This window comes from Arachis hypogaea, chromosome 3 (genome assembly GCF_003086295.3).
Source record: "Arachis hypogaea cultivar Tifrunner chromosome 3, arahy.Tifrunner.gnm2.J5K5, whole genome shotgun sequence".
NCBI lineage: Eukaryota > Viridiplantae > Streptophyta > Magnoliopsida > Fabales > Fabaceae > Arachis > Arachis hypogaea.
Genome location: NC_092038.1, coordinates 44,148,986 through 44,221,074, shown reverse-complemented (window position 1 = coordinate 44,221,074; position 72,089 = coordinate 44,148,986). Strand labels below are relative to the sequence as shown.

The 72,089-nt window shown below is 37.0% G+C and overlaps 1 protein-coding gene and 1 pseudogene across 1 annotated transcript; both read right to left on the bottom strand.

The window, feature by feature from the left end:
• Positions 1–31,842: 31,842 nt before the first annotated feature.
• On the bottom strand, positions 31,843–46,350 carry LOC112776848 (uncharacterized). The gene is made up of 13 exons (XM_025821117.3): positions 45,951–46,350; positions 43,071–43,245; positions 42,910–42,993; positions 42,583–42,824; positions 42,246–42,489; positions 42,088–42,167; positions 36,209–36,293; positions 34,857–34,988; positions 34,649–34,762; positions 33,512–33,565; positions 33,095–33,179; positions 32,239–32,292; positions 31,843–32,119 (listed from the first exon to the last, which is right to left on the bottom strand). Exons 1-13 carry the CDS (start codon positions 46,190–46,192, stop codon positions 32,091–32,093), a joined length of 1,620 nt encoding a protein of 539 aa, XP_025676902.2. The 5' UTR covers positions 46,193–46,350; the 3' UTR covers positions 31,843–32,090.
• LOC140183918 (uncharacterized) lies at positions 39,024–40,926 on the bottom strand (annotated as a pseudogene).
• Positions 46,351–72,089: the final 25,739 nt, after the last annotated feature.

Sequence of the window (72,089 nt, the reverse complement as noted above, 5' to 3'; positions counted from 1 at the left end):
GCTTGTTGGGAGGCAACCCAACCTGAGGTAATACTACTTTGCTGTTTCTTTTATTTATTTCAATAAAAAAGTGAAGTAGTTTCTGTGCATTGCAAAGAATTAAGTTTGGTGTTTCACACCAAACAATGAATCCGAGGATCAATAATTCAAAGGGGAATGTGTGACTCTAAGTTTGGTGTTCCACCATACAGATCAACTGAACACAACAACCTTTGAATTATATGAAAGGAACAACCATTCTAAGCAATCACAGAAATGCTTAAAAATCCTTAGCAGCAACTTCATTCCAAGGAGAATTCAAGGATTCAAAGAGCAGAGGAGTAAGTAGGAGACTAAGTTTGGTGTTCACACCAACTTAAGACTCAGACACTTGCCCATACATAGTGAGCTAATCACTCAAGTGCTTGAGAAGCAAGCAACTTCATCACTCTTTGCAAGAAAGGAAACAAGAATCTTAGAAAGAACATGAAGCAACAACTAGGAGAAGAAGGAGAAATCAAATTGTTTCCTGGCAACAAAGAGAAAACAAGAAATTTCACAAGGTGGTATTGTTCCTTGACCATCTTTAAAAGGCAAACAAAAGCATGCTTGTTCTGGTTTAAACTGTAATGTTGAATCTTTCTGGAATGTAAGTTGTTTACTGCTTTGAATAAAGTGAATGCCTAGATGTTTGGATATAACTTCACCTTCTTAAACAAATGCTTGCCATGCTTGTTCTGTTTCCAAAAATAAAAGAAAAGTTTGAACAAAAGTAACTTGGCTCAATTAGTGACAAATCAAGTAGAATTAAGTGGTGGTATGCATGCTTGATTGTTTAGTCAGCTCACTGGAAATTGAGTGTAGAATTATCATTTTTGTGTAGAAGTTGAATACTGTCTATGGATCTTGATAAATAAATGTCTTTGGCCATGAAAAAGAAAGAAAAAGAAGAAGAAAAAGCCACTGAAAAAGGGCAACCAAAAAGAAAAAAAAATTGAGAAAATAAGCTAGGCACCAATGGTTTGAACTTCTGAGACAAATGCCTGTGGTGTTTATGTATTAAGGATATGCTTGGATGAATAGGTTCTGAGGAGTGTTTCAACACTTGGTAACTTGGGTTAACTAACCCGGGATTATCAACCAAAAGTCCATTATCAAGAGCAACCTAAATACAAAACATTTAGTCACACAAAGAGGTGCTGGGCACCAATGTCTCAAGAAGAAATGTGAACTAAAATGCCTGTAGTGGATATGTGTAGTGCACTGATAAGAAACAGAAAATGCCAAAGGCTTGTGCAACACATGACACTGAGCAAACAAGGAGCAAAGGAGCTCTAAGAAAAAGAAAAACAAAGAAGGGAAAAGTGCCAAAGACATAAGAATAACAAGAGGCCATAGCAGTGTTTGATGGATGCAATGAAAAAGTGATAATCTTACCTGATAAGAATGAAAAAGTGATGCTGCAACTTTCTGCATAAAACCCTTCTGATGAACTTCAAATGCTTGCTAATATAGCCAATGTAATTGCTTTCTGTTTCATACTTTCTTCTCAAATAACTCAGGACTTGCTTAGGGACAAGCAAGTATTAAGTTTGGTGTTGTGATGCCAAGGCATCTTAGGCTAGTTTCACTAGCATTTTTCTGTTAGTTTTAGTTGTTTTATGCATTTTCTTGAGCTTAAAGTAACCAAGAATGGTTAAATGAATAACAAAGCAATGAACCATCCAAACAGTATGATTTTGATGCAAATTCCATGAGTTTTTAGTTATATTACTTGAATGCTATGAATGGAAGATTTCTCATGAAATTTTGCAAGACTTTGATGCAGTTGTTTGGATGATTTCAGGGAAGAAGAGGCTAGGCAAGGAAGCAACAAAATCAATAAAGGAAGCTTGAATATCACATGTGGAGTTTAAGTTCCAGTTTAAGCTTAAACTGGAACTTAAACTGCCAAGCCATATAAAGCTGAAAGTGGCGTTTAAGCTCCAGTTTAAGCTTAAACTGGAGCTTAAACGCCAGAACCCTGAAAGCTGAGAAAAGCTGAAAGTGGCGTTTAACCTCCAGTTTAACCTTAAACTGGAAGTTAAACGCCAGAATGAGAAATGCACCAGGGAGCATTCCACGTTTAAGCTCCAGTTTAACCTTAAACTGGAGCTTAAACGTGTTCGACCAATTTCCCCTCCAGGGTTGCTTTCTTCATTTCCACGTTTAAGCTTCAGTTTAACCTTAAACTGAAGCTTAAATGTGTTCGACCCAATTTCTCCTCCAGGGTTGCTTTCTTCATTTCCACGTTTAAGCTTCAGTTTAACCTTAAACTGGAGCTTAAACGTGTTCGACCATTCCACACTCCGTAGTTGCTTTCTTCCATTTCCACGTTTAAGCTTCAGTTTAACCTTAAACTGAAGCTTAAACGTGTTCGACTAAATTACCCTCCAGGGTTGCTTTCTTCATTTCCACGTTTAAGCTTCAGTTTAACCTTAAACTGAAGCTTAAACGTGTTCGACCATTCCACCCTCCAGGATTGCTTTCTTCCATTGCCACGTTTAAGCTTCAGTTTAACCTTAAACTGAAGCTTAAACTGCAACTTAAATGCCACTATTTGAAAAGGTTTCTGGGCCAAAGATATTGCAGTTTAAGTTAGCATTTGAGCACAAACATTAACTTAAACGTACTCTGGTATGAAACCCAATTGAATATCATGGTTTATGGGATTGGGCCTGAAGAATTGATGAGTCTGGAATTTCAATTTGTTGAGTCATGTGTCATTACTTGTTTATCACTAAGTTTGCTCAATGAATGTTACAGAATTGGATCAGCAGCCTCATCAAGATTATGGATCATAAACCCAAAGCAGGGAAAGGCCTCAAAGCCCAAGAAATACAACAGAAGCTCAATTTAGAAAGTGTATAAATAGGATAGAATTTAAGTTAAAATCGTAGGGACTTTGGAGGATTTTTCTAGTTTTCATACTTTGTGTAATTGAATTCAGAGCTATGACTCACTAAACCCCCTGTCATTGGGTTAGGGAGCTCTATTGTAATTCAATGAATCAATAATAGTTTTTATCTTCTTCTTCAATCTTTTCTCTTGAATTTTGTTAGAAAGCTTCTCGATCTAAATTCCATTGGTTAGTTGTCTTGGGAAAGAGACTATCCATAATTGGAATCCTTCAGAACCTTGGGAAAGGAATGGAGGATTCATGCTAGAGAAGCTTTCTCACAGTGAATTGGATTGGGGTTTGGATGGATATTGTGACATGTAATCCTACCAAATTGTGGTTCATGAAACTGTGTGGTATAATCAGTGATCGAGCATCATCTCTTCTTATGAACATTTAAACTAAGGGATTGGGAATTTGTTTGTTTTTAGAGAGAATTGGTGAGCCAAGGGATTGGGATCCAATCATATAAGATTGCCAAGCAAAATTCAATGAATGCATTGGTTGAGGAAGGGATAAAAATGTTTTGATTCGGAGATCTCAATATCTCCTGAAACCCAATGAATTCCCCATTTCTGATCTACACTTTCTCTTTACATTCTGCAATTAAATTCATGCAATCACCCCGATCCCTTTTTAATTTTAGCAATTTAGCTTCTCGCTCTTTAATTCATGCAATTTAAGATTCCGCAATTCTCATCTAAATCTTGATTCTGCTCAACTAGAACACACTTCTAATCCGAATTGCTCACTCAACCAATCCTTGTGGGATTCGACCTCACTCTATTGTGAGTTTTTACTTGACGATAACCGGTGCACTTGCCGGAAGGAATTTTTGCCGATTGTGCAATTTCCTAAAATCGTAGCATCAGTCGAGCTGTTCGACCCGGGATGTTCTACAGACAAAACGACCGACCTCTTCAGGTCAAACAATCCGACCTCTTCCTAAAGAGCTCGGCCAAACTACCAGGAAAGCCCAATAAAGGGCCCAAACAGAGGAACACAATTCGAACCCAAGGGCAGCCCAAGCCTACAGAGAAAAGGGCAGTTCCCTTGAAAGATAAGATGACCTCACTCGAAGATAAGATAAAGATAAGATAAGATAACTAACTTATCTTATCTTTGAAGGTCACTCTACACTATTATAAATACACTGGAGCACCCAAGTATACCTCATACTCTGATTCTACTCAATACCTGCTTAATACCCTTGCTAACTTAAGCATCGGACTCCCTTGCAGGTACCCCCCACCCTTCGGGGACGAAGGATCAGCACCATCACCAAGTCCCACAAGTCGGACAACAACAGCTCCGACCCACACAGAAGATCTCGACTGAGATCGACCTACAGTTTCAGGTAACCCACGGAACATTGGCGCTGTTGCTGGGGAACCTGGAAGTCATCCCAGCACCATGGTGGACGACCATGACAACAACCACAGCTCAGATCTAGAGGATAGAACACCGCACAAAAATGCGGACACTACACCAAAAGACACTCCCCAAATCAACAATAAGGACTCCCCAAACGAGGGAGCCCTGGAGGCATTTCAAGACCGGTTAAAACAACTTGAGGAAGACGCTCTACGTCAACGAGAGGCCGAGAAGAATCTACAAAGAGAAATAAGGCGACGCCGGGAATTGGAGAACAAACTCCTAAAACTTGAAGCTGATGTCAAGACTAAAGCCAGCCGATCCACTCCCGAAGATAGCACCCGCAAGGACCAAGATCCATTCACCAAGAAGATCATGAAGACAAGAATCCTAAAAGACTTTAAACTCCCAGACATGACCTTGTACGATGGCACTACGGATCCCAGCCATCATCTCAGCAACTTCAGAAGCAGAATGTACCTCACCGATGCCTTAGATGCAGTTCGTTGCAAAGCCTTTCCAACTACTTTAACAAAAACGGCAATTAAATGGTTCGATAACCTCCCTCCAAGATCCATCTCGAGTTTCGACGACATGGCCAAAAAGTTTCTGGCCAGATTCTCCATCCAAAAGGACAAAGCAAAACATGCACCGAGCTTACTGGGAATCAGACAAGGAGAGCGGGAAACCCTGCGTAACTACATGGAGAGATTCAACAAAACATGCATGGATATACAAAACCTTCCGACAGAAGCTGCCATCATGGGTCTCATTAATGGCCTGTGAGAAGGGCCTTTTAGTCAATCCATATCAAAAAAGTACCCCACATCTCTAAACGAGGTACAGGAGCGAGCGGAAAAATACATCAACATGGAGGAAAACTCCCGATTAGGAGAGACCTCAAAAGCAAGGTTCACCCCTCGGGATAAAGACAAAGATTCCAGAAAAAAGGAAGATCGACATGGAGAGAAAATCAAAAAATACCACAATTACACCCCTCTTCGGGTGTCTCTCGTGGATGTCTATAAAGAGGTTTGCAACACAGAAAAAATACCACCAGCTCGACCACTCAAAGGCAAAAAAGGAGGAAGAAACCGGGCTGAATATTGTGAATACCATCGGATCCGCGGGCACTCCACCAATGAGTGTTTTGACTTAAAAAACGTCATAGAAAAGCTCGTACGAGAAGGAAAGCTAGATCGATACCTGGCCACCCATGAGGATGAAAAAAGGAAAAGAAGAAGAGCAGAAGATGTCAGACCAACTACGCGATCATCTCGGACGCCAGAGAGACACGTCCACATGATACACGGCAGATTCCCCGGGGGAGGAATCTCCAAATCATCCCGCAAAAGACATCTTAAAGATGTATATCACGTCTCAGAAAGGAAGGAAGCACCCGACATCCCGGCAATCACTTTTACCAAGGAAGACGCATCTGGCATCGCGACAGGGCATGACGATCCCATGGTCATCACTATTATACTAGCAAACGCAAATCTTCATCGCACACTGATATACCAGGGGAGCTCTGCCGATATCTTATTCAAAACCTCCTTCGACAAACTCGGCTTGGAAGAAAAAGAACTCAGAGCATATCCGGACAGCCTGTTCGGGTTAGGTGATACCCCGGTTCAACCAATGGGATACATCCCGCTCCACACAACTTTTGGAAAGGGAAGTCAGTCAAGAACACTCAAAATAGATTACATCGTCGTTGACGTAAGCTCGGCCTACAATGCTCTAATAAGGCAGACAACGTTAAATCAACTCGGCGCAATAGTCTCGACTCCGCATCTATGCATGAAGTTCCCAACCGCAGAAGTAATAGCCACAGTAAAGGCAGATCAGAAGATGGCGCACCGCTGTTACAACGAAAGTCTAAACCTCAGAGGCAGAGGAGAAGAATTCCACACAATCAAGCTCGGAGGAGTTCGGAGGCGAGAGGAGCTCCGCCCACAACCTGAAGGAGAAATAGAGAAAATTCAGATCAGGAACACCCCGGACCAAACAACCAACATCGGCCACTCCAAAAAGGGGACATAAAAGAATCACTCATACAGTTCCTACACGACAATGCCAACCTCTTTGCGTGGAAATCCGTAGACATGCCAGGCATAGATCCCAAACTAATGTGCCACAAGCTAGCAGTCTACCCAGGATCTCGGCCGGTACAACAAAGGCGCAGAAAGCTAGGACCAGAACGCTCTCAAGCAGTGGAAGAACAGGTACGAGCTCTACTGGAGGCAGGCTTCATAAGAGAAGTCAAATACCCGCTATGGCTTGCTAATGTCATTTTGGTAAAAAATTCAAATGGGAAGTGGAGAATGTGCACCGACTACACCGATCTCAACAAAGCTTGCCCGAAAGATCCCTATCCACTCCCAAACATCGACGCACTAGTAGATGCCTCCTCCGGATATAAATACCTCTCCTTTATGGACGCATACTCGGGATATAACCAAATCCCAATGTACCCACCCGACCAAGAAAAAACCTCTTTCTTAACCCCAAAGGCAAATTACTGCTACAATGTTATGCCCTTCGGTCTCAAAAACGCGGAAACCACTTACCAAAGATTAATGAACAAAGTTTTTTCGGATCACATCGGAAAGATCATGGAGGTCTACGTAGACGACATGTTAGTGAAGAAGCAAAGCAAAGAGATGTTATTATCCGACCTAACACAAGTATTCAACACCATAAGACGACACGGCATGCGACTCAATCCCACAAAATGTACCTTCGCAGTAGAAGCTGGTAAATTCTTGGGTTTTATGATCACACAAAGAGGAATCGAGGCAAACCCAGACAAGTGCAGGGCCGTACTCGACATGAAAAGCCCAACTTGTATCAAAGAGGTACAACAACTAAACGGGCGGTTGGCAGCCTTGTCCAGATTCCTGGCGAGATCCGCAATAAGATCTCTCCCCTTCTACGCCACTCTAAGGAAGGGAAAGGAGTTTAAATGGATAGTTGAATGCGAGCAAGACTTCCAAGACTTCAAAAAATTTCTGGAACAGCCTCATATATTAAGTCGGCCACAGGAAGGAGAACCACTCATCTTGTACCTCGCAGTGGGAAATCAGGCAATAGCCTCAGCACTGGTCCGAGAAGACAACAGTGGGCAACAACCCGTATACTTCATCAGCAAAGTGTTACAAGGGTCCGAACAGAACTACCAGAAAATAGAAAAGTTCACTTACGCTCTCATAATAACATCTCGATGACTTCGCCCATATTTCCAGTCTCACACCATTAAAATTCGGACCAACCAGCCCATAAAAGGAATCCTACAGAAAACAGACTTGGCAGGCAGAATCTTGCAATGGGCAGTCGAGTTGTCCGAGTTTGACCTTCAATACGAAGCTCGGACGGCCATCAAATCTCAATATCTGGCCAACTTTATTGTGGAATTCACGGACACACCGGAAATCCCCACAGCATGGAATCTATACGTGGACGGCTCCTCAAATAAAACGGGAAGTGGCGCAGGCGTAATAATTGAAAGCGACCAGGGGACCCAGATCGAACTCTCCCTCAAATTTGGGTTCCCTTCCTCAAACAATCAAGTGGAATATGAGGCACTACTAGCTGGTTTGAAGCTGGCTAGGGAGGTTGGAGCTCAAAAACTTATCATCTTCAGCGACTCACAGATAGTCACTTCACAAATAACAGGCAGCTACCAAGCCAAAGATCCCACTATGAAAAAATATCTGGACAAAACCAGGGAATAGCTCGGACAACTCGGAGAGTATGAGATTCGACACATACCCCGAGAACAAAATGCCCTGGCCGATGCACTCTCAAAACTAGCCAGCACCAAACCAGGAGGCAACAATAGAAGCCTTATCCAAGAAATTCTACAGAAGCCATCAATCTCAGAAGAAGAAAAGGTCCTAGCCATAACAGGTCGCGATCAGGGATGGATGACCCCCATAATTAATTACCTCACAACAAAGACCCTCCCTACAGATGAGAAAGAGGCAAAGAGGTTAAAACGGGAAGCACAATACTATACCATCATAAATAATACTTTATACAAAAGAGGAATTTCAACACCATTGCTAAAATGCATGCCGACTTCCAACACTAAGGATATCTTAGAAGAAGTAAACAGTGGCATTTGTGGCAATCACCTTGGAGCGCAAGCACTCGCCAAAAAAGTACTACGGGCAGGATTCTATTGGCCAACCCTACAAAAAGAAGCCACAGAATTCATAAGGACATGTTCTCCATGTCAAAAGCATGCCAACTTCCATACCACTCTGCCAGAGGAACTCATCAGCGTAACCTAACCTTGGCCATTCGCAAAATGGGGACTCGATCTCCTCGGACCTTTTCCTCAAGGATCAGGACAAGTCAAATTCCTCATAGTAGGAATAGACTACTTCACAAAATGGATCGAGGCAGAACCCCTAGCCAATGCCACAGCTCAAAGAAGTCGGAAATTCCTATATAGAAACATCGTCACAAGGTTTGGAGTCCCATACTCCATCACTATAGACAATGGTACCCAGTTCACAGACGCAGGCTTCAGAAAACTAGCGGCTGACCTGAATATAAAACAACAATTCACCTCTGTTGAGCACCCCCAAGCCAATGGGCAAGCCGAAGCTGCTAACAAAATTATATTAGCAGGGATAAAACAGAGATTACAGGATGTAAAGGGAGCATGGACCGAGGAGCTCCCACAAGTCCTATGGGCGAATCGAACGACTCCACATTCCACAACAAAGGAGTCACCCTTCCGATTAGCTTACAAAATGGAGGCAATGATTCCAACGGAGGTCGAAGAAGGATCACCTAGAGTAATCCATTTTAGCGAATGTGTCAATTCCCAACTTCAAAGGGAAGAGCTCGACTTACTCCCAGAAATCCGAGAGAAAGCTCGGATAAGGGATGAGGCGCTGAAAAGACGAATGGCCTCCAGATACAACCAAAAAGTAATACAGCGGGCCTTCATTGAAAATGACCTTATCCTAATCCGAAACGATATAGGAACAACTCGACCTGGAGAAAGAAAGCTGGCAGCAAACTGGAAACGACCCTTCCAAGTCATAGAAGTATTGGGGAAGGGCTACTACAAACTTTCCGAACTCAACGGACAAGAGCTTCCTAGATCATGGCACGCCTGCAACCTAAGAAGGTACTATAGTTAGGGGAGATAAAAGATCTTGGACAAGGCGCACTCTTTTTTCTGAAAAAGGTTTTTTAACGAGGCGCCCCGCCAAGACCTACAAATCACCCGACTTAGGAAATTAACTCCTCATGTATATTTGTATTTTCTTTTAATAAAATTTGTTCAGATTCTCTACAAACGCTCAAGTCGTATTATTCTGAAAACATTCATCGCCCGATTATAAAGCTACAGATCGACAAAAGGTGAAAATCGAATTCACTGCGCGATCACCATAAAAACGAGGCTAAAAACCCAAATTCTACAAAATCGGCAAAGATGAAAATAGAAAAATGCAAGAAGTTATAGAAAGTGATCCATAGAAAGGACCTGACGAGGATAAATGGATTGCTATAAAATAACTTAAAGACTGGCCAGCACAAAAAGTCAGACCAGTCACAACAACCCAAGTTATAAGTAAAGCCCTGGAAAGAGGTCTGGCCAACCCTATAAAAGAGGATTACTATAACTTCGAAGAGCCCGACATGAGGAAGTCGGACTCCTACAAAAAGTTACAAAAGATAATCCTTAAAAGAGACCTGAACAAAGTCCAAAAAAGAGGATTATCAAGTAACTCGACAAGGCCCGACATGACAAAGTCGGCTCGGAAAGAAAAAGTTACAAAAAATAATCCCTGAAAGAGACCTAAAATGAGGTCCAAAAAAGAGGATTATCAAGTAACTCGATAGGGCTCGACGTGACAAAGTCGGCTCGGAAAGAAAAAGTTACAAAAAATAATCCCTGAAAGAGACCTAAAACGAGGTCCAAAAAAGAGGATTATCAAGTAACTCGACAGGGCCCAACGTGACAAAGTCAGCCCGGAAAGATAAAGCTACAAAAGATAAATCCCTGAAAGAGACCTACACAAGGTCCAAGAAAGAGGATTCTCAAGTGACTCGACAAAGCCTGACATGACGAAGTCGGCCCAAGATACAAAGCTACAAAGGTAATCCCTAAAAGAGCCCTGAACAAAGTCCAAGAAAGAGGAGTATCGAATAATTTGACAGGAACCGACACGATAAAGCTACCCTTGGAAGAGACCTTAAGTAAGGAAGGGCTACAAACAAACAAAAACCAAGTTGAAAAATTGGCAATCTCAGTATTATGATAAACAACAGTTTAAGATTGATGAGAGCAGCGTCAGGCCAAAGAATCAAGTTAATTATGACAGATAAAAACCTACGAAGGTGCCAAGACGAGTGCAAAGAAGACAGGATACAAAAACTACTAAGTTATGATAACAGCAAGCTTCAGAGGCTGCCAAAATCAGCCCAGGAAGCTTGAAAGTCACTTTGTTTTTCAAAGCAAAGTTGCTAAACAAGCAACAGAAGTGTCAACCGTCAACTAAACACCATTTACAAAACAAAAGAGTCCAAAGCCCACAGGCCGGGCTATACACAAATTCATCAGAAATAATCAAAGAGAGTGCAAAGGTTTCCCAGTAGCAGTATCCCGGGGTGAAGGAGGATGAGTCTGAAGAGGCACTACATCTACCGTCCCATCATCCTGGTTCAGGATCTGAACATCAGGATCGAACTCAGGTTGAACAACTTCAGTAGCCTGAGAGGAAGAGGGCGGCACAACAGAGACTTCGGTAGAAGGAACAGGAGGAGGCTCAACATCATCATGATCAGGGTACTCGGGAACGATTTTGCCATCCTTCACAACATTATCCAAGCTAAACAAGGCAAAGTTAGCCTCCGGAGCAATAACCCGAACTTGTTCCTTCAGGTTCTCATAGGCAGCGGTTACGCTGCCCACAAGATGACCCTGGAGCTCGGAATAATCAACCCAGACCGACTCTAGCTCATCTCGAAGATGCATCACTTCTCGGTAGGATGCGACATAGCTTTCTTTGTGCTTCAAAGCCATGTCCTTAGCCAATCGCACAGAGGCCGCCAGGGCAAGAGAGCTGGCCTTCTCTCCTTCCAGCTCCTTTTTCAGTTGAGTCACCTCCACTTCAAACTCCTCCTTGAGACCCTTCATCCGATCAAATTCTCGCTTAGCTTCCTCCATAAAAGCTTTGGTAGCATGCAGAGGTAGATTTTGGGCAATGCAATACAAAGCAGCTCCCATATGGGCCATCTTGACACTACTCCGAGTTATAAAATCCAAGTGATGAAGGAGAGATACATCATCCATTGAAAGAGCACCATAAGGTGCAATCTGCTGGTCCATAAAACCAATATGATCAAAATCTGGGGCATCTAGATTGAAGGGTTCAACAGTTCAAGGTCTTTTTGGAAGAGGGGCGGCCGAAGAAGAAATCACAGCAGCAGTAGAAGACTGAGGGGGATCCACTAAACAGACCCGAGGTGTAGGGATCATTCTCCTCGGGCCTAGAGAGCTCGGCACGGATGGCTTCTGTTCATACCCTGGGTCAAGCTGTCCGACCCAGGATGTTTAGCGACAAGCTGACCGACCTCTTCAGGTCAGACTATCCGACCTCTTCTCAAAGAGCTCGGCCAATATCCGACCTCTTCTCAAAGAACTCGGCCAAATCGCCAAAGGAGCCCAAAGCAGGCCCAAAACGAAGGAACACAGCCCAATCTAAAGGTAGCCAAAGCCCAGAAAGATAAAGGCGGTTACCCTAAAGATAAGATGACCTCACTCAAAGATAAAGATAAGATAACTAACTTATCTTATCCACAGGAGGCCACATCTCACCATTATAAATACACTGGAGCACCCAGGTATAACTCATACTCTGATTCTACTCAATACCTGTTTAATACCCATGCTAACTTAAGCATCGGAGTCTCTTGCAGGTACCCCCACCCTTCGGTGACGAAGGATCAACAGTGCAGCCAGTCCAACAAGTCGGACACGACAGCTCCGGCTGTCTCCCACCAGCCAGACACGTTAGCACCAACCAGTACAGAAGATCTCGTCCGAGATCGACCTCCAGTTTCAGGTAACCCTCGGAACATTGGCGCCGTTGCCGGGGAACCTGGAAGTCATTCCATTAACATGGCGGATGACCATGACAACGACCACGATTCAGGTTTGGAAGACAGAACGTCGCATAAAAACGTGGACACGATACTCAAAGATACTCCAGAAACCAACGGAGACAAAAATTCATCAAATTCAGGAGTAATAGAAGCACTTCAAAATCGATTGGAGCAACTTGAGAAAGAAGCCCAACATCGACGTGAAAAAGAGAAAGACCTACAAAGGGAGATAAAGCGACGCCGGGAATTGGAGGACAAACTCCTAAAACTCGAAGTCGATCTCAAGGCCAAAGCTAATCGATCCTCTCATGAGGATAGCTCCTGCAAGGACCAAGATCCATTCACCAAAGAGATCATGAAAGCTAAAGGTCCCAAAGGACTTCAAAGCTCCAGACATGACCCCAGACGACGGCACATCAGATCCAAGCCATCATCTTAGCAATTTCAGAAGCAGGATATATTTCATGGAGGCCTCAGATGCAATCCGTTATTCTCCATCCAGAAGGACAAAGCCAAACATGCACCGAGCCTATTAGGGATCAAGCAAGGAGATCGAGAGAGCCTTCACAACAACATGGAAAGATTCAACAAAACATGTATGGGCATACAAAGTCTGCCAACAGAAGCAGCTATCAGGGGCCTCATCAATGGTCTACGAGAAGGACCTTTTAGCCATTCAATATCTAGGAAGCACCCAAACATCTCTAAACGAGCAGAGAAGTACATCAACATGGAGGAAAACTCTCAACTAGGAGAGATCTAAAAAATCAAACAGTCCTACTCCTCTCGGGATAAGGATAAAGAGTCCAAGAAAAAAAAAAGATCAACATGGAGAGAAGCCTAGAAAATACCACAATTACATCCCCTTCGGGTGTCTGTTGTGGATGTCTACCGAGAAATATGCAACACTGAGAAGATCCCATCAACTCGCCCAATCAAAAACAAAAGAGGTCGGACGCGTTGAAGGTCCACCTCACACCAAAGAGATCGGACGCGTTGAAAGTCCACCTCACACCAAAGAGGTCGGACAAGTTGAAGGTCCACCTCACACCAAAGAGGTCGGACAAAGTTGAAGGTCCACCTTACACCAAAGAGGTCGGACAAAGTTGAAGGTCCACCTCACACCAAAGTGGTCGGACAAGTTGAAGGTCCACCTCACACCAAAGAGGTCGGACGAGTTGAAGGTCCACCTCACACCAAAGAGGTCGGACAAAGTTGAAGGTCCATCTCACACCAAAGTGGTCGGCCAAATTGCTCACACCAAAGAGGTCAGACAAGTCGAACATTTCACACCAAAGAGGTCGAACGAGTTGAACGTCCACCTCACACCCCTGAGAGACATGTTCATGGAGGATTCGCAGGAGGAAGGATCTCTAAATCATCTCACAAAGGACACCTCAAAGAGGTATATCAAGGAAGGGAGAGAGGTTTGAATAGGACTACGGGGTGCAAACAAGCCTTCCGAGATTTTGAAAATTCTTGGGGCAACCACCCATTCTTACCCAACCAAGGGAAAGTGAAAAGCTCATATTATACCTCGTAGTGGGAAGTCTGGCAATAGCCTCATCACTAGTTAAAGAAGACAAAAGTGGGCAACAACCCGTCTACTTCATCATCAAGGCTCTACAAGGGGCCGAACTAAACTATCAAGAGATAGAGCAGTTCGCCTACGCCCTCATACTCACCTCTCGATGACTTCACCCATACTTTCAAGCTCACACTATCAGAGTTTGGACCAACCAGCCCATAGAAGGCATCCTACAGAAAACAGACTTAGCAGGAAGAATTCTACAGTGGGCAGTCAAGTTATCCGAAATCGATCTTCGACATAAAGCTCAGATAGCCATCAAATCACAGTATCTGGCCGACTTTATTATAGAGTACACTGACACCCCGGGAAATCCTACAAAATGAAAACTCTACATGGACGACTCTTCAAACAAAACCGGGAGTGGTGCAGGCGTAATTATAGAAAGCAATCAGGGAAGCCAAATCAAGCTAAATAACCAAGCTGAATACGAGGCACTACTGGCTGGGTTAAGGCTAGCTAAGAAGGTAGGAGCTTACCGTGTCCAGTGATTCACAAGTAGTCACCTCACAAATAGAAGGGAGCAACCAAGCTGGGGATCCCACCATGAAAAAATAGCTCGGACAATTCGGGGGACCCTGGACAAAACCAGAGAACAACTCGGACAATTTGGGGGACCCTGGACAAAAACAAAAAAGAGCTCGGACATTTCGGGGAATATGAAGTCTGACACATACCTCGGGAGCAGAATGCCCGAGCTGATGCATTTTCAAAACTAGCCAACACCAAACCAGGGGGCAATAACAGAAGCCTCATCAGGCCACATTACAAGACCACAACAAGGAAGAAAAACAAACCCTCTCCTCGGGGTCCGGCGACACCAACTCATTCTACGGAACCTCCTAAGTCGCACACAGAACTCAAGGTCAGCCACAGTAACACGCATTAAAACTATAAAATCCAGTCAATCAGACATGCCGTCCAGGATCTTAGTAGACATCTCAGCAATATTTTTTCAAAGAAGACATAGGTCAACCATGGAGTTATTACCAAACAACTCGGACAAATAAGGAAACAACTCGGACAATAACAGTAAAACATCAAGTGTCAGATACAACAGTAAAAGAGAAACCCCAGGACTCACACGAAAGTCCAGGGGCACCCTTTGGAGGCAACAAGAGAGCAAAAACCCAAATACAAAGTTAAAGCTTTATATCAAAAGCATGTTAGCTTCTACATTGCCCCACCAGAGGAACTCACCAATGTAACATCACCTTGGCCGTTCGCAGAATAGGGACTCGACCTCCTCGGACCCCTTCCCCAAGGATCGGGACAAGTCATGTTCCTCATTGTAGGGGTGGATTACTTCACAAAATGGATTGAGGCAGAGCCCCTAGCTAATGCCACTGCTCAAAGAAGTCAGAAATTCTTGTACAAAAATAATATTACAAGGTGTGGGGTTCCTTACTCCATCACCACAGACAATGACACTCAATTCACAGACGCAGACTTTAGAAAGTTGATAGCTGACTTGAAAATAAAGCACCAATTCACATCCGTAGAACACCTACAAGCTAATGGACAAGCAAAAGCTGCCAATAAGGTCATACTAGCCGGGTTAAAATGGAGGCTACAGGACGCAAAGGTAGCTTGGGCTAAAGAGCTCTCACAAGTCCTATGGGTATATCAGACAACTCCACACTTCACCACGGGGGAATCACCCTTCCGATTGATTTACGGAATGGAGGCAATGATCCCAGTAGAGATCAAAGAAGGATCCCCCAGAATGATCTTCTACAATGAAGAGGTCAACTCCCAAATCCAAAGGAAAGAACTCGACCTACTTCCAAGAGTCCGAGAGAGAGCTCCGATCAAGGAAGAGGCGTTAAAACATCGAATGGCCTCAAGATACAATCAGAAGGTAGTACAGCAAAGCTTTGCCAACAACAACCTCATCCTAATCCGAAATGATATCGGAACAACTCGACCTGGAGAAGGAAAGCTAGCAGCCAACTAGAAAGGACCATACCAAGTTGTTCAGAAGAACTGGGGAAAAGTTGCTACAGACTGTCCAAACTTGAAGGGCAAGAGCTACCAAGGTCATGGCATGCCTGCAATCTAAAAAGGGCGCCAGGCCGAGATCCAAAAAGATTGCCCGACCTAGAAAGGTAAGTACTAACATGTACTCACTCTTATCTTTATATTATTGTTTAAAAGATTGTAGATTCCTTAAAAAGTTTCCTACCAAGACGCCCGACTACGGCAGGTCGGCAAGGTGAAACACCAAAATCACCGCCCGATCACGACAAAGTCAGCAAGATGAAAACCAAACTCATCGTCCGATTACAAAGCGACAAGTCGGCAAGGTGAAAACCAACTTCACCGCCCGACCACGATGAAAATTGAATTCATCATTTGATTTTGACAAAGTTAAAACAAAATTCACTGCTATACCAAGACGCATTAATCTGAAACGCAAATTTCACTGCCGGATCACGACAAGGTCGGCAGGGTGAAAACCAAATTCACCGCCCGATCATGATAAAAGTCGGGAAAGATGAAACCAGAATTCATCGCCCGATTTTGACAAGGTCGGCAAAAAAGTGAAAGCAGAGTTCATCGCCCGATTATAAAGCAACAGATCGGCAGAAAGTGAAAAACAATTTCACTGCACGATCACGATAAAGACAACCGTCCAATAAAGGTGAAAACGCGATTCACCCAAAGGACGATCTAGAGATGACAACCACTTTCTACAAATCGGCAAAGATGAACACAGAATAATGTAAGAAGTTATCGAAAGTGATCTAAAAAAGAACCTGACGAGGTCTTACGGATAGCTAAAATAATAACTTAAAGACTGGCCGACATTCAAAAGTCGGACCAAGTCAACCCAAGTTATAAGTAAACCCTGGAAAGAGGTCTGGCCAACCCTATTAAAGAGGATTACTTTAACTTAGAAGGGCCTGACATAACAAAGTCAGCCCAAAACAAAAAGTTATACAAGTAGTCCCTGAAAGAGATCTGACAAAGATCCAAGAAAGAGGACTACAAAAAATAACTTAAAGGAGACCGACGTAACCAAGTCGGACTCCTACCACTAAAAAGTTATACAAGTAGTCCCTGAAAGAGATCTGACAAAGATCCAAGAAACAGGACTACAAAAAATAACTTAAAGGAGACCGACGTAACCAAGTCGGACTCCTACCACTAAAAAGTTATACAAGTAGTACCTGAAAGAGATATGACAAAGATCCAAGAAAGAGGATTACAAAAATAACTTAGGAAGTGACCGACATAACGAAGTCGGACTCCTACTACCAAAGAGTTATAAAAGTAATCCCTGAAAGAGACCTGACAAAGGTCCAAGAAAGAGGATTACAAAATAACTTAGAAGAGATCGACATAAAGAAGTCGGTCTCCTACAACGGACAAGTTATAAAAGTAATCCCTGAAAGAGACCTGACAAAGGTCCAAGAAAGAGGATTACAAAAATAACTTAGAAGGACCCGACATGAAGAAGTCAGCCCGAGCCAATTAAAGCGACAGATTGGATCGACGAGAAGAAGTCGGACCAACGAAAGCTACAGCTTGGACCGACAAGAAGAAGTCGGACCAACGAAAGCTGCTGCTTGGACCGACAAAAAGAAGTCGGACCAACGAAAGCTACAGCTTGGACCGACAAGAAGAAGTCGGACTAACAAAAACGTGCGCTAAAACGGACATAGCTCCGCCCAAAAAGCCACGGCTTCACGACAAGGTTATTAAAATTGTTCAGACTGACTAAAAAGTATTCTACGAGAATACTAAAAAGTCGTCGGACAAGTTAGCCCCAAGGACCACCTCGACCAAACAAAAAGTGGACGAAACCAGAAGTGATCAAGAGAGGTCGGACAACGAAGTAGCGACACTCTGCAAAGATCCACAAAGGGGAAAAAAACATCTCGAAATGGCTAGAGGAAGGCCAGAAATGATTTGCTAAAAAGTACAAAGTCTTGCAAAAAGACACTACTTAAAAGGCAAAAGCACAAATCAAAACGGCGCTATAAAGTCATCCAAACAGACTATAAAAAGGTTTCCCATCGGAACAGTTGTTGGATTATGACTAAAAAGCCCGAGCAATGAAGACAAACAAGTCAGAAGAAGGCTGAAAAGACCTCTCAAAGTAAAAAGGGGCAATACCAGACTTGCACAAGGAGAAACTACTCAAAATCGACCGAAGACAAGATGCTTGAGCACGACTTCCCCAAAGAGATCAAATCTCTGAAAAGCACGATCTCACGGAAAGATCGAACTCAAGCAGGGGCAAAGTCATACAGGTCGACGTTAGATAAAAAAGAGGCGCAAGTACGACTTCAAAAAAGAACAAGCCAAAAGGTTGGGAAACAACTTAAGGCTCAAATGTGCTTAGCCAAAAGGGATACAACTCCACTCAAAAAAGGCACAATCTCAAATAGGGCTACGAACATCATCCAAGACTAAAAAAGGTTCTATATAAAGAACACTAAAAAGTCATGGGACAAGTCACTAAAAGCTCGGATATCAAGCCGCAAGGATAACTTTCCCAAAGCAGAAGGTTGTCAACACAAACTTAAAGCAAGGCGTGATCCAGAAGGCAAGGGTAGAAAACCCGCACTACCACTCAAAAGAGGTTGGACTATGAAGTACCAAACCTCTAGAAAATCTGCAAAGATTGCAAAGCAATGAAGAAACAAGCCAGACATATGCTTGAGCACGACTTCCAAAGAGATCGAAGCTCTGAAAAACACGATCTCACGGAAAGATCAAACTCAAGCAGGGGCACTGTTCATACCCTGGGTCAAGCTGTCCGACCCGGGATGTTTAGCGACAAGCTGACCGACCTCTTCAGGTCAGACTATCTGACCTCTTCTCAAAGAGCTCGGCCAATATCCGACCTCTTCTCAAAGAACTCGGCCAAATCGCCAAAGGAGCCCAAAGCAGGCCCAAAACGAAGGAACACAGCCAATCTAAAGGCAGCCAAAGCCTAGAAAGATAAAGGCGGTTCCCCTAAAGATAAGATGACCTCACTCAAAGATAAAGAGCAGATAAGATAACTAACTTATCTAATCCACAGGAGGCCACATCTCACCATTATAAATACACTGGAGCACCCAGGTATAACTCATACTGTGATTCTACTCAATACCTGTTTAATACCCATGCTAACTTAAGCATCGGAGTCTCTTGCAGGTACCCCCCACCCTCCGGTGACGAAGGATCAGCAGTGCAGCCAGTCCAACAAGTCGGACACGACAGCTTCGGCTGTCTCCCACCAGCCAGACACGATAGCACCAACCAGTACAGAAGATCTCGTCCGAGATCGACCTCCAGTTTCAGGTAACCCTCGGAACAGCTTTAAAGGAGCTTGGGAAGCTCCTTCCCCATCAGCCCGGGCCGAGATGTTTTGAGCCACAGTAGCTTTCCTTGCCTTCTTGAAGGCCTTCATGGCATCATTATTCTTGGCCATCTCTGCAAAATGAAAAACAACAATTTATCACGCCAGGAAGAAAAACAGGAGAAAAACAAAGATAACAAGATATATCAAGGCAGTACCCAAAGCAGTTCGAATAAGGGACGGATCTCCCAAAGACTTTTTAGTATCCAAATGGGGAGGTTCTCCCCAAATATCCTCCAAAACACTCACAAAGGACTGCTCGACCTCGCTCAACATCTCCCAAGTATATCGGGATACCACTACATTCCTCTACCACTCTAAGGGAAAGCAGGGCTCATTATTTTCATCCAGAAAGAAAGGTCGGGCTCCTTCAACAGCTCGGACCTTAAAGAAGTAGTTCTTAAAATCCCGGAAAGATTCATCATATATGGAAAAGACCTTGTGTCCCTGGGCAGACCTAAAATAAATCCAAGAAGCTTTCTTCTTGGTAGTCCCAGGTTTGGTCAACACAAAAAGATACAGAAAAAAAGTTTGAGAAGGTGTAACACCAAATTCTTGACAAACAAGCTGAAAAATCTTTATGAAGCCCCATGAATTCGGATGGAGCTGTGAAGGGGCTACATTACAAGACCATAACAAGTCGGTTTCAAAAGAAGTAAAAGGAAAGGTGATGTTCATTTGGCTAAAAAAGAAGTCATAAGCATAGAAGAAGGGACGCTCCCCTTGGATCAGGGCTGGAAAGCAGACTCTATCACCAGAATCGGGTGCTACCAACTCATAATTGACCTCCTGATCCGCTCTACTACAGATACGATGATGCTTTCTAAGTGTCGCACAAAATTCTGAATCAACTAAAGAAACACACAGCAAAACAAGAGAGTCTAGCCAATCAGACATCCCTTCGGGAACCTCAGAAGACGCCTCGACAATGTTTTTTCGGGAAGACATGGTCAACTAATCCTACAAAGCAAGAAAAAGATTGGGTTACTAAAAAGGCAAAGACATCCCAGACGAAATCAAAACAACTCGCACAGCACATTCCAGCGTGGTACAGCAGATAAAAAGGAAAACCCCAGGACACAACCCAAGGTCCAGAGGCATCCTTTGGAGGCAATCAGGGAATAAAGGTTCAGGAAAATCTACAAGACTAATGTCTCAACAGAAACCCTTTCCAAGAAAAACAAATGCGAAAAAGATCAAACGAGTCACCAAAAAGGCTACAACAGTTCAGGAATCGGCAAAAGCATACAAAGCCCTAAAGAGCCAAACCAAGAAATACACTCAGAAGCATATATAAGGTCAAAAGGGAAAAAGCATGCATCACAGTAACAAACCAGGCGCAACAAAAATTCAAGCTTCCCAACATGCACTTAGTCAAAATTAAAGCTTCAAAATCAAAACACAACACAGCAGAAGTAAACGGTGAGGGGAAAGCAAAACCAACCTAAGAAAGGAGAAGAATACGCAAGAGGGTTGAAGACGAGCAGGTTAGAGAATCGCCGTCAAAAGAACTTACAGTCACCGAACAAACGTTGCAAGAAGAAACACCAAGGAATGTAGGTTTTCAAAAGAAAACAGAAGGAGAGGAGAAAAAAGAGAAGTCACAGCAAAAACAGATGAGGAGAGAAAACGTTTCTTGAGAGTAAAGTTCAAAATAAAAGCCAAGAGAAACGGAGCATCAAAAACCAATTAATGGGGCATTAAAAACCCTCGCACATTCCCAAGGCTAGGGCACTAAACGCAGAAGCATGCACTTTCAGAGGAAACGAAACAGAAACGTTCCGCATTCAAAAGAAGGAGAACTCTACAAAAAGAAATCGACAAAATGCTTGAGTTCGGCTTTAGCAAAGAAGGATCGAAGTCTTAAAACTAAAGACTCGACCTCAAAAAGAAAGACCGAGCTCGAGCAGGGGCACTGTTCATACCCTAGGTCGAGTTGTTCGACCCGGGATGTTCTACAAACAAAGCGACCGACCTCTTCAGGTCAGACAATCTGACCTCTTCCTAAAGAGCTCGGCCAAACTACCAGGAAAGCCCAATAAAGGGCCCAAATAGAGGAACACGACCCGAACCCAAGGGCAGCCCAAGCCTACAGAGAGAAGGGCGGTTCCCTTGAAAGATAAGATGACCTCACTCGAAGATAAGATAAAGATAAGATAAGATAACTAACTTATCTTATCTTTGAAGGTCACTCTACACTATTATAAATACACTGGAGCACCCAGGTATAACTCATACTCTGATTCTACTCAATACCTGCTTAATATCCTTGCTAACTTAAGCATCGGAGTCCCTTGCAGGTACCCCCCACCCTCCGGGGACGAAAGATCAGCACCATCACCAAGTCCCACAAATCGGACAACAACAGCTCCGACCCACACAGAAGATCTCGAACGAGATCAACCTACAGTTTCAGGTAACCCACGGAACAGTTCCCAACCTTAGCATAACAACATAACAACCCCAAATCATTCAAACAAGCACAAATTTATAGTCCACAAGTAATTCAACTTATACAACTCAAAATTATCAAACAAACCTAAGCTAATCATTGTATCACAAGAAAACAAATAGTTCAAAAAGCTATAAACAAGAGATAGAATTGGAAAATGTCACCATGGTGGGGTGTCTCCCACCAAGCACTTTGGTTTAGAGTCTTAAGTTGGACTTGCATGGCTTCCTTGATCACTTAGAAATTTCCCCAAGGAGGAAAATCTCTAGCTCTTTGGCTTGTTTTGGTTGAGTATGATTCATAAACCACTATTTTATGATAAATCTTGTGCCTAAATTGAATGATTTATCAACTCTTCACCTACTTATTCATATGGAAATTGCATAGTTTTGCTTTCCCTTCCTTATTATATGATATATGTGAAATACATGTTTTCTATACTTTAAAAGTAATTATTTTAATTACCCTTTATTACCATTCGATGCCGTGATTTGTGTGTTGAGTACTTTCAGGTTTTATAGGGCAGGAATGACTTAAAGGATGGAAAGGAAACATACAAAAATGGAAAGAAAGCATAAATTGGAATTTTAGAGAAACTGGCAGTGACGCGTCCGCATAGGCGACGCGAACGCGTGGTTCGCGCAAAAGGGGATCGACGCGAGCGCATGGATAAGGCGAACGCGTGACTTGCGAAATACAACTGACACGGGCGCATGACTGACGCGACCGTGTGGAAGAGCAACACTCTAGATGACGCGACCGTGTGACCCACGCAGACGCGTGACGTGCGCGATCTGCAGAATTTGCAGATCTCGTTTCCAGCGATTTATGGGCCCCTTTTGACCCAGATCCAAGCCCAGAGAACACAGATTGAAGGATTATAAATGGAGGAGTCCATCCAATCATAAGGACGATTCATTCATAGATAGCTGGAGGATTAGATGTAGTTTTTAGGGAGAGAGGTTCTCTCCTCTCTCTTAGGATTAGGATTAGGATTTTTAGAAATTAGGAATATTTCTTTAAACCACAGGTACAATGTTCCTTTAATTTATTTTCTACTTTTATTTATTACTTTAGTTGATTACTTGATGTTGCCAATTTGGATTATGGAATTCTATGTTCAATCTAATTTTCTATTTAATATAATTTGAAGTATTTCAGACCCATGATTGTTTTGCTCTATTTATGATTTATTTTCCCCTTTTGGCTTTGGTTGATTAATTAGAGACTCTTGAGTTATCAAACTCATCGTGATTGATAATTGTTATTTTCGCTAATCGAATCGCATTCCAATAACTCTAGTCTTTCCTTAGGAATTGACTAGGACCTGAGGATCAAACTGATTAGTCCACTTGACCTTCCTTTATTTAGTAAAGGTTAACTAAGTGGGAGTAAAAACATAATTCTCATCACCATTGATAAGGATAACTGGGATAGGACTTCTAATTTTCATGCCTTGCCAAGAGTTTTATTAGTTATTAATTTATTAATTCTTGCAATCTAATTCTTCTGCTAAAAAAAACCCTTTTCAAAACCCAAAACACTATTTTCCATAACCAATAATAAAACACACCTCCCTGCAATTCATTGAGAAGACGACCCGAGGTTTGAATACTTCAGTTAATTATTTTTATTGGGTTTGTTACTTGTGACAACCAAGTGTTTGTATGAAGGGATTTTCTGTTGGTTTAGAATCTATACTTACAACGCGACTATATTTTTATAAAATTCTTTACTAGCAAAAATTCCAACGTCAATGATCCTTTGAATTTGACTTCTTGGCACTATCCTCTTTTCCTTACTCCTTGCCATCTTCACTCACTTCGTCTTCAACTATGTCGCACCCAAAAATAGAGTAAGCTTCAAGGATGGGCTTGTTGGACTCCTCCAAAGTGAACTTGACTAACTTGCCATCCGACTCAAAAGAATAGACTCCCGAGTGTGCATCTAGCCTGAAACGGGCCGTCTTCAAGAATGGTCTTCTAAGGAGTATTGATGATGGCTTTGTTGAGTCAATGGGAGGAGTCTCCAAAATGTAAAAATCAACTGGAAAGAGCAATCCTTGAATATTAACTATGACATTCTCTGCAATCCCCACAACTGACACAATACTCTTGTCGGCTAATACAAACCTCGCATCGGACCTCTTTAGGGGAGATAAGTTCAATCTTTCATAGATGGGGAGTGGCGTGATACTCACACATGCCCCCAAATCACACATACAGTCCATGAACTTAATCTCACTAATCAAACAAGTCACCAAACATGGGCCGGGATCATTGCATTTTTCGAGAAGTAAAGAAGAGATAGAATCATCTACCGGCTTTCTTTTGAGGTTGCCAAGCTTGTCTTTGTGAGTGCAAACATCCTTGAGAAACTTGGCATATTTCGGCACTTGTTGAATGGCTTGAAAGAGAGGGACAGTAACTTCAACTTTCTCAAAAACTTCCACCACAGTGGGGTCAAAATCTTCTTGTTTCTTCGCTTTCTTGGCCAGAGTTGGGAATGGAATCGGCAAAGGCTCTTCAAGCAAGGTCTTTCTCTTAGGCTCCTTGACCTTTGGTGGTTCTGCCTCACCTTTGTCAATATTTTCTTCTTCACCCTTCATCATCTCCACTTCATCTTCTACCTCCTCATTGTTTACTTCCTCACTCAACTTTGAAGGTATAGCCACATTCTTATCCAACTTAGTACCACTTCTAAGAGTAATGGCATTTATGCTTCCTTTAGGATTGGGTTGAGGTTGGGAGGGCAAACTACTTGAGGTTGAAGCTTGTTGGGTGCTTTGTGTAGTTTGAGGAGGGAGAGTTAAACGGGTAAGGGCTTCGGCTATTCTAGCCATGTAAGCATCTTGTTTCTTATGGAACTCTCTTTGTTCTTGCATGAAAGTGTGAATTGTGTCATTCATGTGGGATTGATTGGAAGGAGGGGCTTGGTTAACTTGAGAAGGATTGGATCTACTATTTGGATGTTGATACTTCACTTGAGGTTGAGGTTGTGAGGGTTGCTGGTATGGTTGATGGTATTGTGGTTGACCTTGTGGGTGTTTATGGTAGTAGACTTGAGCATTTTGGTTAGGTTGAGCTTGAGGAGCTTGGTTCCACCTTTGGTTTGAGTTATCTCTCCACCCTTGGTTTTGATTACCTCCTTGTGGGTAGGATCCTTGGTTGTAATTGGGTCTTTGCGGGTAAGGGTTAGCAACCGCCAATGTAGTGTCCTCTTGAATTTGAGGGCACTCATCGGTGTAATAAGTATTACAAGCACAAACACTACATATCCTTGATGGTCCTTCTATCCGTGGAGGTTGGGGTGGAGCATTTATCAAAGCTTGAGGGATTTGTTGCCCTTGGGTGATTTGCCTCAACAAAATCGTCATCTCATCGAGGGTCTTAGTTAAAATTGCATCTCTGGAGGGAGAAACCTCACGCAAGGCTTTTGGTTGTGGACTCCTTGCCCTTGAGTGTTGAGTTGAGTCCGCTAGATCCGATATAACTTCACATGCTTCTGCATCGGTCTTGTTTTTTGTCAATGACCCTCCACTCGCGGCATCTAGGAGAAGCTTGTCTTCGTGGTACATTCCTTGACAGAAATAACTGATCGGAACTAACTCATCAATCCGGTGGTGAGGGCAAGCCTCCAACAACTTCTTGAATCTTTTCCAGTAGAGATCTCTCTTGGCAGCTTGTCTGTTTTCTGGGGAGGGTATAACTTTTCCAAAAATTCTTTTCGCAATAAGTCCCAATTGGATCTAACTTCACCCGGCTGAGTATAAAACCACTCCTTCGCTTTTCCCTCCAAAGAGAAAGGGAAAGCGAAGACCAACACCGCAGCTTCATCCGCCCCATGTCTTCTCGCAGTTGCACATGCAAATTGGAAATCCTTAAGGTGCTTCAGAGGATCTTCCCTAGGTAGTCCATTGTATTTGGGGAGCAAGTTAATTATGCCGGACTTAAGCTCGAAATTTGGGTCCAAGGCCGGACATAAAATCTGAAGCGGTTGCAAGTTAAGATCGGGAGCTCCGGCTTCCTTCAAGGTGATCCTTCGAGGTGGGTCCACCATGACGGTGTCACCTAAAGTCACTCAAAGATAATTCAGTACTCTCCACAGATGAATATAGAGTCTCCTTGTTGATTGAAGAATAATGGTCACGGATTGGCGGTGATAGTGAATGGGAGTGATCCTCAAGGGAACCTGATTCACTATTCACAAAAGCTAGCTGGCGGCGAGCTTGACTTATACGAGTTAAAGTTCTTTCAATTTTTGGATCAAAGTGGCCAAGCTCGGGTCTGAAAGTGATCGTGAACTGAGGAGACAATAAAAGCATGCAATTATGAAAAGCAAAACAAAAGTGGGCAAGTAAACAAGAACTAACTTAACAATCTACAATTACTAAAACTAACTAAAAAAAGGAAAGTAGTATCTACAATTAATGCCAAGTAGCAAACCAAAAATCAACTATTTACACTATTCACATATTTATACAACCAAAATCACAGCACTCATTGCACTTAAAGTGAATTTCCCGGCAACGGCGCCAAAATTTGACGACAACCGAAAGCGGGTTAGGAATTTTTCTCAAAATTAGAATTGGCGCTGTAAGTATAGTTCCCAACCCAACAATTGGTCACCGGTCAAATTGGAAGTTCACAAGATGTGTCACAAATCAAAACCAATTTAAAACCAAGAGTATTTGACTCTCGGGTCGTCTCCCAAGGAATCACTTGAGAGCAACGAGTGTGCAAATTCCGGTTGTAGGGATCAAGGGGTTGTCAATGAAGAAATGACCATATAAAGCAATAAAAGAACATGCAAAATTGTAATGATTAAATTAATAAAGAAATTAAAGAACCGACTATGTAATATAAACAAGTAAAGTATGAAAGAGATTAACATGGCAATATATGAAGGATTGAAAGCATAAAAAGGGGTCTTGGCTTGGAGTGAGCTAAGGATCCTTTCCTTGTTGGAACCACAACTATGACAATTATGATGGATTAGTCTCACTTGATCAACCCTCACATCGGAAGGTAAGTTAAATGAGCATAAGTATTCTTAACCCACAAATCCTAAATTGCTTGCTAATTGCCTCAGCAACAACTTAGCGTTAGTGGTAACAAGAACAATTAACAATCCGAGAATTGACACTAAATATTGGGCATTCCAACTCTAGGAACCCAATGGCTCAATTTACCCAAGCCAAGAGACAAAAATTTAGCCTAAAATCATGTTTGACATTTTGTCAAACACTTGGTGGGCAAAAAGCTTAAACATGAGAAAAATGAGAAAAGACTTGGAACCAAAAGCAACAATTGATCTCAATCAATAAGAATAATATAAGAAAGCATAGAACAAATATCAAACATCAAATTCATCAACAAGGAATTGAAATTGCAAAAGGGACGTAAGATTGAACTTTAACTTGAATTAGAAGAAAGAGCAATGACAATGTAACTATAAAGAGTAATAACAAGAGAATACTTACAATGAGATTAGTAAAATCCAAGATCAAAAATGGAAATGGTGCTTTGAATGTAAAACCCTAATAGAAACCCTAGTAGAGATGATAAAAAACTTAGAGAATACTAAAACTAAAAACCTTCTACTCCTACTCCTAAACTATACTAATGATATGCTATGTTCTTTCCTTCATTCCCCCTCCAATATGAGCTAAGAGACTTTAAAAATGGGCCTCCAAAGCCCTCAAATTGCATGTCATGTGCTTTTTTAATGAAGTCATGTGCGGACACCTGTGCAGACGCACAGGCGTGTGCGTTGATGCGTGAGCATCTTTCCTATCTTTTCCTAGTGAATTTGTATTTAATTTGTTGAGTTTAATCAAGAATTAATTATCTTTTACCCACTATGGATGCTACTTTGAGTCTTGTGCAATTCTGTTTATTTTAGGTAGCATTCGACTGGATTTGATAGAGTTTCTGCAGAAGAAGAGAAGAAGGCGAATGATGCTGTCAACCCTGAACTCTCTGCACACAAACCTAAATAACTCGAGCTACAAAGGTCCAATGGATGTGATTCCAGTGGCGTTTGAAAGCTAACTTCCAGAGCTTTCCAACAATATATAATATAATAGTCCACACTCCTATTCCACCAATTTGGCCAAGGCTGAAGGAGATGACCAGTGAGAAGCGACGCGTGCGCGTACCTGACGTGTGCGCGTAATTTGGAAAGTTGCACAGCGACACGTGCGCGTACCTGACATGTACGCGTAACACGCAAAGAAGACCATCGACGTGTACGCGTGACATGCGCCACATGCAGAAAAATGCTGATTGCTATAACTAATTCTGGATTAAATTTAAATTTTATTTTAAAATAGGAAAAGATATTATTTTAATTTTAGAAATTAGATTTTAAATTAATTAGGATTAGATATAAAAGAGAAAAGAAACTTCTCTTCTGGGATATATTATTCCATTTTTGATAATGTAAATTACAGTTTACCTGAATCATAGTTTTTCTCTCTAAACCATGAGCAACTAAACCTCCACTGTTAAGGTTAGAAGCTCTGTCTATTTATATAGATTGATTCTATTGTTTTTTTATTTTAATTCATGTACTGATTTATAATTTATGAATTATTTTTGTTCTTTATCTTATGAATTTGGGTGGAACGAAAGTATGACCCTCTTTCTAATTGAGTTCTTGTATAACTTGAAAAAGCTCTTTACTTGAACAACAGCTTGAAAACAATTTCTCCTAAATTCTAATTATTTGTAATTAACGAGATACGTGACATATATTCCTCTTATATTTGGATAATTGGGATTTCTGTGGCATATAAACTAGAATTGAATTTCACCCTCTAATTGGAATTAATTGACCAAGGAATTGGCAGTTGATTAGAATTAGATGAGACTAGAAAGGTCTAAGGAATTAAGGTCTAGTCACATATAGTTTTCCATGAATTAAATATTGCATGATTAAAATAGTTAGCAAGAAAAGTCAATCCGGAAAATAGATAACTCTGAAGCCTTAACTGCCTTCTCTATATTGTTTTCTCAACCTGTTTACTGCTTGCTTTCTGATATTCTAAAATTACTGTTAATGCTTTTAAACTCTCAAACACCATTTTCTACTTGTCTAAATAAGTAAATTAATCAACTATTGTTATTTAGTCCATCAATCCTCATGGGATCGACCCTCACTCACCTGAGGTATTACTTGGTACGACCTGGTGTACTTGCCAGTTAGTTTGTGGGTTATAAATTCCGCACCAAGTTTTTGGCACTGTTGTCGGGGAAGTGGAGAAGTGGAAAAGTGGAGCACGCCCCTCCTAAGTGTGCAGACAAACCCATTCCCTGATTCTCTTGACACTTATCCCACCTTGCCAAAGGCTCCTGAATACAAGCCAAAAATGCCATATTCTCAGAGGTTTCAGAAGGCTTCCAAAAAAAAGCAGTTTTCTAATACCATATATTGTTGTTGTTTTTTTTTTTTATGCAGGTCATAACCCACCTTGGTGAGTTGCGAGATGGTGACGGAACGGAGGATCTTTTATCACCCTTTTGTATTTTAGATTACTTTGTCATAGATATACTCTCAATTTTGTATCTTTGTTGCCTTAGAGTCTTGATTTGAGAGATAAGTTGTATATGCTGTTTTAACTCAAAAATTCTGTATTGTCTATATGTAACTAGTCGGCCTAAACTCTGCGGGCTACGGTTAGGGTTCTTTTGACTATCATACTTACATATATCTATCTTGATTACTATTGTATTATGTTGTATCTTGTGCCTCTACAATTGTAGTTATCATGTGAACGCTTTGTGTTTTTTTATTTCTGTTTTGAGCTGTAATTTTTCATCGGACTTCTAGTATTATTAGTTCTTTCTATATAGAATATTATATGAGCTTTACACATGTCGTGGCACTTTTTTATTCTTTGCTTTACAACATGAAATAAGGCTCAGGGTAATAAAGTGTCACAGTTAACATATAGTTTATGAGATCTTTTGTATGTAAATTAAAACGTCATGACTCATGAAATTATTATTTATAAGACAGTGATATCTGAGATTTATGAGAAGTTCTAAAGAACAACTTAAGATTCTTTCAAAATAGTTTTTGAGATCTCCAAATTACAAATTAAAAAAAAGACTTCTAAGGTCATAGTAGACTTTAGATCAGTTTGATAGCACATTTGAGATAGCTATAGAACATACATGAAACATATTTAAAGAAAAATTTTTAATAGAATATAAATGTTATGCTCAAAATGAAAGAGGTAAGATTCAGAAGATGTACACATCCAATATATATTACCTTGACTCAAAATGCTTACATCCAGTTCTCAAAAAAATTTAAGAGTTCTATTAATTGTATAAGTCTACAATTAAATATTATTATATGCATTAAGCCTTCATAAGCAAACATATTGACTTAGAGTAGACCACAACCTAGTTTAAAAACCTTAACTATTCTTTTATTATACCTTTTTAAAACTAGTCAATGACTCAAATTGACTCTTTACTAATATAATAAACTTAGATATTCTATTCTTAAGTCTTATTAAGACTAATCAATGACTTAGATTAACTATATATTTACCAACTTAAAAACTTTAGATATTTTTTTTAAGACTTTTTTGAACTAAGCAGTAACTTAAATTGGCTATACACCAACTTCTTTCTGAATCTTCTCAAAACTAGAGATCACTATTTGATCATTTTATAAGATTAATATAAAGTTCGAAAATCCCAACTTGTTTATAGGATATTAAAATGTTTAAAAACTTAACCACTTAAGTTCGAAAAGCTTTCTTGTTCTTGAGATTTGGTCCACATATGATTTTCTATGGAGTGTGAACTTATTTTTTTCAATTTTTTAAGAATGTAATATAAATATGAATATAAAATATATGTTCCTAGATTACATATTATTTTTCTTTTGTACCATATATTAGAGAACTCACGGAATGAAGAGAATAATGAAAAATCTCTCAAATTTATCTTGTTCTTTGTCTTTTTATTTTCGCTCTTGATCACTTGATCAAGATTCCAAAGTCTTGACATCACTAAGAGTTGTTGAATACCCTTTTCTATCATTGTCACATTATTCCTTAAAATAAGTATAAAGAAAAAAATACAAATAGTAGTTTTATACTCTACTTGTAGGGAATGAGAGAAGCTACTCCCAAAATAATTTTTCTTGTTGAATATGTTCATTTTTAAAGATTTGAGCCAACACATATTTTACTAGGACGCATTTGTGAGGTAAGAATTTTTGCACTTTTAAACTTTTTTCATATAGAACAATAAAGTTCTTCTTCTAAAGTAGGCTATTATGTTGTAATCTACTTTCATGGTAGATTGTTTAGTTAGACTTAATTTTCAAAATTTTTTTACTTTTAAGTGCATACTTTTTCAAATTTAGATTTTACCTAATTTGTTTATATTATTACTTAAGGAAATGGTTTTTAGTATAACACATATTTGAGTAAACGTTAAAATTCAATTTGAGATGTTTTGGAGGTAGCAAATAATACTGATTGCACACACCAAGTAAATATAAACAAGAATGCACAAGAATTCACAAGTGATTGTATAATGTTTCGTTGCCAACTTAGCCACTAGCGGTCATGTCTCATGCCCTAGTTAATTAGGATCAAATGACCATTATTGGGTCAACTTAAATAAATTACGCCACATAGAATATACATTTTATCGATCAAACTATTAAATTATATAATATGTCATGAAAATCATCTATACCAAATTTCACCAAAATTGAACATCAATAATCATGTAACTGAAGAACACTTTGTTTTTGCATATTTTGAACAAATATAATGTTGATTTTCAAGTATATAAAAAGTATAACAAATAATTTTGGATTAGCAGATGCTCTGTAACATATACGTTTCTAATCCAAGATTGATTTTTTATAAAATTACATGAACAAAAAATTATTCAATGGTGTAAAATTACTTAAATTGACACCAGCATCATCATTTGATTCTAACTCATATATATATATATATATATATATATATACCTTTGCTACTTCAAAACACCCTTGTACACTAAAGTACATTATATTAATGCTGTTGGTAATGAAACTGTGGCAAACCCGGTTGACAAATAAAACATGCTAACCAAGCATCATCATCGAAGAAGATTAATCTATTTGTTATACAAAATAAGCATATATACATGGAAGAAAGACGTTCACATATTCATGATGAAGAGCACTCATTTTTCACAGTGCAAAAATAGTCAACTACGGAATCTCCTTGCTATGTCCATTGACTATATCATGTGGAATAGTCAATTGCAGAATCACCTTCAACAAAAATGGGTATGTTAGGAACTATTTAAAAAAATAAATAGAAAATTCACCTTGACTTTTACCCTCTAAGTGAATACACCCTAAAGTGTAATAATCAAATTTAGGTTCATTACTTTGTGTAGAGTCAATGGATGATGTGCGTTGTGGGGTTGACAAAGACAACATATCTGTTACAGTTCGATAAACGAAGTACAATATCCATTAGTTTTATGCCAAGGAAAGACAATAATTGAAGATAAAACATAAAACAAAGTAGATATTTTAACGAAAATCAGATATCTTTACATAAAGACATATAGTATTATAAAATATTAGATAGTTTAGTCAAACACATTTACTTAAATATATTAAACTATCTAACGATTCACAATTTTATCTTCATTTGTAATATATTACCACAAATATTCATAAGTGCATCAAAAGTAGTTATATCATATTAACTTTTTGAGGGGGTGTTGTGTGAATGTGTGTACACTCATCTGATTCCAAGAGGATGCATTATAATTAATTGAGTATCGGTCCTGAAAATTATCTTAAAATGATTACGATATTTTTGACCAAAAAAATTATCCGATTCAACATTTGATATTTTTTTGGACTGATCAATTTTTATGCAGAAAAAATAACATTAATTTTTTTAGCACAGGAACTAATCAGTTTTATAAAAATAAAGTTTAGGAACCGAATTTTATGTCAAAGGTCTCGTTGTCTCTCGAAGTAATTATTAGGACCATTTAAAATTTTTTCTTTAATTAATTTTATTAATTAATGTAAATTATTGACATAAAACTATCAAGAAAGTCCAAATAAAAATTAGATCTTCCATCCCATTAACATAATTTTCATGCATTGTAACTTAAAATACAAAAAGAAAAAAAATAACAAAATATGGATACAGTATTATAATAAATCTTTGTCTGATGACAATTGGTACAAGGGAAGATAATTACTTTAGAAGGAAAAATATACCAATAGAATGGCGTGTTCCCTTAATAGCAGCAAAATTTTTATATGTATAGCCAACAAAACTGAGATCTTGAGGAGTTAACAATTTCTGTAGCGTAAGAGAATACAACAATAATATATCATCATAAAGGATTCTAATGAATCATCCACCATAAATTAACGTATATTTAGCATGCAACAAATATTTTAGGATAAATTTAATAGGGATTGACTAAAATATTTTTTTTGTAATAGTTTGAAGTATTTTTTGTAATAAATATATTTAAAAAAAATTTCTTTTAATAAAACCTTTCTATATTAAAAATAGTGAAGAATATTATGTTGACAAATTCTAAAGGATATGGAATTGTCACTCCTTGTTAATTACTTGGCTATTGAAAAGTAAAGACTGCTACTTTTTCAAGTAAATAAAGTACATACTTTTCTGATCGGTCCTGATGCGCTTCTAGTTGGTTTTGGTTGTTCTGCTTCAACCTATATATTGACATAACTATAACCATGTCATAATTGTAGCTAATAATACATAATCATACATGGAGAAAACAAACAATACAAAGGTTCCAGAAAATATAAATAAAAAAACCTAAATAAGAATGCAACATATATATATCAAAATAAAAAACGCCTATCCTATCCACATTCTAAAGTTTTAAATTCTACCCTATCTGACCCTATTCGAAAAAAAATAAAAAAATTTTAAACAAATATAAAATTCAACTATTCCAAATTTCATATTTATTAATAAAATAGAAAATAAAGAATTAAGTTTAAATTAAAATTAAAAACAACAAAATCTTAAAAAAATCTAACATAAATTACAAATAATATGATCATAAACTAGTTTAGTAGTTATTTTAAATTTTTATAAGAATAAAAATTATAAATTTAATACTCACTTTCTTCAGTACATATATAATTTTTACATATATATTATATAATATATTAGATGTGTGAGTAGGATAGAGCAGGATATACCTTGAACCCGTACCCTATCCTATCCGTAAGTAAACTTGCACTGCACCCTATCCTACCCACAGCGAGTCGGGGAGACAATCCTACCTAAACGGGTTAGTACGGATTGGATACCTGCTAGTAGGGTATATATTGCCAACCCTAATTGTGATTGCATAAATTATTTTTTATTTATTTTTTAATTTCATATTAAGAGCAATAAATATAAGGATAAAATTATCCAAAATAAAAGAAAAATTTTGCTATTTTGCGGCTCAAAAACAACATACTATTAAAAATAAGGTTTTATAAAAGTTATTATAAAATTTAATATTTTTATTGTATTGAATACATTAAAAATATTAAAAATTATTATTATTATATTTTTAAAATGTATACTTAAAACACAAATTAATTAAATCTATAAAAAAATTAAAACTTAATAAAACTTTAAAGACAATTTTAATTTTACTCAATTTTTATACCGAAATAGTTCTTATCCCTAACTTAATCTATTAGTAAACTCAATGCAAAATGTTGCTACGGCGTAGATGAAAGAGGACAAATCAATTAGAAAAGAAGAATTCTTAAATAAACATACTTTACCTCATTAAATTTCATAAAATTTTGAGTGTCAAGCTCTCCATCGACCTGTGGTATAAATGCTGCCTCCATTTCATAAAGCCTATCCCATTCAACATTTTTGAACCAAGGATGAGCCTGGTCAATTCAGAACCACAATATTGTTAGGGAATATTGTAATTTTGTATAGTAGAGAGTAAGGGAGAGAAAATAAAAAATACATTTTACACACTTTAATTTCATACGCTCCATTAGTACCAAGCCTTTGTGGAGCATCAACAAGTAACCTACATATTAGATCCCTTGCTTCTGGACTCAACCTTATCTCAACTGGAAATTTTAAGTGATTTTTCCAATGCACAATCTGAAAACACTCAACACCGAAGCCAAAAAAAAAAAAAAGAAGCATTAATTTATATTATTACCATTAGTACTAGTGAAAATAACTGGGTAATAAATAAATACTTTAGCATCACAATGAATAAATTAAAATAGATTACATGCCCATGAATAATGAATGTTTATTTCTTAGTTTATTGAAATATTTAATAAATAAAGCACACAAGAAAAAAACATAAAAGTTTTTTATTTACGATATTTTCTAATTCAATAGGCTAATGATTAATTTATCGCGAATTTGAGTTCCTTTTAAAAGTTTGTCGCTGATCAATGGAGTACTACATGCATAAGTTACCCACTAAACCAAACGAGCTTAATTATAAAGGTTTTAGTATATTGTTGTCCTTAATGTTTATTAAAAATTTTAAAATTATTTCTCTCATTTAATTTGTATTAATTTTGTGCCTAATATTTTTTAAGGTAAGCAATTTTATTCTTCTATCCAAATTAATATAACATGGTGAAGATTGGAAAATGATGATATAACGATGGGTATCATGAGAATAAAAATTATTAATTTTAGTAGAGGGTAAAATTAATTACTTTTTAAAAACTAGCTGTAAAATTGATACAAAATAAATGTTAAGGATAATTTTAAAATTTTTGACAAATAGTAAAGACAAAAATTATATTTGATCTAGAGAAAATATTCTGGTTATATTGTTCAACAGAATTTAATTTAATATTATTTATTATTTAACAGAGTTTAATTTAATATTATGCCATTAAGTCATGCACCTCTTTTTCTTTTTACACATCATGCACCTTTGATATACAAAACTCATTTGAAAAACAATTATTAGCCAATTTATTTTGTGCAGAATATGACTATCTTCATATATTAGCAAATATCACAAACTAGATAAATGCTGTAAGCATTTATGATGGTGATTCAAATCAAATCTCCAAAGAGTTCTTTAACTAAAAAAAACTCTCACAAGCAAAGCAATTTTCATTAAAGAACCAGATGTTTTGTGGTTGCCTTTTACTTTTAGAGAATTATGTTTATTTCATTACTTATTAAACCAATTATTATTCTAAATTATAATCAAATTAAATTTTTTTTTATAATATCAATGTTATTTCTTTGTCATATAGTGTGAGAGTTTACATCTATAACTCATCTTGTGACAACAAAATATAGTTGAAAAGAAAAGAAAGAACAACTGGAAAAAAATATAAAACCTTTCTACATGTTGTTATAGGGTCATCAGAATAAAATGGAGGATAACCAATAAGCATCTCATACAATATAGCACCAAGAGACCACCTGTATCAAAGAAAAACTTAATCACTTTATTTAGAAAAAAATATTACTATTATAATGAAGACATTTATTTACAAGGAATACATGACACGTTTCAAGGTAGAAGCTAATACAAAAGTTAATACCTTCATGAAATATAAAAAAAATCATTTAAAAAAAGGAAAATAAATATGGAAATGAAAATGAAACATTTTTATCCATACTTTGTGTTAGCAAATAATTTTGTATACTGAAATGGATATACTTATCCAATTCATAATGATTCAGTTCTTTCTTAATGATCCATGTATGTGGATTGTATGTATATTATATAAAAAAAAAAAAGAGAACTTATTAAAATTGGATAGAAAGACTTTCATTAGCATGTGTGTTTTCTTCCATTATCAAAGATGACTTTTAATTAGTATATGCTCGTAAAACTTAAGCACACAAACATGACAAGGTCAAGATATTTTTATTGCTTGCATGAATTCACGATCTTTATTTTTTTTTTTATCTATAGAACTTAGTTTAACGATATAGTGTGACTAATTGATAGAACCCAATTTTATGAGATCAACTGAAAATTTAAGAAATTCTGATATCTTTAATTTCTCTATACCTTTTGTATTTAATTGCCTTTATTTCTGATTCTTGTTTTCTATTGTGATTGGTGACAAATTTCATGAATTCTTGCCACAATTTTATTATTTATATGGCATTTTGATGTGTTTGTTATTATTTTAGGATAAATTAAGATAAAGTGTAACTACGTATGCGGCAGTAAAATTGCATGGTACGTTAGTGAAGCACGTGAGCTCGCGTTTGGACCCAAAAAGACCCTAATGCACCGGCTTCTAAAGGATATAAGAAGTGGAAATCAAAGGGGCATAGTAGTAAAAGGAGTTGTATTAATTAGGTTTTAAGTTATGTTTTTAGTTTGGAATAAACCACCAAAACCACTCCCAATTTTTTAATACGCTATCATATATATTTTTCACTTTTGATAATAACAAAAATATCTTTAAAATATTATAAAATATGATTAAAAAAAACTAAAAAATATTATTTTTTTTATTTGAATAACTATTTAGAATAAATATAAAAAATTCAAATAAAAATTCAATCTCTATATTTTTTTTCATTTTTTCTTGGTCATGAAGAAAAATAAATTGCAAAAAAATCTACTAAGCTAAAATTATCAAAATTTTAAAATAAAAAGTCTCATTTTTTAATTATACTTGTAAAAAATCACATTAAAATTTAATTTCTAAAATATATTTTAAAAATATATATTTAATATGGAGTACTTTTGTCACGTTTTAAAATGTTTTGAAGATATTTTTATCATTAATAAAAATAAGAGATAGTTTTATCAGCATGTTAAGAAATCAAAAACGAATTTGATAGTTTATTATGTAGTTTGTATTTTTAGAGAAAGAAGCTTCTTCTACTATCTAAAAAAAATTTATATAGCCTTAGATTAGATTTTATTTCAATTTGAGTTCAAGACTTCAAGATTCAATCATTTCCTCAATTTCATTTGTTTTGCACTCTTGTGTTTTTTTTCCTACCTTATGTAATGAATGCTTTATGTTTGAATCTTAATTTAGAATTAATGAATAATGAATGATTTTTTTTTGGGAATTGTAAATTTATGTTCGTTGGAGTTGCTTTTATGTTTATTGCAAATTTGATTATCTTAGATTTAGATTTTATTTATTTGCAAGTTATGTTTTGATTCTGTGTGCTAAGTGTTTGTTAAAATACTTCTAGTTGTTATTGAATAGATTTATATTCTTAGCTTAGCATTATGAATTGAGGTGATTTTGAGTCCCGATTAATTTTCATTGGTGATAAATAAAAAGGGAGTGTAAAGTATCGTTTTTATCTCTAACGTTTGAGGTAAGTTTTAAAGTTGTCCCTAACATTTTAATCGTTCTATTTAAGTTCTTAACATTTCAAATTTTACTCAATGTTGTTCTGCCATTAGGGATCCGTTAACAGAATTGACAGCGAGACAAAATTGAGACGATTTTAAAACGTTAGGGATTTAAATAGGACGAAAACATTGGGAACAAAAACAATATAAAAAATAAATTTTAATTTAATTTTATCTTTCAATAATATCAATTTTTTATTGTACATAGTATTCAATTATTTTTTAATTACATCTAAGTAAATTATACTTAATCACATTACTTTCATTTTAAATAAATTTAGGGTAAAGCATACTTTTTGTCCTTAAAGTTTGCTAAAAGTTTCAAAAATATCCCTAAGTTTTGATTTGTTTCAATTTTGTCCATCAAGTTTTCGATTTGCATCAATTTTACCCTAATTACTAATTTTCTGATAATTAATATTTTTCTTTCCAAATATACCCCCTCCTTATACTATCATCATCATCATCATCACCATCACAATCCTCTGTCTCTCCTTCTTTCTCTCTTTTTATCTCACCATCATCTCCATTGCCATTATCATTATTGAACTACACTGTCAACCTCCTCCTTCATCGTAGCCGGCCAAACCTCTCATTCTCCTTCTTTCTCCTTTCTTCTCCAACCCTCCATCTCTATCACCACCATCTCTGTTGAGCTCCATTCTCGAAGACCACCACCATTTTTCTTCTTCATCGCGGAAACCCAGCATCGTCGAAGCCATCTCCCTTCCTCCTTCTCTATTAGCAAACCCAGCTTCCTATCTTTTCATGTATATATCATGTATACCCTAATCAATAATAATACTAATAAATTAGGCCCCTCTTGTATTTGACTGCAAATTGAACCCTAATTGAAGATCCAAAGCTTTGTTATTACTACTATGGCTTTGTTTTTGATGATTTGAAGAATCAAGAAAGTTGCAAGGCTTGAAGATGTTGTAAGCACTATTATTATTATTATTATTATTATTATTATTATTATTATTATTATTATTATTATTATTATTATTATTATTATTATTATCTGTACTAGTATTAGATAAATTGAATATGCAAGAATCTTGCTGTGAAGAAGCAGTAGCTTGATATGATGATGGTAGAGATGAATACCAATTACTATTGAATACTTTTTCGACCAAAAAGTTTGAATCTTAATTATTGGGGTTGAAACTATTTTGAGATTTTTCACAAACTGTGAAGTCAGAATAGTAATTGTAAGAAGAAGGATCATAGAACTAAGGTGTGTTATTGTTATTATGATTATGATTATAGTAAGAAAAATCATGATGATTTTTGTTTGGGAAATTAAGATGTTGAAGATAGTAGTTTATGGTGGCTTTCCTTGCTTGAAATTACAACCTTTTCTTTTTCATCCTTTTTTTTGTGAGCATTTTGGTGCCCACCAAGTGCTTATAAATTTGCAAATTCCTTCAAACAGTATTGGCACTCAAACTTCTTCTCATTATTATTAGTGGTTGTGGTTCTTTGATCTTGTGTTGTGATTTTTTTCTTAAGCTGGGTTTACTAACAGAGAAGGAGGAAGAGTGATGGTTTCGGTGGTGCTGGTTTTCGCGAAAAAAAAAGGGTGGTGGTCATTGAGAATGGGGCTCAACAGAGATGGTGGTGATGGAGATGGAGAGTCGGAGAAGAAAAGAGAAAAAAGGAGAATGAGGGATTTGGCCGGCGACAATGAAGGAAGAGGTTGAGGGTGGTTGCTCAATAATGATGATGGTGGTGGAGTTGACGGTGAGGATGAAAAGAGAGACAGAGAATTGTGATGATGATAGGTATAAGGGAGGGGTATATATGGAAAGAAAAATATTAATTATCAGAAAATTAGTAATTAGGGTAAAATTGATGCAAATCGAAAACTTAATAGACAAAATTGAAACAAATCAAAACTTAGGGATATTTTTGAAACTTTTAGCAAATTTCAGGGACAAAAAGTATACTTTACCCATAAATTTATTTTTCATAATTTTAAAGAATTTTGATACATTAAAGACAAAAGGTATAATTTATATTTTATTGTATATATATTATTTTTTTCGCAAGTTTATATACTAGTCATTTTACAAACATTTTATGATAACTAAAAATTTTTTAAGAGTAAAATTATAAAAAAATTAATTTATTTAGAATGAAAGTAATATGATTAAATATAATTTACTTAGATGTGATTAAAAAATAATTGAATACTATGTATAGTAAAAAATTGATATTATTGAAGGATAAAATTAAAATTTATTTCTATGTATTGTTTTTGTCCCTAACGTTAACGTTTTCGTCCTATTTAAGTCTCTAACGTTTCAAAATCGTCTCAATTTTGTTCTGCCGTCAATTCTGTTAACGGATCCCTAACAGCAGGACAATATTGAGTCAATTTGAAACATTAGGGACTTAAATAGGACGATTAAAATATTAAAAATAACTTTAGAAAACTTACCTCAAACGTTAGGGACAAAAACAATACTTTACTCGTAAAAGAGATGAATTTATGTTGGTCTTCATAACACTATCCCACCTACGGAATTCCCTTGGTTAAATGGTTAGGACTACGTGAACTAGGATAATTAATTGTAGTTAAAGGTTAACCAATATACAACCAAAAAAAAAAAAGGTTAACCAATATGGACAGCTCTCTTATTTATCATATTTACTTTAGCTTAGGACAAGGATAAACAATTTTAAGGATTAAATCTAGCTAACTGCCATAGTAAATTTTATAATGTTATATTTAATGGTATTTATATAATATTTGAGAGTGTTTTAAAAAATCTTAGAAAATTCTAAAAAATATTAAAAAAATTCTGAAAAATGATAGAATATTCTAGAAGAACGTAAATAAGTATAGAAATATAAAGATTAGTTTAGAAGAATTTAAAAGTATTTAGAGAAATATAGTATGTAAGATATTTGTAATAAAAATTCTAGATGATCAATATAGACTGTCAATTAGATTTAATCATAACTATTCGTTTAGTAGGTAGATGACTATAAATTAGAATTGAGAGTTCTGTGATGAGTATGTAAGTTCTCTAACAAATACTTGTGTAGGAAAGTACTATTTCTACTAAAGCTTTCTTTCTCTTACATTTTTTTGTATTTTAAGTTTTGTTTTGTTAAATATTGGGGATTCATCTAAATTGGTCTTAACTTAAAAAGTTGACTGAGTTCAACTACCGGTACAGTGACATTAGGTACAGTGACATTAGAGTGTATTCAAAAACGTGACACAATGCTCTTTTAGTAATTGAATTTGATAATTTTCTTTTTCTAGATGTTTTATGTTGCTTTTAATATAATTGTCATTTTTGGTTTTCCTAATTGCTAGGTTACTTTATTGATTGATTTAGTTTAGTTGCTTACAATTAACAACCCAATTCTCATAGACTCATAGTCAATTAGGATTGCGCATTCTTGGAAGATGATCCGGAGCTAAAACTTTCAATTTGGCTTTGAATTTGTGATAATTTTCAAATTTGATTGGAAATCTGGATTTGGAATATTACTATAACGAGATAAAGAGTTTTTTAATTTCTCAAGCAGATTTTCACCTTTTTAAATTTGATCGTGGAAGTTGAGTTGGGAGTTGCTACAACAATATAACCAATTTAATTTTTTTTTTGGTGACTTATAACCAATTTAATTTGAATCCAAACAAAAATTTTCACCATCACCAATCAAAGACAATGCAGCTGGGGACTAGACTTATTGTGTAAATATTATAAGCAAAATTTGGCTATATAGAAGCTAACTTAAAAAGGCATTGCAAACTTATGATTTATTCACATCAAAATAAAAAGTTACTAGGTCAAAAAATTGGATAGATGCAGTTGAAAAGAAAGGCAAGCAGAAAAGCAAATAAAAACAAACCAGTCACATTCTGCACCATAGCCTTTTTTTAGTAGCACCTCGGGAGAAATATAGTCCGGAGTACCAACCATGGAAAATGCCTGCCATGAAATGAATGTGTTACTAACATGTGGCTATTGTCATTAACAAGGTATAAGAAATAAGACATAAGGAAATACCAACTTCCTCCGATTCATTTGCCAATGTTGAAGTTGTTCAAGGGGACTTTTCCAGCGCCTTCCATTTCTTTTATTTGGGTTGGATCCATCAATATCCATGGTATCATTCAAGTTCTCATCATCCAGAACTTCATTTTCATTTATAGATGATAAATTAGAACAGTCAAGTGGCTTGCAAAGACCAAAATCAGAGAGCTTCATATGACCATTTTTGTCCAATAGAAGGTTATCAGGTTTTATGTCTCTATAGAAAACAAAAAGAAGATGTATATTTACAAATTATGCTTTTAAGGATAGAATCATAATGTGCAGTTGATGAAAATATAAGAATACAAACCGATGAATGTAATTGTGTTTATGAATAGACTCTATTGCCAAAACAGTTTGCGCAATGTAAAATCTGGCCATAGTTTCGGTCAAAATTTCCTCTCTCATAAGCAAAGTCATTATATCACCACCAGGTAAATACTCCATTATAAGATATAAGTATTCATCATCTTGAAAAGAGTAATAGAGCTTCACAATGCACTCACTTGCAACTTCTGCAAGTACATTCCTTTCCGCTCTAACATGCTCAACCTAATTAAGATGGAAATGTACATACTACGGATAATTATTCTAAAAGAAATTGAAAAATGAAAACATGAAATTTATGAAACTTTACCTGTCCCCTACGGAGCATTTCAGACTTCTTCAACTTTTTCATGGCGTATATGTGACCTGATTTCTTCTCCCGACAGAGTCTTACCTACACAAGCAAGTTGTACATGGAAACTGTTACTTAAATTATTTTTTTATCAAATAGTAGATTGTGTATATATCTACCTCGCCAAAGGCTCCTCTGCCAATAATTGTTAGAAGGTCAAAATCATCAACACATATTTTGTTTCTTTTTAATCGGATATACTCCGTCTCCTTTCGCTCTAAATCTTTTAATAGATTGATTTGTTCCTCTTCTGGTACATGAGAAGATGCTAGCTTCTTTTCTAGTACTAAACGCCTGCATATTATAAAAATTAGAAAAATTAGAAGACTAAGATTCTGTTTGGTATTTATTTTTATTTTCAGTGCTATCTATTTCAATATTTTATAAACAAAAATGTGAAAAGTGAGAACATAAAAGAAGAACTCGGTGCAAATAACTTGAATACTAACACTAAAAATAAATTTTTTCAATTTTTTTTTCACAATTGATCATGTAGTATGATCTCACAAAGTTTCTCTCACATAAATTTTTTTGGTCTCAATTAATTTTTGTACCATCTGAGATCGCATTTTACAAGATTAATTATGAGAAAAAATTCAGAAAATTCAGAAGATCCATATCTTAGATGTAAGCTTTTTTTTTGCTGTATATAAAATAACTTAGGATAGTCAATAAGTTATAAAAATAAATCTCTACATCCAAGTCATTTTAAATTTACGCGTGCACGTTCACTGCCGTCACTTCTTCTTTTTTTAAATTTGTGCATGCAAGTTATTCTTCTTCTTCTTTTCTGATGCTGCGTCGTCCTCTTCTTCTTTTCCTTTTTCGTTATCGTCATCACCAACAATACCAACATTTTGTTAACTATTTTATTAGTTTGGATTTTCTCTGATGCCATTATTAAATAATTTCGATTCATTTCTTAGTTTATTTGAGATTTTTTTGGATCCAAAAAATGAATTCAATGTGTTTTTGTTAATGATTGAGTTTTTTTTCTCCTTCAAATCTGAGCTAATTTTGGTTCATTTGTAAATTAACTGAGGTTCACTTGATGTTGCTTTTAAGTATTGACAAAATATTTTATTTCTTAAGAAATTTCGGTTCAATTTTTAGTTTAATTTAAGTTCATTTGGTTTGTCTCACTTGAATTTACTAAACTTGTTCATGGGTGGTTGTTTAGTTAGTTTTTGTTCAAATTTAAACTAATTTCGGTTCATTTGTGAATTAACTGATGAGGTTCACTTGATATTGTTATTAAGTATTGAACACATTTTTTATTTTTTAAGAAATTTCATTTCATTTCTTAGTTTAATTTAGGTTAATTTAATTTCGTTTCGCTTGAATTTGTTGAATTTGTTCATGTGTTTATTTAGTTAGTTTTTGTTTAAATCTGGATTAATTTCGGTTCATTTGTGAATTAACTGAGGTTCACTTAATGTTGTTGTTAAGTATTGACCAAATTTTTTATTCCTTAAGAAATTTTGATTCATTTCTTAGTTTAATTTAGGTTCATTTGGTTTCGTTTCGCTTGAATTTGCTGAATTTATTCATGTGTAATTGTTTAGTAAGTTTTTGTTCAAATTTGAACTAATTTCGATTTATTTGTAAATTAACTTAGGTTCACTTAATACTACTATTAAATATTGACCAAATTTTTTATTCCTTAAAAATTTCGGTTCGTCTCTTAGTTTAATTTAGGTTCATTTAATTTCGTTTTACTTGAATTTCTCCTTCTCATCTTTCACTTTGTCTTTTTTTCGTTTTCATCTTTTTTTCTTAATCTTTTTCTTCTTATTTTATTTTCTCAAAATCTTTTTTGATTTACTCTCTTGAGAGGAATAAAACTAAGAAAAGAAAATGTGAAAAAGAAAAAGGAGAAACACAAAAAAGAAAGAAGAGACAGAAGGAGAAAGATGAGAGAAACGCAAAACGTTGACATAGTTAGAGCGTGTATTCACGTTCCACTAATAAAACTGATTTTTATTAGATTTAGACCAACTTAATTAGACTTAATTGTTAAAAAAATTTGGATGCGTAGCAGCTTTCAAGCTATAATAACTTTGTGCTTGCATGAGTGCATCCGCAAGAATTGTATCTATCTCAAATAAAACTCTCTGAAAGGCCACAAAATCCATAATTTGGGGCGAGTACAAATTACAATGACAAAGATAATGTATAGGCTTATCAGGACATGAGATACTGGAATCCATAATTTTGAAATCAAAGTTTCACGTCTGCTCACTAAATATATAAATTAATATTTCATCTTTGATATGTGTTTGTGTGCAAAGTGCATGCGCCTTTCTGATCTAGGACCTCTTGTAAGGCCACAATATTCATAATTAAACAGGACTCTTGATGATGTACAATACTCAGACACACTAAGACTCAAGTTTTATATGAACAATTTGGGGTGTCAAACAACAATAGCACAACCAGAATGCCTTAAATGTTATTTGGAATCTAAATTAAAGTGCTTGGCTTAAATAAAACCTTAGAAAATATTTAAATGTTACTCCAGTTATTGATACATCATAGCCAACAACACTAAAGTTAAATAAACAAGAATATTTTTTTTTCAGCCAAAATTTTATCAACAAAATAATTTAGAGAATTCAATGTCATCAATTGATTCATACAACAAAATCTGCTTAATGGCAGAAGGATTTTGAATTGAAGTATATATATTTTATGATGTTATTAAACACATAGCGATAATGTCTGAAAATATGTACAAATCCAACAACACATACGTAGTAAGATAAATAAATTAACGTTTACATTAAAAACTTCAAATGACCATAGGTATCAGAAAAAAAGGAAAAAATTAAAAAGCCTTAAACAAAATGAAGATGGAGATAAAACAGAAATAGACATACATGTAATAATCACTAACATAATAGTTCATAGGGACAATAATTAATTAAACAACAAAAAACTAAAAACTTGAAAAATAATTTTTGTAAATAAGATTAAAAATTCTTACATTTTTTATTTACCTTTCTTTGCGATCTTGGATATGTTTCATATGAGCCTTGTAATGGTTTTCAATGAATTCCTTAGCTACAGCAACCCTCTCCATGGTCAAACTCGAACCTGTGGTTCCTTCTTCCTCTTCCTCTTCCTCTCCCTCTTCTTCTTCCTCGTCGTCATCTTCTTTTTCTTCCTCGTCGTCAACTGCCATGGCTTCTTTCACCTTCCCTTCTTCCCTTTCCTCTTCTCGATGATCCTTTATCTCCATGTCCCAAAAAGAAAAATAAATAAATAAAAAACAAAACCGCTCTTTTCTTTCTCTTTGAAATTTGATAGGACGAGGAAGATAAACAGAAATAGAGATCCTGCTAAGAAAAACGCAACACAATTTTACATTACATGCATTAGAGGCTAGAGCGATGGATGTTTGCATTACACAAATAAAAAATCCTTCTAAAGGTAGCTATGTGTGTTTCTTTCTCTCTTGCTTTTCTATATGACAAGTGTTGAGCTATGATTGGTAGGTATAGGTGGGGACTAAGTAGGGAAGAACTTTTTTGAAATAAATTAAAATAATTTTCTTTTTCTGGGTTGGGACGTAAGTCGTTCAAGCCTTAGACAAATTACATACAGATCACTCAAGCTTTAGATTTCTGTCATAACCAAAAAAATAAAAATAAAGTAGATTTATGTGTACATATTTATGTAAAAAATTTATGATACCAACGAGTATATGCTAAAATTGGTCCTTTAAATTTTATTCCAAATCAAGTTGATATTTCACATTTTTATTAACATCGATTTGATTGCATTTTTTGTAGAACTTATTAATCCACATCAATATGAATCTATGGTGTTAAGACAGATAATGAGTTATATACTAAAATGATGTAGGTTAGTTAATTTAGGATGGAATTAATTTAACTCATGCTTAAAATTTGAAAAAACTAATTTAAACATTTACTCTAAATCTCGTAAATACAATTAAAATATTTAAACATTTAACTCCATTTACTATTTGAACATTATCCAGCATTACCTCCATATAACTCTTCAAATGGCTTTCCATTTAACTATTGATAATATTCAAAATGAGCAATCAAGACACTCTTACAATTATTTTCAAACATTTGACAATTTTCTAATATGTATATCATACTTTTTGTTAGGTGGCGTAATCTTATTTCTTTTTTGTATTATATATTTAATGTTAATATTATTTTTCTTTAGATGTAAACAAGTAATAAAATTTTTTCATTCTCTTCTATTATTCACTTTTACGCAAAGTTCTAAAAACCGAAGCAATTATTAAATCGTTCTAATTATTAGATTATTGATTTAGTGATTTAATATGTGTTCAATCGAAATAATTAAATTATAATAAATAATATATAAAATTATAAATAAACATTTAAAAATATATAAATTGATAAAATGTAACATCATCCAAATTAAAAGTTTTTAATCTCATCTAAATATAACACAAAAATCAAATAATAAAAAAAATTCAAATTTAAATATAAAAAGGTTAATATTAAGATTTGGCATCAATACTTAAATCAGTTATTAGTAACAAAAAGTATAATACTAATATAATAATTCAATTTTAAGTGATAATAAATAGTTAAATCAAACTAATAAATCAAGCTATGATGTATAGACACTAACACGAATATGAAGACACGATACGATACAGGACACACAGATACGCGAATTTAAAATTCTTATAAGACACAGAGACACGGTATATATATAAAATATAAAATATTTTTTAGATAAATTGTAATAATATTTTAGTATTTTATTGATATTAAAATATAAATTAATTTTTTTAATTATTTTTTATAATTTTTTAATTATATAAAATATTTAAAATATATTTTGTTTTAATAATTAATAATATATATTATTTCTAAACTCATTTCAATAATACATATTAAGAATAAGACTGGACACGCTGACACGTAATGGTACTTAGATGTGTCCAAACGTGTCTGGAAAAAAATTTTTACTTTTTATTAAGACACGATTAGACACAGAAGACACGCGTGTCGAACGAGTATCGATGTGTGTCGTGTCTGAAATGTGTCTGATATGAGAACACGACAAATTAAGAAAGTGTCCGTTGCTTCATAGAAATAAGTAATGATATCAAAATAAAAATAAATTAAAATAAAAATATTTAATCAACCATAATGGTACATTATAATATAGATTCTTTTAATTAAAGGACAAATTAAAATAAAAAGATTTAATCGAATATAATGACACATTATGGAGCAGAGATTTAATCAAATATAATAAAAATAATTGTCAAAAAGATCAGAATAATATTTATAAATTTAATGATATTTTAATATTTTTTATATATAAAAATACGAGTCTTATATCTTAACATAAAAAAAAAACTAAAAATATTATACAAATATGAGAAGCGAAAAAAAATGCAGCATACAACTCTAAGTAAAAAAAAAAAGCAAAAAAAGGGAAAAAACAAGAAACATTGATGGGCTTAAAATTTTTACCCTAGAACCCACAACTTTGTATGAGGAATGAGGACTTTCCTCAGCCCTCGCTCTCTTTCCCATAAGCTTCCCACACTCGTAATTTATTAGACGGTGAAATCTTCCATAATTCTCTCTCACAAGTCACAAGTCCATGACCAGGTTTTTTGTCTCACATGTTTTAAAACATCTCTCATCCCATAACCCTATCTTCATCCCTTAACTAAATAAATGTTTAAACTTTTTTTTTTTCAAATTTAGTACACCAAACGTACCCACCTTTTCCATTCTACCTTTTCTTATTTTTTTTTTTACCTCCATTTCTTCTCTTTTTTCTACCCGCACTGAGGAAGATGATGAAACCGTTGAAAAACACTCAATATCGCGACTGAATAAGAATTTTGAGGTTTTTTATTTTCTGTTTTTTTATTTATGGTTTTTTTTTTGCATTTTGAGGATTTAGTAAAAATCAAATAGGTCCCTGTTAGAGAATCATTAGCATCAATTTAGACCAATTAGTATCGTTTATATTTATATAGTATATTTGTATATTAATTATAGAATTTTATGTCTTTATTACTCTGATTCATTTAGCACCTATAAATACCCCTTGTATATTGTACCTTTCATCACACTCAACATAATACATTTTTCAGATTACTTTCTCAGTCTCTTGTTTCTAACATGGTATCAAGAGCCTAAAGTTTTTTTTCAATGAAATTATGTTCCTAGCCTCTTTGTTTTTTCCTTCCGACAGTGCCTCTTTGCTCTCGTTTTTCGATCTATTTTCAACGCTTTGGTTCGTCACCTCCGACATCATCGTGTTCTTCGTTTCGTCATCTTTCCAACGCCTCTGAAATCGCCGCCAGCAGCCCCCTAACGCGCCTTCACGCGCCGATCGAAGTTTGCTGTCCACCTCCATTGTTTCATTCCAGAAGCTTCAGCAGCTGTTGATCTTGGTGCTGGTCGCACGCTCCTGGTGCTGCCACATGTCGCAACGAAGCCATCCCTGGCATCCACGACTCGTGCACGACCCGACCTGACCCGCAGCAGACCCGTGCCTCCACCTCACCGCCAGCGTGTCTCTCTCGTCCACTAAGGTGCTGTCATGTGTCATTGTCTTGCTGACGTAGTGCTGACGTGGTAGACAAGCGGGACCCTCCCTAAGATTTTTTGGTGAGCTCTTTCCGATTCTGCACTCCAATTCCTCATTTTCTGCTCCGAAATTGCCGTTTTCTCTCCTCTCTTTGATCTTTGTGACCACTATCATGAAAAAGCCAGATGTTTTTGCTGCCACCGATAGAAAGGGTAAATTCTATCGAAACTGTAACCATTCTGGGCACCTCTTCGCCGATTGTCCTTCTGTTGAATGTCACACATGCCACCAGACAGGTCATATTAGCTACCATTGTTCACAGCTGTTTTGCCGTTACTGCAAGCTCTCGGGACATTTAATTACTACCTGTCCTACTCGCCCACCACGTCCTGATCCACTCCACTCGTCTCCTATTTTTCTATTTGATATTGCATCTCTTCTTCAGCATATTCTCTCTATTTCTGGTAATACCCCTGCTGCTTTATCGACCCCTCCAAGTAATTCTAAATGGTACTTTGACTCGGGTTGCTTTAATCACATGTCTCCGTTGCGTAATATTTTCTCGTCCATGTCTACCACTACAAATAGACCTTCTGTCAATACTGCAAATGGCTCCCTCCTACACGCAACACACAAGGGTTCTATATTCCAGTCAACTCTTAATCTTCCTGATACTTATTATATTCCCAAATTACACTTCAATCTTATTTCTGTTGGTCAACTTGTTGATCTGGGTTTTGAAGTCACTTTTTCTGTTTCTGGCTGTCGTGTACAAGATCCTCGGACGGGACAAATCATCGGGACTGGACGTAAGGTCGGAAGGTTGTTGAACTTGAGAATCTTCATATTCTTCGTGTACCAAATCTCTGTGCTGCTTTTTCTCCCTCTACCCTTCACTTATGGCATCAACGTCTTGCCCACACCTCCTTAGAAAAACTGCATCCTCTTGTGTCTTAGGGTGTTTTAGGTCAGGTTCCAAATGAATCTTTTGATTGTATTTCTTGCCAAACTGCCAAACAACCTGCTTTATCTTTTCACAATAATTCATCTCTTGCTTGCTTTCCTTTTGATCTCATTCATTCTAATGTTTGGGGCCCCACTCCCACTGCCTCTATGGGCGGAGCTCGATACTTTATCGTTTTTATTGATGATTATTCCCGTTTTACTTGGGTTTATTTGATGAAAAATCGCCATGAGTTACCTCAGATCTATATCAACTTTGCTACTATGATTAAAACTCATTTTTTTAAGGTCATTAAGGTTTTTTGACGTGATAATACTATGGAATATCGTGATTCCAAACTCTTAGCCTTTCTTACAAAACAGGGTACTTTGTCAGAGTTTTCTTATCCTGGTACGTCTCAATAAAATGGTAGAGCTTAACGCAAACACCGTCACATTCTTGACTCCGTCAGTACAATGCTCCTTTCTTCTTCGTGTCCTGAGCGAACTTGGGGTGAAGCTGTTCTTACTGCTGTTCATGTTATCAATAGACTCCCTTCTTCTGTTCTTGGTAATGTTACTCCCTTTGAGCGTCTTTATCATATCCCCCCAGATTATAGTTCTCTTCGAGTTTTCGGTTGTGTTTGTTTTGTTCTTCTTCAGCCTTATGAACATAGTAAACTTGAACCTCGGGCTCGTATGTGTTGTTTCCTTGGTTATGGCACTGAACACAAGGGTTATCGTTGTTGGGATCCTCTCTCTAAACGTATTCGTATATCTCGTCATGTTGTCTTCTGGGAGCACCACATGTTTTCTTAGTTCTCATCCTTTGAGTCCATTCATACTACTCAGTCACCTTTGTTTACTAACCCCAATGTTGACCTTTTTCCTAGTGATGATTCTCCAGATTCTATCTCGAGTGACCCTCCACAACCTCTTGTTCCTCCGTCTTCTCTATCTCCCGATGATTCCAGACCGGACGATGATCCTGCTCCTACCGTCATGCCTCCTCCTCCCGCTCGTTCTTCTAGGGTAAGGAATCCACCTCCTCATCTTCTTGATTATCATTTCTTTTCTACTATCCTTCATCAACATGAACCTAAGTCATTCAGAGAAGCCTCCTCAAATCCAAATTGGCAACAAGCAATGCAGGAAGAAATATAGGCACTTGAAAAAGCACACACTTGGGATTTGGTTGATCCTCCTTCTAATCAGGAAGTTGTAGGTAGTAGATGGGTATACAAGATCAAGACTCGCTTTGATAGCTCTATTGACCGTTATAAGGCCCGCTTGGTTGCCCAAGGTTGTACACAAGAGTATGGTATTGATTATGAAGAGACTTTTGCTCCTGTCGCTTGTCTTACGTCTGTTAGAGCTCTTCTTGCCATTTCTACAGTTAAAAAATGATTTCTTAGTCAGATGAATGTGAAGAATGCATTTCTTAAAGGGGATTTGAAAAAGAAAGTCTATATGAAACCATGGTGCACGAAATTGCAATCACACTTTTGCAATCTGCACAACTAACCAGCAAGTGCATTGGGTCGTCCAAGTAATACCTTACGTGAGTAAGGGTCGAATCCCACGGAGATTGTTGGTTTGAAGCAAGCTATGGTTATCTTATTATTCTTAGTCAGGATGCCAACAATAGTGTTTTTCAAGTTCAATTGTTGAAAGTGAAAGGGCATAAAATAAATAATTGTTACTCAATAATGGAGAATACGTTGGAGTTTTGGAGATGCTTTGTCTTCTAAATTTCTGTAACATAATGCTTCCTCACTTTCAAAAGTGTAAAGTTCCTTCCATGGCAAGCTGTATGTAGGGTTTCACCGTTGTCAATGGCTACTTCCCATCCTCTCAGTGAAAATGGTCCAAATGCTCTGTCACAGCACGACTAATCATCTGTTGGTTCTCGATCATGTCGGAATAAGATCCATTGATCCTTTTGCGTTTGTCACTACGCCCAACAATCACGAGTTTGAAGCTCGTCACAGCTGTTCAATCCTTGAATCCTACTCGGAATACCACAGACAAGGTTTAGACTTTCCGGATTCTCATGAATGTCGCCATCAATTCTAGCTTATACCACGAAGATTCTGATTAAGAAATCTAAGAGATACTCATTCAATCTGATGTAGAACGGAGGTGGTTGTCAGGCACACGCTCGTGGATTGAGGAAGGTGATGAGTGTCACGGATCATCACCTTCTTCATAGTAAAGCGCGAATGAACATCTTAGATAGGAACAAGCATGTTTGAATGGAAAGCAGAAATAATTGCATTAATTCATCGAGACGCTGCAGAGCTCCTCACCCCCAACAATGGAGTTTAGAGACTCATGCCGTCAAAGAGTATAAAATTCAGATCTAAAAATGTCATGAGATACAAAATAAGTCTCTAAAAGTTGTTTAAATACTAAACTAGTAACCTAGGTTTACAGAAAATGAGTAAACTAAGATGGATAGTACAAAAATCCACTTCTGGGGCCCACTTGGTGTGTGCTGGGGCTGAGACTTAAGATTCTCACGTGCCTGGGCTGTTTCTGGAGTTGAACGCCAGGTTGTAACCTGTTTCTGGCATTGAACTCCAACTTGCAACCTGTTTCTGGCGCTGAACGCCAGACTGCAACATGGAACTGGCGTTGAACGCCAATTTACGTCGTCTATCTTTGTGCAAAGTATAGACTATTATATATTGCTGGAAAGCCCTGGATGTCTACTTTCAAACCCAATTGAGAGCGCGCCAATTGGACTCTTATAGCTCTAAAAAATCCATTCCGAGTTTAGGGAGGTCAGAATCCAACAGCATCAGCAGTCCTTTTTCAGCCTAAATTAGATTTTTGCTCATCTCCCTCAATTTCAGCCAGAAAAATACCTGAAATCACAGAAAAATACACAAACTCATAGTAAAGTCCAGAAATATGATTTTTGCCTCAAAACGAATAAAAATCTACTAAAAATCAACTAAAACATACTAAAATCTACATGAAATTACCCCCAAAAAGCGTATAAAATATCCGCTCATCACAACACCAAACTTAAACTGTTGCTTGTCCTCAAGCAACTAGATAAATAAAGTAGGATAAAAAGAAATTAAGAAGCAATAATATCTCAGAGTTTCAAGTGAAGCTCAGATTCTAATTAGATGAGCGGGACTAGTAGCTTTTTGCTTCTGAACAGTTTTGGCATCTCACTTTATCCTTTGAAACCCAGAATGATTGGCATCCATAGGAACTTAGAATTCAGATAGTATTATTGATTCTCCTAGTTTAGTATGTTGATTCTTGAACACAGTTACTTGATGAGTCTTGGTCGTGGCCCTAAGCAATTTGTTTTCCAGTATTACCACCGGATACATAAATGCCACAGACACATAACTGGGTGAACCTTTTCAGATTGTGACTTAGCTTTGCTAAAGTTCCTAATTAGAGGTGTCCAGAGTTCTTAAGCACACTCTTTTACTTTGAATCACAACTTTAACCACTCAGTCTCAAGCTTTTCACTTAGACCTGCATGCCACAAGCACATGGTTAGGGACAACTTGATTTAGCCGCTTAGGCCTGGATTTATTTCCTTGGGCCCTTCTATCTATTAATGCTCAAAGTCTTGGATCCTTTTTACCCTTGCCTTTTGGTTTTAAGGGTTATTGGCTTTTTCTTTTTCTTTATCCAATGATTCCCCTTTTTTTTGCCACTTTTTTTTCACTGCTTTTTCTTGCTTCAAGAATCAATTTCATGATTTTTCAGATCATCAATAATATTTTTCTTGTTCATCATTCTTTCAAGAGCCAACATTTTTAACATTCATGAAATTCAATATCAAAAATATGCACTGTTCAAGCATTCATTCAGAAGATAAAAAGTATTGCCACCACATCTAAATAATTAGAATTTTCCTTATTAAAAACTCGAAAAATATTGCATCTTTATTCTAAAAATCTACTATTTTATTCATGTTTGATGATGATGAGAAAAAATAAATTATAGCTTAATTAGAGATAAAATCAAAATAGAGATACTAATTACTACTACTAAAATATAACTTCTAAGGTAAATTCCTAATAAGAACAATTATCACAGAGTTAAGTTTAAGATTAGGACTCAACAACCTTTGGTTTGGGAGATGATGGGTGCTCCTTCAACTTGTAGGGTGTCTGGTCCTTCAAGAGACAGCTTCTGGCACTTCAGCTCCTGTATCTCTGGATATTCGTCTTCTTTCAGATCGAATTTAACTTCCGGGATAACTGATCTCAGACCCATTATTTTGTGGTAATGGTCTGCATGTTCTTTGGTTAAGAACTTCTCTTAATTCCACAGTGGTTTTGGAATATTTTCTTTCTTGCCTCTTGAAGTAGTTTGTTTTCCCTTAGATGCAATGATCTTGATAAGTTTTAGCTCAGTGATCACAGAAAAACACACCAAACTTAGAGGTTTGCTTGCCCTCAAGCAAAAGAAAGGAAAGGAGAGGAATAGAAGGAGGGGCAATTTTGAAAATTCAAAAGATGAGATGAGATTTTAAAAAGGATAACTTTGAATTCAAAAGATAATATGATGAGTTTGAAAAAGAATTCAGAAGAAATTAAAAAGATTTGAAAAGAATTTAAAAAGATAATTGAGTTTTGAAAAAGGTTTGAAAAGATATTAAAGAAAAATTAAGAAATATGTTTAGGAAAAACATTTTGGAATTGAAGTTGAAAGATGAGAGTTTGTAATATGTTTATGCAAGAAATCATGAATTGAAACATGAAAATTGGAAAAACTTTGAAGTGAAAACGAATTTACTTCCTCCCCACAATCCTAGCGTTAAACGCCCATACGCTGCATGTTTTGGGCGTTTAACGCCCGTTTACAGCTTCTCCTGGGCGTTCAACGCCTAGCTGTTGCTTCTAGCTGGCGTTGAACACCAGGAACTCCTTTGTCACTGGCATTTTTCTGAATGCCCAGGACGCTATAAATCTGGCGTTGAACGCCCAGAAGGTGCTTCTTTCTGGCGTTCAATGCCCAGAAGATGCTTCTTTCTGTCGTTCAACGCCCAGATGGCTATCCTTACTGGCGTTAAACTCCCAGTGAGTGCTTCTTTTGGGCGTTCAACGCCTAAAACAGCTCTTACTGGCTTTTTTCGCACTAGTGAGTTTCTTTTTGCTGTTTTATCCTCTGAATCCTTCTGTAACTCTGTGAACTCAAGCAATTGCTATTTTACCTTGAAGATAATTGACATAAACCTGTAAAAATCAATTAATTAACAAATATGCCTTGTAAATGGCTGGGTTGCCTCCCAGCAAGCGCTTCTTTATTGTCTTTAACTGGACTATTACTGAGCTTTAATCAAGTCTCAGTTTTGAGCATTCTTGCTCAAAATTGCTTTCAAGATAATGTTTAACTCTCTGTCCATTAACAATAAACTTTTTGTTAGAATCATTATCCTGAAGCTCCACGTATCCATATGGTGACACACTTATAATCACATATGGACCTCTCCACCGGGATTTCAATTTCCCGGGGAATAATCTGAGCCTCGAATTAAATAGCAGAACTTTCTGCCTTGGCTCAAAGACTCTGGATGATAATTTCTTATCATGCCATCTTTTTGCTTTCTCTTTGTAAATTTTTGCATTTTCGAAAGCATTGAGTCTGAATTCCTCTAGCTCATTTAACTGGAGCAATCATTTTTCTCCAGCTAACTTGGCATCAAGGTTTAGGAATTTGGTTGCCCAATAGGCCTTGTGTTCCAGTTCCACTGGCAAGTGACAGGCTTTTCCATACACCAGCTGGTATGGAGAAGTTCCTATAGGTGTCTTGAATGCTGTTCTATATGCCCACAGAGCATCATCCAAGCTTCTTGCCCAATCCCTTCGACGGTTAATCACAGTCCGTTCCAGGATTCTTTTAAGTTCTCTATTAGAGACTTCAGCTTACCCATTTGTCTGTGGATGATATGGAGTAGCTACCCTATGGCTAACTCTATATCGAACCAAAGCAGAGTAAAGCTGTTTATTGCAGAAATGAGTGCCCCCATCACTGATTAGTACTCTAGGGATACCAAATCTGCTGAAGATGTGTTTCTGGAGGAATTTCAGCATTGTCTTAGTATCGTTAGTGGGTGTTGCAATAGCTTCCACCCATTTGGATACATAATCCACTGCCACCAGAATGTAAGTATTTGGGTATGATGGTAGGAAAGGTCCCATGAAGTCAATACCCCATACATCAAACAACTCAATCTCCAAGATCCCTTGTTGAGGCATGGCATAACTGTGAGGCAGATTGCCAGATCTTTGGCAACTGTCACAATTAAGTACAAACACTCGGGAGTCTTTATAGAGAGTAGGCCAGTAGAAGCTACATTGGAGGACTCTTGTGGCTGTTCGCTCACTTCCAAAATCTCCTCCATACTGTGATCCATGGCAGTGCCAGAGGATCTTCTGTGCTTCTTCTTTAGGCACACATCTACGGATTACTCCATCTGCACATCTCTTGAAGAGATATGGTTCATCCCAAAGATAGTACTTTGCATCCGTGATCAATTTTTTTGTTTGCTGCCTACTGTACTCTTTGGGTATGAATCTCACTGCCTTGTAGTTTATAATGTCTGCAAACCATGGCACTTCCTGGATGGCAAAGAGGTGCTCATCCGGAAAGTTTTAAGAGATTTCAGTAAGAGGGAGGGACGCCCCTTCTACTGGTTCTATTCAGGACAGATGATCTGCTACTTGGTTCGCTGTCCCTTTTCTGTCTCTTATTTCTATATCAAACTCCTGCAGAAGCAACACCCATCTGATGAGTATGGGTTTTGAATCTTGCTTTGTGAGTAGATATTTAAGAGCAGCATGGTCAGTGTACACAATCACTTTTGATCCTACTAAATAAGATCTGAACTTGTCAATGGCGTAAACCACTGCAAGTAACTCTTTTTCTGTGGTTGCGTAGTTCTTCTGTGCGTCATTTAAAACACGACTGGCATAGTAAATGACGTGCAGAAGCTTGTCATGCCTTTGTCCCAACACTGCACCAATGGCATGGTCACTGGCATCACACATCAGTTCAAATGGTAGTGTCCAGTCTGGTGCAGAGATGACTGGTGCTGTGACCAGCTTAGCTTTTAGAGTCTCAAACGCCTGCAAACACTCCTTATCAAAGATAAATGGCGTGTCAGCAACTAGCAGATTACTCAGAGGTTTGGCAATTTTTGAAAAATCTTTTATAAACCTCCTATAGAATCCTGCATGCCCCAGAAAGCTTCTGATTGCCTTAACATTGGCAGGTGGTGGTAATTTTTCAATTACCTCTACTTTAGCTTGATCCACCTCTATTCCCTTGTTCGAAATTTTGTGCCCAAGGACAATTCCTTCAGTCACCATAAAGTGACATTTTTCCCAATTTAAAACCAGGTTAGTCTCTTGGCAACTCTTTAGAACAAGTGCTAGATGGTCAAGACAGGAGCTGAATGAGTCTCCAAATACTGAAAAGTCATCCATGAAGACTTCCAGAAATTTTTCCACCATATCAGAGAAAATAGAGAGCATGCACCTTTGAAAGGTTACAGGTGCATTGCACAGGCCAAATGGCATCCTTCTGTATGCGAATACTCCGGATGGTCATGTGAATGCTGTTTTCTCTTGATCTTGGGGATCTACTGCAATTTGATTATAACCTGAATATCCATCCAGGAAGCAGTAGTATTCATGACCTACTAGTCTTTCTAGCATCTGGTCTATGAATGGTAAAGGAAAATGATCCTTTCTGGTAGCTGTATTGAGCCTTCTGTAATCAATACACATACGCCACCCTGTAACTGTTCTTGTAAGAACCAGTTCATTTTTTTCATTATGAACCACTGTCATACCACCCTTCTTAGGGACGACTTGAACAGGGCTTACCCAGGGGCTATCAGAAATGGGATAAATAATCCCAGCCTCTAGTAATTTAGTGACCTCCTTCTACACCACCTCCTTCATGGCTGGATTCAGCCGCCTCTGTGGTTGAACCACTGGCTTAGCGTCACCCTACAATAGTATCTTGTGCATGCATCTGGCTGGGCTAATGCCCTTAAGATCACTGATGGACCATCCAAGAGCTGTCTTGTGTGTCCTTAGCACTTGGATTAGTGCTTCCTCTTCCTGTGGCTCTAAGGTAGAGCTTATGATTACAGGAAAGGTATCATCTTCTCCCAGAAATGCATATTTCAGGGATGGTGGTAATGGTTTGAGCTCGGGTTTGGGAGGTTTCTCCTCTTCCTGAGGGATTTTCAGAGGTTCTATTATTCTCTCGGTTCCTCCAGATCAGGCTGAACATCTTTAAAGATATCCTCTAGCTCTGATTCGAGACTCTCAGTCATATTGATCTCTTTTTACCAGAGAGTCAATGATATCAATGCTCATGCAGTCATTTTGGGTGTCTGGATGTTGCATGGCTTTGACAACATTCAACTTAAACTCGTCCTCATTGACTCTCAGGGTTACTTCCCCTTTTTGGACATCAATGAGGGTTCGTTCAGTTGCTAGGAAAGGTCTTCCTAGAATGAGAGTTGCACTTTTGTGCTCCTCCATTTCCAGCACCACAAACTCAGTGGCAAAGGCAAATGGCCCAACTTTGACAATCATGTCTTCAATCACGCCTGATGGGTGTTTAATAGAACCATCAGCAAGTTGGAGACATATCCGGATTGGTTTGACTTCATCAGTCAACCCAAGCTTTTTGATAGTAGATGCAGGTATTAGGTTGATACTTGCCCCAAGATCACATAGAGCTTGCTTGGTACAAGTACCTTCTAATGTGCATGGTATCATAAAGCTTCCAGGATCTTTAAGGTTCTCAGGTAAGCTTTTCAGAATGACTGCACTGCATTCTTCAGTGAGGTAAACTTTTTCAGTTTCCCTCCAATCCTTCTTATGACTTAAGATCTCTTTCATGAACTTAGCATAAGAGGGTATTTGCTCAAGTGCTTCTGCAAACGGAATCTTTATTTCAAGAGTCCTGAGATAGTCTGCAAAGCGAGCAAATTGCTTATCCTATTTCACTTGACAGAGTTTTTGAGAATAAGGCATTTTGGCTTTGTATTTATCAACCTTAGTTGCTGTAGGTTTATTGCCTACAGATGTGGGTTGAGAAGCCTTTTTAGAGGGGTTGCTATCAACACTTGTATGTGTCTGATTTCCCACTGGCGTTTGAATGCCAGGGGTGGAAGCTGGAGTGGCGTTAGACGCCAACTCCTCACCTGTTTCTGGCGTCTAAATGCCAGAACTGTGCTTCCTTTGGGCATTCAACGCCAATTTCTTGCTTGTTTCTGGCGTTGAACGCCAGGACTGAGCATGGTTTGGGCGTTCAACGCCAGCTTTCCACCCATTTTCTGGCGTTTGAGCGCCAGAATTATTCCTCTCTGGGCTCTTACTGTCCTTAGATGGATTTTGGGTAGTTTGCTCATTTTTTGGCTTTCTGCTACCTTGAAGTGAGGTATTTAATGTTTTTCCACTTCTTAATTGAACTGCTTGACACTCTTCTGTTATTTGTTTTGATAAGTGTTGTTCTGTTTGCTTTAACTGTACTTCCATATTCATATTAGCTATTCTTGTTTCTTGTAGTATCTCCTTGAATTCGGCTAGCTGTTTTGTTAGAAAATCCACTTGCTAATTGAATTCAGTAACTTGTTCTGCAGGACTGAGTTCAGCAGTTACTGTTTTAGCCTCTTCATTGATGGAAGGTTCACTGCTTAGGTACAGATGCTGATTTCTGGCAACTGTATCAATAAGATCTTGAGCTTCTTCTATTGTCTTTCTCATATGTATAGACCCACCAGCTGAGTGGTCTAGAGAAGTTTGAGCTCTCTCTTTAAGCCCATAATAGAAGATGTCTAACTGCACCCACTCTGAAAATATTTTAAAGGGACATTTTCTTAGCATCTCTCTGTATCTCTCCCAAGCATCATAAAGGGATTCATTATCTCCTTTTTTGAAGCCTTGGATGCTCAGTCTTAGCTGTGTCATCCGTTTTGGAGGAAAATAGTGATTTAGGAATCTTTCTGACAGCTGTTTCCATGTCTTTATGCTATCCTTAGGTTGGTTATTTCACCTCTTAGCTTGGTCTTTTACAGCAAATGGAAACAGTAATAATCTGTAGACATCCTGATCTACTTCCTTATCATGTACTGTGTCATCAATTTGTAAAAACTGTGCCAGAAACTCTGTAGGTTCTTCCTGTGGAAGACCGAAATACTGGCAACTTTGCTACACCATGATAATGAGCTGAGGGTTCAACTCAAAGCTACTGACTCCGATGGAGGGTATACAGATACTACTCCCGTATGAAGCAGTAGTGGGGTTAGCATATGACCCCAGAGTTCTTCTAGACTGTTCATTTCCACTTAAGTCCATAATAAACAAAGGGAGATGATGTGAATTTATTTTATTTATTTTATTATATAAAAATTTCGAAATAATAATAATAAAATAAAATAAAATAAAGACGACAATAAAATTAAAAATAAATAAAAAAATAAAATAAAATAAAAAAGAATTTAAAAATATTTTATGAAGATTTTCGAAAAAGTGAGGAGAGAGAAAGTGGTTAGGATATTTTCGAAAAAGATATAATTTTTTTTAAATCTTAAAAGGATAAGATTTGAAAAATTTTGAAATTGAAATCTGAATTTTTATACAAAAAAATTCGAAAATATGGCTTAAAATTAGTTAGAAAAGATATTTGTTTGAATTTTGAATTTTATGATGAAAGAGAAAAACACACAAAAGACACAAGGCTTAAAATTTTTTAGATCTAATGCTCCTTGTTTTCGAAAATTTTGGAGGAAAAATACCAAGGAACACCAAACTTAAAAATTTTAAGATCAAAATACAAGGAAGACTCAAGAACACCTTGAAGATTCACAAGAACACCAAGAACAAAAGAAAGAACACCAAACTTAAAATTTTTAGAAAATCACAATAAATTTTTCGAAAATTAAAGAAAGATTAACAAGAAAACACCAAACTTAAAGTTTGGCACAAGATTTAATCAAAGAAAAATTATTTTTGAAAAAAAGTTTTAAAAGGAAGATACCCAATTGCCAAGAACATAAGCCAACGCTCTAGCCAACTGAGCTATAAATGTAACGTGTTTTAATATTGTATATAAAAAATATATATTTTTTTGAAAACTAATATTTTGAAAAAGCACAAGGAAATACGAAAAATACACAAAATAGGAAAAATCAAAGATCAAACAAGAAAATTTGACAAGAACAATTTGAAGATCAAGGAAAAATAAAGAACACAAATTCGAAAATTTAAAGGAAAATATGAACTATGCATTTGACACCAAACTTAAAGTTTAAAACTAAACTCACATAAAAATTAAAAATTAATAAGGAAAAAATAATATTTTTGAAAAATATTTGAAAAGAAAATAAAGGACTCAGATTTAATGACTCTATAGCATCAAAAATAATTTATTCCTAATCTAAGTAACAAAATAAACCTTTAGTTGTCCAAACTCGAACAATCCCCGGCAATGGCGCCAAAAACTTGGTGCACGAAATTGCAATCACACTTTTGCAATCCGCACAACTAACCAGCAAGTGCACTGGGTTGTCCAAGTAATACCTTACGTGAGTAAGGGTCGAATCCCATGGAGATTGTTGGTTTGAAGCAAGCTATGGTTATCTTATTATTCTTAGTCAGGATGCCAACAACAGTGTTTTTCAAGTTCAATTGTAAAAAGTGAAAGGGCATAAAATAAATAATTGTTACTCAATAATGGAGAATATGTTGAAGTTTTGGAGATGCTTTGTCTTCTGAATTTCTGTAACATAATGCTTCCTCACTTTCAAAAGTGCAAAGTTCCTTCCATGGCAAGCTGTGTGTAGGGTGTCACCGTTGTCAATGGCTACTTCCCATCCTCTCAGTGAAAATGTCCAAATGCTCTGTCACAGCACGGCTAATCATCTATTGGTTCTCGATCATGTCGGAATAAGATCCATTGATCCTTTTGCGTTTGTCACTACACCCAACAATCGCGAGTTTGAAGCTCGTCACATCCATTCAATCCTTGAATCCTACTCGGAATACCACAGACAAGGTTTAGACTTTCCAGATTCTCATGAATGCCGCCATCAATTCTAGCTTATACCACGAAGATTCTGATTAAGAAATCTAAGAGATACTCATTCAATCTGATGTAGAACAAAGGTGGTTGTCAGGCACACGTTCGTGGAATAAGGAAGGTGATGAGTGTCACGGATCACACCTTCTTCATAGTGAAGCGTGAATGAACATCTTAGATAGGAACAAGCATGTTTGAATGGAAAACAGAAATAATTGCATTAATTCATCGAGACGCTGCAGAGCTCCTCACCCCCAACAATGGGGTTTAGAGACTCATGCCATCAAAGAGTATAAAATTCAGATCTAAAAATGTCATGAGATACAAAATAAGTCTCTAAAAGTTGTTTAAATACTAAACTAGTAACCTAGGTTTACAGAAAATGAGTAAACTAAGATGGATAGTGCAAAAATCCACTTCTTGGGCCCACTTGGTGTGTGCTGGGCCTGAGACTTAAGCTTCTCATGTGCCTGGGCTGTTTCTGGAGTTGAACGCCAGGTTGTAACCTGTTTCTGGCGTTGAACTCCAACTTGCAACCTATTTCTGGCGCTGAACGCCAGACTGCAACATGGAACTGGTGTTGAACGCCAGTTTACATCATCTATCTTCACGCAAAGTATGGACTATTATATATGGCTGGAAAGCCCTAGATGTCTACTTTCCAACCCAATTGAGATCGCGCCAATTGGACTCCTGTAGCTCCAAAAAATTTATTCCGAGTGCAGGGAGGTCAGAATCCAACAGCATCAGTAGTTCTTTTTCAGCCTAAATCAGATTTTTGCTCAGCTCCCTCAATTTCAGCCAGAAAAATACCTGAAATCACAGAAAAATACAGAAACTCATAGTAAAGTCCAGAAATATGAGTTTTTAAAACTAATAAAAATATACTAAAAACCAACTAAAACATACTAAAATCTACATGAAATTACCCCCAAAAAGCGTATAAAATATCCGCTCATCAAACCACCTCCGGGATATCCTTGTCCTTCTAATAAGGTTTGTCTCCTTCGCAAGGCACTTTATGAACTTAAGCAAGCTCCTCGTGAATGGTTTGACAAGTTCAGCACTACCATATGCAGTCTTGGTTTTACTTCTAGCCCTCATGAGAATGCCCTCTTCATTCGTAAAAATGAACGTGGAGTTGTTCTTCTACTTTTGTATGTTGATGACATGATCATTACTGGGGATGATGTTGATGGTATCTCTGATCTCAAGGCCTCACTTCACCGTACCTTTGAGATAAAAGATCTTGGTTCTCTCAACTATTTTCTTGGTCTCGAGGTCATTTTCACCGATGATGGCATCTATCTCTCTCAGGCTAAGTATGCTTCAGATCTTTTTTCTCGTGCTGGGATTACAGATAGTCGCATTCTATTGTTCGATTTACCCCTATGGATGGCACTGTTTTGGATAATCCAACTCTCTATTGATAGTTAGTTGGCAGTCTCGTCTACTTATCTGTCACCCGACAAGACATCATCTATCCGGTTCATGTACTTAGCCAGTTCTTGTCAGCTCCTCGTACTACTCACTATGCGGCAGTTCTTCGCATTCTTCGCTACATTAAAGGCACTCTATTTCATGGCCTTTATTTTTCTGCCCATTCTTCTTTGTCTCTTCAGGCTTACTCCGATGCTGATTGGGCTGGTGATCCCATTGATCGTCATTCTACTACTGGTTACTGTTTGTTTCTTGGCGACGCACTCATTTCTTGGCGTGCTAAGAAGCAAACGTTCATTGCTTGCTCAAGCACAGAAGCTGAGTACCGTGCTCTCGCTGACACCGCTGATGAAGTTATCTCAGTTCGTTGGCTTCTCGAAGATCTGGGTGCTCCTTAGTCGTCCCCTACTGATGTTTTTTGTGATAACCGTAGTGCTATTCAGATCGCCCATAATGATGTGTTTCATGAACACACCAAACACATTGAGATTGATTGTCACTTTGTTCAGCAACGTATCCTTATTGATGCTGTTTGTCTCATTGATGTTGGAACACTGGATCAGACTGCTGATATCTTCACGAAAACTCATCACCTGACTCATTTCTAAACTTTGTTATCCAAACTCAAGTTAGTATCCTTAGCTCCCACTTGAGTTTGAGGGGGTCTGTTAGAGAATCATTAGCATCAATTTAGACCAATTAGTATCGTCTATATTTATATAGTATATCTGTATATTAATTATAGGATTTTATGCCTTTATTACTTTGATTCATTTAGCACCTATAAATATCCCTTGTATATTGTACATTTCATCCCACTCAACATAATACATTTTTCAGATTACTCTCTCAGTCTCTTGTTTCTAATAGTCCCAATTCGATTTGACCGATATATTTTTTATTTTATACTAGTATTTTATTTTGACGATTCTTTGTGCAACTCAAACCAAACTTTTCATTGATTTTAGGTTCTACCAATTCATTGACTAATTTAACCTAATTTTTAAAACATTACTTTTATTATTTATCTTTTTTATCTGAAGGCACATTTGCACTTATTTTTAGGGTAATTTATACAAATAAAGTGATTGAAAAAAATGTTATGCAAATACAACATTGGCAAACTTCAGACGCAAATACAACAAATACAATTGTATGTAATTCACGACACCCTCTAGCGGAACCCAAATGTACGTAATCTGCTATATCCTCTTGCGGATTATGTTGAGAGTATGCATAACATAAATCGCTACACCTTGTAGCGGTTTATGACCAAATTTTTTGAAAGCATAATCCGCTACATCCTGTAGCGGATTATGAGAAGAGTGACTCATTATATAAATCTGTGTAATAGTAACAACCCATAATGCAAAATGCACAAATTGATACAAAATGTAATCGTCATTTGCAATAAGTCGTACAAAAATAATAGCCACCAGGCATTAACACTAACACAAAATAAGTTAACTACATAAGTCATACAAATATAACTGTCACAAGTCGTTAACCCTAACAGAAAATAAATAAGTCATAATTCATACAATGATAACGGTCGGAACTAAGACAATGAGCGCTACTGTTGGTCACCATCAATATCATGGTCGCCCCCGAATGGACCAAGTAGGTGCGAGCCTGTGCCACATCGAGTCGGACACCTAACCCTAGCCGCTCGCCGATCTCCGGGCGGAGCCTCCTGTAGCCCAACTCCAAATACAGATGGCGGCGTCTCCGCTGCCGAACCAAGTGTCGTACGGACTACCTGCGAACTCATTCAGGTCGACCGAGAGCTGGGACTCAGGAACCTAGGATGGCACATGCATTGGCTGTGGCCTATACTTCTGAGGGTCAGACGGGCCACCTGGAATCGAACTCTGGTACTGATGAACATCGTCACCCCATATGATCTCAGCAAAATCTGCATAAAATTGGGATCCAGCCAGTTGATCATCCAAATCCATGGTGAAAGTAGTGGTAGCAAGATCAGCTAACATCTGCGTGCTACACTCATGCAGTACCTGAGAGCTAGATACGTGAGTAAAAGGTGTACCATCCATACTAGCCTCCGCAGTGCCACCAACCTGAGTGTTAGTAGGGTGAGCACGGGACGATCCAGCCTCATCGTCATGGTGGACGGGAGGTGCTCGTCCAGCACGAGCAGCCCATCGTCTAGCTCTAGATCGACGAAGGCGATGATCTGCCTGGCCTCCGTCATCACCACCAACCTGCTCCTTCTGCATCGGTCGTCGAGCCATCGCCACTCGCGATCACTGGCACATGTACCAATGCGTCGTCTCCGCTCCACACGTCTGTTATCGGGCATATCCGACGCTGGAACTCTAGTCGGCGCCTGCGACGACCCTCTGAGTATAGCATTGTATGGAACCTGCGTCGACCTGGGGTCGGCAAAAGCAATCCCTTGGTTATTACTATTACACAGGTTTATATAATGAGCCATTCTCCTCATAATCCGTTACAGGGTGTAGCAAATTATACTTTCAAAAATTTGGTCATAAACCACTATAAGGTGTAGCAGTTTATATTATGCAGACTCTCAACGTAATCCGCGAGAGGGTATAGCGGATTACGTGCATTTGGGTTCTGCTAGAGGGTGTCAAAAATTACATATAATTGCGTTTGTTGCATTTGTATCTGGAGTTTGTCAATGTTGTATTTGTATAACGTTTTCCTTCAACCATTTTATTTGTATAAATTGCCCTTATTTTTACCCCAAGTGCCTCACTCTTTTTCACATGCCATTTTTTCTTCTCATATCCCATGCCATTTTTTCTTCTCATATTAAAGTATTAATTTAGTGTTTAAACATTCTAATGTAATTATAAGAACTCCAAAATATTCAATGCCTTAGTTTGACACATTTTAGATCCACGAAAGATATGATATCAATTTAAACCACAAATTGAAACATCTTAGCACAAATTGCCATACATACGACAGAAAATTTTTATAAGAATCTTTCCAATTATAAAAGATATTTTCGATTGACCTTTATTTTACCACCCACATTTTACAATAGCTTATTGTATACTTGAACCTGAATTGAATCTTGCAATCATAAATCATACTTTTAGAGGTGGATCAGCTTCATTTAAGGATTAAGTATTATTTTCATCTCTAAGATCTTGGGTTAAAATCAAAATTGTCTCTGACCTTTTTTTCTTATTAAAATCATCTTCAACTTTACAAAATGTTATAAATTCATCCTTTTGTCCACGAGACGATTTTGCCCTTAAACAAAATAAAAACACCCTCCTCAGCCTCACAACTAACCCTGCATCGTCACCATCGCTTCCATCAATTTAAACCCATTACAACACCAACTATTCCTTCATTCAAACAACAACAATGGCAACGTCAACTCAATTTTAAATTGAGAAGAGAGAGAGAAAGCCTTGCCAAATTAAAAAACCCTACCCCTTTTTTCCCTTACTTTATCTCTCCATGACCTTCACCGGCGTCCCCTAATTTCCGCATCCTCTTTTCATCAGTTTTCCGTCTGACTTCGTTGGCCGTGGGAGAGAGAGAAGGCGGAGGAGCCAAGTGGGAGTGAGAGAAGGGCTGTCATATGGAAGAAGGCTCTTCAAGATAATAGCATTGGACTTGTTTCCAAATGCCCAATATGCAGAAACTACAGCAGAAATAAATGTGACACATTTTATAGCACAACACATGATGGGCCCTATTATCATCTTCTCTATGACCGGGGGTGCTACAGTTGCCTGCATGCATTCATTTATATCATTCATAATCATATTATTATGCTTATTAAATCATCATCATTTAATTTGATTGGATTATTTGTATTTCTGGGAGTATGCCATTTCCAAATATTGCTGCAATAATGGAGATGAAAGTGAAGGCAGTAAAGGCCCTATTAGAGTTATTGGCTTCTAGGGAATAGTCTCTTGAAGGTGCATTTTTTGAGGTACCTACAGCAAATTATGAAGAGTGTTGTGGTGGTAATGACTGATGAGGAAGAGAGGGATGCCCAGCGAAAGTGATGATGACGAGGGAGAGAGTGATGCCCACCGAAGGGAGAGAGGGGTTAGTGGTGATTAGTGAGAGTAGGAAGGATTTTTTTATTTTTGTTTAAGGGTAAAACTGTCTGAAAAATATTATTTATTGACAAAAGAATGATTTTATAACGTTTTGTAAAGTTGAAGATGATTTTAATAAAAAAAAAAGGCTAGGGACGATTTTTATTTTGATCCAAAACCTTAGGGATGAAAACATTACTTAACCCTTCATTTAATGATCTTATAGCCTTAACAATCATACTCGAGTCCACTTTAAAGTGGCCTTAAAAAAATTGAATCCATAATAAGATATATTTATCATTATATCTTCTAATCTCTCAACCATCTTTTCTACGAATAATGCTTGCTCGAATAAATAAAAACAACTTCTTCCATATTATAATTACATGCTTTGGCACAGAACGCTATAGACTCATATTCATAGTTATAAATAAAAATATATTAAAAAAATGATTTTAATTATATCTTTTAAAAAGATTACTTCAAAATCAATTACTTCAATATAACATTTAGGTGCACATATCTAACCTAAATTCCTTCCTTCAACTAACAAAGGGTAACCTATAAAGAATGCAAATAAATGAAACAAGCAAGAAGGAAAATATTTGAACTTGCTACAAATATTTCTTGTTACTTAACTATTGTTATAATAAAAAAACTTACGTTCACTTATCCGAGTTTATATACTTAAAAAATTTTAGTGCTAAATAATCTTAAGACATAAAGTACACATGAAAAATAACACACAAAAAAATTGGTTTGCTACTAGATTTACTACAACTTAAATATCTACGTTGTCTGTCTCATTTTTTTCATCATTTCTTTCTAAGATTTCATAGTTGGCGAAGAACTCCTCTTCATTATTACTATTATTTTCTTCACATTCTCTATCTTCTCCTTCATTCATGTTTGATTTTTCTGCTTCTTAATTAATACTAACAACGCAAACTTAACATATAATTCTATGATTAGCATGTGAACTTAATTCTATCAATAAATCAAAACATTTCTTACATACTAGCTTTATCGATTACATTTCATTATTTGTAAATGTATTAACTCACATAATACTAACACTGATTATTTGTATAAAATACTCTTATCTTTTTGTAAAATATGGTTCTGTATGTTTTTATAGTCTATCTTATAATTCGACAACAACATAATATAGAAAATAACAAAAGAAAGTAAATTCTCACACATAAATCTCACACTTTTATATGTATATGGTATAATCTTAGTATTATAGTACACTAATAAACTCATACTAGTTTTTATTTATCCTTCCAACATTTTAGATGGGAGAGATTGAAGAAAGAAAACTTATATATATAGACTAAAACTGAATTAAACTTTTGGAAGATGTTCACATGTGGCGTTGTGGTTGTGTGGTAGGTGATGTTCCACGCTCTTCAATCGTTTAGATATAATTTAAAATAGTGGGATGGTGAGGATCGGGGACATGTGGCCTTTGGTGGATGAGACTCTGTAGTATTTATGGTGGGTGATGAGCGGATAATTTATACGCTTTTTGGCATTATTTTTAGTATGTTTTTAGTATGTTTTAGTTAGTTTTTATTATATTTTTATTAGTTTTTAGTTAAAATTCACTTTTCTGGACTTTACTATGAGTTTGTGTGTTTTTCTGTGATTTCAGGTATTTTCTGGCAGAAATTGAGGGACCTGAGTAAAAAATCTGATTTAGAGGCTGAAAAAGGACTAAAGATGCTGTTGGATTCTGACCTCCCTGCACTCGAAGTGTATTTTCTGGAGCTACAGAAGCCCACTTGGCGCGCTCTCAATTGCGTTGGAAAGTAGACATTCTGGGCTTTCCAGAAATATATAATAGTCCATACTTTGCCCGAGCTTTGATGGCCCAAACCGGCATTCCAAATCAGCTCAAGACTGCCCGGCGTTAAACGCCGGAACTGGCACAAGAATGGGAGTTAAACGCCCAAATTGGCACAAAAGCTGGCATTTAACTCCAAGAAAAGTCTCTACACATGAAAGCTTCAATGCGCAGCCCAAGCACACACCAAGTGGGTCCGGAAGTGGATTTTTATGTCATTTACTCATTTTTGTAAACCCTAAGCTACTAGTTATCTATAAATAGGACCTTTTACTATTGTATTTTACATCCGGGAATCTTTTGATCACTTTAGATCATAGGATCATCTTTGGACGTCTAGTCCTTAGATCATGGAGGCTGGCCTCTCGGCCATGCCTAGACCTTGTTCTTATGTATTTTCAACGGTGGAGTTTCTACACACCATAGATTAAGGTGTGGAGCTCTGCTGTACCTCGAGTATTAATGCAATTACTATTGTTCTTCTATTCAATTCAGCCTATTCTTGTTCTAAGATATCACTTGTTCCTCACTTTGATGAATGTGATGATCCGTGACACTCATCATCATTCTCACCTATGAACGTGTGCCTGACAACCACCTCCGTTCTACCTTAGATTGAGTGGATATCTCTTGGATCCCTTAATCGGAATCTTCATGGTATAAGCTAGAATTGATGGCGGCATTCAAGAGAATCCAGAAGGTCTAAACCTTGTCTGTGGTATTCTGAGTAGGATTCAAGGATTGAATGACTGTGACGAGCTTCAAACTCCTGAAGGCTGGGCGTTAGTGACAGACGCAAAAGAATCACTAGATTCTATTCCAACCTGATTGAGAACCGACAGATGATTAACCGTGCTGTGACAGAGCGCGTTGAACATTTTCACTGAGAGGACGGGACTATAGCCATGGAAAGGAGTAAGAAGGATTGGATGAAGACAGTAGGAAAGCAGAGAGATGAAAGGGACAGAGCATCTCCATACGCTTATCTGAAATTCTCACCAATGAATTACATAAGTATCTCTATCTTTATTTTATGCTTTATTCATAAATCATCTATAACCATTTGAATCTGCCTGACTGAGATTTACAAGATGACCATAGCTTGCTTCATACCAACAATCTCCGTGGGATCGATCCTTACTCGTGTAAGGTTTATTACTTGGACGACTGATGAGCGGATAATTTGTACGCTTTTTGGCATTGTTTTTAGTATGTTTTTAGTATGATCTAGTTAGTTTTTAGTATATTTTTATTAGTTTTTAGTTAAAATTCACTTTTCTTGACTTTACTATGAGTTTGTGTGTTTTTCTGTGATTTCAGGTATTTTCTGGCTGAAATTGAGGGACCTGAGCAAAAATCTGATTCAGAGACTAAAAAGGACTGCATATGCTGTTGGATTCTGACCTCCTTGCACTCGAAGCTGATTTTCTGGAGCTACAGAAGCCCAATTGGCACGCTCTCAACGGCGTTGGAAAGTAGACATCCTGGGCTTTCCAGCAATATATGATAGTCCATACTTTGCCCAAGATTTGATGGCCCAAACCGGCGTTCAAAGTCAACCTCAGAAATCCCAGCCTTAAACGCCGGAACTGGCACCAAAATGGGAGTTAAACGCCCAAGCTGGCACCAAAGCTGGCGTTTAACTCCAAGAGGAGTCTCTACACGAAAATGCTTCATTTCTCAGCCCAAGCACACACCAAGTGGGCCCGGAAGTGGATTTTTATGTCATTTACTCATCTCTGTACACCCTAGGCTACTAGTTTTCTATAAGTAGGACATTATACTATTGTATTTTGATCTTGGTTCTTCTGGTTCCCTCCCTGGGGCCGAAACCAATGATCACTCTTGTTCATATGTATTCTCAACGGTGGAGTTTCTACACACCATAGATTAAGGTGTGGAGCTCTGCTGTACCTCGAGTATTAATGCAATTACTATTGTTCTTCTATTCAATTCCGCTTGTTCTTGTTCTAAGATATCACTTGTTCTTCAACTTGATGAATGTGATGATCCGTGACACTCATCATCATTCTCACCTATGAACGTGTGACTGACAACCACCTCCGTTCTACCTTCGATTGGGTGAATATCTCTTGGATTCTTTAACCGGAATCTTCGTGGTATAGGCTAGAACTGATGGCGGCATTCAAGAGAATCCGGAAGGTCTAACCTTGTCTGTGGTATTCTGAGTAGGA

Excerpts from the sequence above, each read along its gene's own strand:
- LOC112776848 (XM_025821117.3), bottom strand. The coding sequence starts at position 46,192 with ATGGAGATAAAGGATCATCGAGAAGAGGAAAGGGAAGAAGGGAAGGTG. Across the intron at positions 42,490-42,582 it reads AAACACAATTACATTCATCG|AGACATAAAACCTGATAACC; the intron begins GTTTGTATTCTT and ends TGTTTTCTATAG. Across the intron at positions 36,294-42,087 it reads TATGGTGCAGAATGTGACTG|GTGGTCTCTTGGTGCTATAT; the intron begins GTTTGTTTTTAT and ends TCTTTGATACAG.